At 39.7% G+C, this 56,513-nt stretch overlaps 1 protein-coding gene across 1 annotated transcript; it reads right to left on the bottom strand.

Moving 5' to 3' along the window:
• Positions 1-2,492: 2,492 nt before the first annotated feature.
• On the bottom strand, positions 2,493-55,629 carry GOLPH3 (golgi phosphoprotein 3). Its single transcript, XM_065874101.1, has 4 exons — positions 55,104-55,629; positions 19,909-20,040; positions 15,049-15,163; positions 2,493-4,406 (listed from the first exon to the last, which is right to left on the bottom strand). The coding sequence occupies exons 1-4, from the start codon at positions 55,326-55,328 to the stop codon at positions 3,982-3,984; spliced, it is 897 nt and encodes a 298-aa protein (XP_065730173.1). The 5' UTR covers positions 55,329-55,629; the 3' UTR covers positions 2,493-3,981.
• Positions 55,630-56,513: the final 884 nt, after the last annotated feature.

A 56,513-nucleotide genomic window follows, 5' to 3' on the forward strand; every position in this document is an offset into this window, starting at 1 on the left:
GACCAGGATTGATGACACCCTCTACGGTATTAGCTAAGGTGTGGGGAAACCAGCATTCACGTTATTTGAAGTGGAAGTTAACATGAATCTTAGAAAATTCGGCTTTATCTTTTACATTTTCAAGGCATAGTCTTTGAGCAAACTTACTTCTATTAATTCCTCCTATGGAAATCAAATATAAAAATATGTACAAAAATATACGTTACAATATGTTTGTAATAACGAACACGAGAAGAACCCAAATGTCCATTAATGGGAGAAATTATACAATGAAGCCAAAAATGATTAAAGAGAATGATGTGTGCTTATTCTGAAAGTTCTCTACAATGTAAGGGCAAAAAGTAAAATTGCACACCAGTATATAATGATGCTAGTGGGAATCACAGTTATACCACTGCTCTATCAGGAGTAATTGCCTACATAATTCTAATATTGGGCTGAGGAAGTGTGGATATCAATCTAACTTTACCATCCATGCCTCTTTGAAGAGTAAGTAGCCTGCAAGGTGACAAGCCTTAACATCACTTCCTTACTTGGTGCTATTAAAGAACCTACAACATTCATGCAGAACTTACAAGAGTCAGGGCTATCATTCCGGGACCCAGTGGACTGCAATGAATTAGAAATTACCTCAGGTTGTCAGTCATCTTGATCTGGATGAAAGTGAAATGGAACAATGTTATCTGACAATATAAATATCTCCATTTAAGATGGAGAGGCCATTGAGTTGGAATTAAACTTCATAAATACCTCACATAGACTTGTGACTAGTGGTTTCCATGTTCCTGGGGCAAGAGTAGCCATGCATGGCAGTCATGGACTCCTGTCATCATCAGGCTGGATGTCATCACTCATTGGTCCTATATTGCCACTGAACCACACACCAGCCCCTCTCACTTTCCTTCAGGTGGTGGCCAAATTCAAGGCTTTGTCATACTTTAAAAAAGTATTGTACCCATCTGTTTGCAAACGAGGGGAAGAACTGAGTAACGTAAGGCATCGGAGGCCACAAGGCAATCTTGCTTCAGCAGGCCAGGGATTTCTTGGCCAACTGACATCTGATGATGCTTCTTTCTCCTAAGAATACATAGAACTAGTCAACTTTTTCACCTCCAAAAGATAATTTATGTAAGCTATACCAAGATATCAGAATAAAGCAGGAATATCCTTTTATCATTGTATTTTGCACGACCATGAGAATTTTTTGCATGCCCGCTCTCGTGGTTTTTGTCTCTGTTAAGGAAAAGAAGCCCCCTCCTAGTCCCCAAATAAGAAAGGAAAAATTATGGTTGAATGCCATTACTGTTTTCCATCACTTCAGGATTAAAAGCTCAAACACTTACCAGATAATGTGAGGCTGGGCAACCCCTCCAATCCAAGCCTGTTCTTCATTAAATGAAGGTATAGTAACTGCAGTTTTGGGAGGTCAAAACAAGATATAAAATACTTTACTAGGCACAGAGCATGCATTCAATAAGTCTCCTTCCTTTCTCCCTTCTGTTACAGCATTGTTCCAGACCAGGTTATTCTAAGGAACACTCAGCAATTAAACATACGAAGAAATCGATTTATTATTGCACAGTAAATTTTATTATATCAAAACTCACTGCCTGATTCTTGGATATGAAGGCTTTTAACAAAAGTGGCATAAGCCTGTGGACATACTGCTCCTTCCACACAGAATAATGTCCCTGGAGTCACACCACTCCTGCTTGCAGAGAACTGTAAACAGTGGCCTTCTACAGGAAGAAGGAGTTCTTGATAACACCCTCCCCTCTGGATGGGACCACTTGTCCTCTCCTCTGGAGACACGACCGTGTACTGAAGTTGAGGTCACACTCAGGTAGAGCTGAACGGGCACTCTGCTCTGAAACAAATGCTGACAGAAGTTTGGGTGAGGCCCTTTCCCCCTTGCTTGAGAATACAGATGAGGCTTACAAAGCCAAGAATACCTTAGAAACAACCATTACCTCATTTCTAAAATCTCTGCTGGAGGAAAACAGTAAATCTTCACCTAAAAGGAAATTCCAGGACATGGTGTAAGTTTCAAGTATCCATTTTGTGGGAAGAAACTATAAATTAATACTTTCTATACTTAATTACCACTAGTAGTTATCATTTTTGGAGGTAAAGGAGGTTATTTTAATGGAGAGAAAAATCTGTCTTTTTTCATGAGTTAAAACAGGAATTGGCAAACCAACGCCCATGGCCAGCTGCCTATTTTTGTAAATGAAGTTTTACTGGAATACAGCCTCACCCATTTATTTGTATTGTCCATGGCAACTTTCATTCAGCAGAGTTGAGTAGCTGCAACACCGTATATGGCTCACAAAGCCTAAAATATTTTCTATCTGGCCCAATAAGAAAAAGTTTGCCAACCCCTGTGTAGAAATATTGCCATACTAAACTAAGGCTAAGTAAAACTTCATCAGAAAGAAAACTAAAACCACAATAATTAGAATACAAAAATACAAATGACATGCTTGCTCTGATTCAGGCACTTTCAAGATCATAGTTTATTTATTACTTCAGATAAAAAGATAGTATACATATTAGGGAATCCCTTAAAATTCAACTCTAGAGTTATACACCATCTAGTACTTTTGAATTGAATGTTAACCAAAAAAGTCTCTAAACACCTGAAAGCCCCACTAGTAACATGAACTATGGTAATAAAAAATCTGACATTTAATTTGTTCAATATATAGTATTTACATTATGAAACCAATGGTGATACGATAAACAATGATAAAGAAATAGTAAAAATAAACTCTAAAAAGCAAAGGTTTATATTCTTACAATGTGCTAATTATCATAATTGTATATAAAAATTAAAACACAGCAGAGCTTTCTGCTACAAAACTCTTAATCATCTGAGTTGTAGTCGTTACTTGCTAACGATTTACATGCAACATCTGCTAGTGCTGACATTTGATTTTCTTCCCCCAAGAAAGTGTGAGTAGATATTTATTTAAGAGCAGACATTAATTTACTTGTGGACAGAAAAAGATAAAACTGTACTCAAGATTAGTACTGGTCACAAGCCTCTTCTCTACAGAAATGATAAAAATAATAAGACTGAAGAAAATTCCAGAAAGGAGATGCACAGGCAAAGAGTACCATGAATGGCACAGCTCAAAAAATCTTGGGACCAATTAGACACACGTTTTCTCTCTCCTTCAATGATGAGAGGTCTATTTTGCCATCAAATTACAATGCCTGCAGCAAGTAAGGGGCACCAGGTGTACAACTAATTAAACCCTGCAAAATACTAAGATGGGCAGTGGTGGCCAGAAGAAGGAACAACTTCTATATAATTCAAACTATATACAGCATAACTGGAATGCAGCTCATCCCAAACTGGCTGTGTGAAACAATTGGACCTTTATGATTTAATAGTTAAAATAATGACAAGTGTAATAATACAATAGATTTACATGGAAAGCAAGATCCAAGGGGCACTTTATATTATTTACTGTGTATTTCAATTTAAAAATAATTTTGCTAAGTATACATCTCAACTGAGGTCTATGTATAAAATGTCCTAATAGATACAGATATTTACCTTTGGTGAGTTAAAGGCCTTTTTGTGACTTCTGTCTGAATTGCAGGCAGAATGCGAGATGTACGTGCACATGTGGGAGAAACTCAACCTGAGGTAATCCAAAAGATGTGCGTGTGAGGAACCTGGAGGTACTCTGACAGTCAAAGCACACCAGAACCCAAACGGGCAACAGTGAGGATGGCAACGAGCAATGGAATGCCAGTATGGCGGTGAAACTTTTTCCACAACAGAAAGAGGAAGGCCTCTCGTACCAGCAGAATCCTGCATACATACACAAAAGAAAAAGCCACCCACCATTTCATAAAATGAAAACCAGTTATAGTGTGGGAAGTACAAACTACAGAAAACCAGGAGTCCCTGGAAGAAAAACGACTGGTTCCCGCGAGAGAAAGGAGGACGCTCGGTTCTGCGCAGCGTCACTTGGTGAAGGCGGCCACCACTGCCCACAGCACCTCGTTGGTGCTGGCCTTCAGACACTCCACCTCAGGGTCTAAGTCCAGGAGCTGCCGCACCCGCTTGGTGGCTAAATCGTACTGCTCGTCCAGGAGGGGCGCGAACGCGTTCTCCAGGACATCTGAGGCGTGGGCCAGGTAGATGAGGGCCAGCAGGCGCTTGTCCATGCGGTGAGGGTCGTTCACCCACTTGTCGAGAACGGCTTCCTGCACCTTCTTGATGAGGCGCTGCTTAATGCTGTTGTTGGTGAGGGGATGTGTTGTCATGTCAAAAAGAAGGAAGTTCTGTTTCTCGGTTGTCAATACGCCCTTTTCTACCAGGTTTTTAGCTAATCGTTCCCTCACGTTTCTTAATTGATAATGCAGTTTTAACGGATTCCACGTCTCACCTAAAAGAAAGATTCCCGAAGTTAGAAATGATGGGTATGATCTGCTCATCTTATTAAATTTTGTACTGTTAAAATGAACAGTAACATTTGACTTTTTTTCCTCCAGAGAAACAGAAGAAAATCCAACTATGTTTTCTTGCCAACTCAACCACGAACCCCTTGATGGCCAGGCCTTTGGTTTCTAAGCACCTGGCACATGATCTTCAGGCACAACGGTTTACTCAAGCTGAAAGCAGTCTCCAAACCAGTTCCCCTAATGCGGAGTAAGCCAAATATCAATATTAAATTATGTTTGGCTTCTCTCTAGCTACTGTCAAAAAGCAGCCACTAGTAAAATATAAGATTTCTTTTCTGTTAAACACCCATCTGCAACAAAAAGAGAAAAGAATTAAAAAGTTTCCTGATTAATAAGTTCTTCCTGAACTGCTACATATACCTGACCTATAAAGCTGGGAAAGCCTGTTTAGGCAAGGCTATTCTTTGCTGACAAATAATATAAACCTAATTATAGGAGGACAAAACATTTTCATCATTTTAATCTTGTCATCTATGCGTATTTCCCCTTGAGCCAGAAATACTTAAAATAAAACCAAGGGACTTCCCTGGTGGTCCAGTGGTTTAAGACTTCGCCTTCCAATGCAGGAGGTAAGGGCTGGATCCCTGGTCGGGGAGCTAAGATCCCACATGCCTCGCAGCCAAAAAACAACAACAACAAGAAAAAAAAAACCCACAAAAAAAACCCCCAGAAGCAATACTGTAACAAATTCAATAAAGACTTTAAAAATGGTCACATCAAAAAAATATTAAAAAAAAAAAACCCAAATATTTTTCACTAAAAGTTTTTTTCTTTATAGAAGACTAGAAGGAAATACATCAAAATATTAATCTTGATTATTTGGGGGATTATATTATATGTGACAAATTTGCTTTTTTGTACTTTTTGTATTTTCCAAATAATCTCCAATGAACATGTAACTATTTGGGTAATTTGAAAAAAATACTATAGTAACTTTCTAAATTAGGACATGTTAGAGATCAACCACCGGCACTTTTATTATATGCAAAAGCTGAAATTTTATAATATTGAGGAAAAACAAATTGTACTATCTACTACAGCAGCCATTAACTATATAGGGCTATTAAATTTAAATTAATAAAAAAACTCAGGGAATTCCCTGGCAGTCCAGTGGTTAGGACTCCATGCTTCCACTGCAGGGGGCCCAGGTTCGATCCCTGGTCAGGGAGCTAAGATCCTACAAGCCCTGCGGCACAGCCAAATAAATAAATAAGCAGGAAAAACAACTCAGTTCCTCAGTTGCCCTAACCATGTTTCAAGTGCTCAATAGCCAAGTGGGGCTAGAGGTTACTGAGCGGACATCACAGAAATAAAACATTTCCACTGTTGCAGAAAGCTCTGGTGGAAAGTGCTGACTCAAAATACATTAGTATTGGGGCTTCCCTGGTGGCGCAGTGGTTGAGAGTCCGCCTGCCAATGCAGGGGACGCGGGTTCGTGCCCCGGTCCGGGAAGATCCCACATGCCGCGGAGCAGCTGGGCCCGTGAGCCATGGTCGCTGAGCCTGCGCTCCGCAATGGGAGAGGCCACAACAGTGAGAGGCTCACGTACCGCAAAAAATATATATATATATTAGTATTCAAAATTATTTTGCCATATGACTTAACACTGAAGAATATGGGGCTATGATTGAGTAATCAGTCTTGGACTTGCCTTCTGGAGTTAAACAATTAGAAATCTGCATAAAATGTATGAAACAACTGTTCAGATGCTAGTCAAAAGGCAGCCCAGAGCTGTGACCTTTGAGAGAAACCTCACTGAGCCCTACTACTGCCCAAGCTTACTACCCAAAGGCACATGCCAGGCAGCAGAGCAGAACAGAAGACCTCAAGTAGAGCACAGGACTCACACTGTGTAAAAAGGCAGAGATCAGAGCTGGGGGAGGCTAAGGCAGCTGGAATATGCAAGGCAGAGTACAGGAGAAGAGGGGACTATGCAGAATAAGAGCTCTAGAAATCTGCGTGGTGTTCGCTTGAGTCTGGCCAAAAACAAAGCCACATGTGTTATGGTGTCAAACTCCACAAAACAAGGTTAAAAAAAAAAAAAAAAAATCAAGGAAGTTGTAACGTGAACAATTCCAAGAGTTCACAGAGGGCTAGGGAAAATTTGAATTGCAATTAGCCTGAGTGGAAAGGTCTCACTGAACACCCAGGACATTCAGAAAGGATTCCAGAAGGATCACATCTTAGTAATAGGGCTAAACTAGCCCTTGAGTAAAGGCTACTCCAGATCTGACCTAACAAAGCTTACAAACAAAACTGATCCACAAGTAACTTAAGTACCTAGCAAAACAAATTTCAACAGTCTTTAAAGACAAAATTCAGCACACAACAACGTAGCACTCACAATGTCCAGCATCCAATAAAAATTACTAGACTTGTGAAGAAGCAGGAGAATGTGACCCAAAACTAAGCGGAAAAAAAAATCAACAGTCAAACAGGGACTTCCCTGGTGTCTTCCCAGTGGTTAAGACCCTGCAATTCCACTGCAGGGGGCGCAGGTTTGATCCCTGGGTAGGGAACTAGGATCCCGCATGCCACACAACCAAAAAAAAAAAAAGTCAACCAGGGCTCCCCTGGTGGCACAGTGGTTGAGAGTCCACCTGCCGATGCAGGGGACACGGGTTCGTGCCCCGGTCCGGGAAGATCCCACATGCCGTGGAGTGGCTGGGCCCTTGAGCCATGGCCGCTGAGCCTGCACGTCCGGAGCCTGTGTTCCACAACGGGAGAGGGCACAACAGCGAGAGGCCCGCGTACCGCAAAAAAATAAAAAAAGTCAACCAAATCTGACATGACCCAGAAATGACAGAGACAATGGCATTAGCAGACAAGGAGTTTAAAATGGCTATTTTAAATATCTAAATAATTTAAAGGAAAGCACGAGCACAATGAGAAAATGAGAGCTTTTCTTTTTTAAAGGCTAAATGATCTGGATCTGCCATTTTACATTTTGTTATTCACGCTGTAAAATTAGGGACTTGAGAAAAAACTGTTAATTAAATAATGAAGAAATGGTACCATGAATCATTATTAAAGTCATCTTCTACATTTAAAGAAAACATAACCGCGACTTCCCTGACAGTCCAGTGGTTAAGACTCCATGCTTCCACTGCAGGGGGCACGGCTTCAATCCCTGGTCAGGGAACTAAGATCCCACATGCCACGAGGCACAGCCACAAAAAAAAAAAAAAAAAAAGATTAAAAGCAAAAAATAAAAATAAAGAAAACAAGATAAACTTTTCAAATAAAAAACCCTGGCAAATCAGCTTCCACAAAAAGAAAAACAATCATTGCATTCAATTTCCTTGTTAACTTCAAAAAGTAAAAGAGCTGAAATATATTTGGGGCCCTATTAGATTTTAAAACTTAACAGTATAAAAGAAAAATATAACTCAATAATAAATGAAATTCTACTTTCAATTTCTGGTGTTAAATTAGCCCACACCTACATTTAATGTTAAGAAATCATTAACAAAAACAAAAAACAACAAAAAAAGAGAAATCATTAACAGTTACTTGATGAAGCACTACAGCATAATAGGTTATGAGAGCAAGCTCTGGAGCCAGACTGTTTGGATTTCAATTCCAATTTGGTCATTTCCTAGCAGTGCAACCCTGGGCAAGGCTTCTTACCTATTCCTCTGTCTTTTCATCTGTAAAGCGATGAAAACAACTCTTTCCAGCTCACAAGGGTTATTACGAGGATTAAGTTAAGTTAAAGACATATCAAGTTCTTAGAATAGAGCCTGGTACATGGTAAGCTCGCAATAAACGTTAGCTATTATTATTTAACCATGTGCAGAATCAGCACTTTGGCAGAAAGAGTTTATCCTATGTATAATGGTCTAAAAAAATCATACTAGGTACTGAGAATGCAGACATTAGTAACACATATTTCTTTTTTTTTTTTAATGTATTCATTTAATCTATTTATTTTTGGCTGCGTTGGGTCTTCAGTGCTGCACACAGGCTTTCTCTAGTTGCGACGAGCGGGGGCTACTCTTCGTTGCGGTGCACGGGCTTCTCATTGCGGTGGCTTCTCTTGTTGCAGAGCATGGGCTCTAGGTGCACAGGCTTCGGTAGTTGTGGCACGCAGGCTCAGTAGTTGTGGCTCACGGGCTCTAGAGCACAGGCTCAGTAGTTGTGGTGCATGGGCTTAGTTGCTCCGTGGCATGTGGGATCTTCCCGGACCAGGGCTTGAACCCATGTCCCCTGCATTGGCAGGCAGATTCCTAACCACTGTGCCACCAGGGAAGTCCTAGTAACACATATTTCTAACTCTAGAAATTTTAAATCAAAGGAAGGGAACAGTCATAATATAACAACTAACTGTACTTAACTGGCTAGAATAAGATGTAAATAGGGCCATAAAAACAATATGAACCAAGAGCCCAGAGGAATAAGAAATTACTTGAGTTTGATGTTAAGGGCACGCATCTTTCAAAGGTTAGTTATGACTTTCATTTTTCAATTGTTGTACCAACCCACTGTCTCCCCAATAAATGCCTGCCGCAACTTTCACCAGACAGTTTGGGTTTTGTTTTGTGTTTTTTTTTTTTTTGCAGTACGCGGGCCTCTCACTGTTGTGGCCTCTCCCGTTGCGGAGCACAGGCTCCGGATGTGCAGGCTCCGCAGCCATGGCTCACGGGCCTAGCCACTCCGCAGCATGGGGGATCTTCCCGGACCGGGGCACGAACCCGTGTCCCCTGCATCGGCAGGCGGACTCTCAACCGCTGCACCACAATGGAAGCCCTGTTTTGTGTCTTCTAATATCATTGGCACGTGGTAGGCAGCCTAAGGCACCAGGCTAGAATTAGCTAGGTTGTGTTTTCTGACATTCTTAAATGACTTCTGGAAATTCAAACTTATAAACACAGAATAATCGATAGCCAAATTTATGTAAAAGCCCATAAAAAACTATAGTTCAAATTCAAGGTTAATTAATTAACTATACTCATAATAATAATTTGTCAGTTATCAAAGAAGTACTATTCCCTGGCAACTCACTAGTCAATTAGGAAGTTATTCTATGTCTCAGAAAACATCTTGGCTACCTATTCTCAAATAATTGTTGGGGTGGCAGCGGTGGGGGGGAGGTTAAGATTATTCTAAGGTCAATTTCTCTTTACAGACCTAAAAAAACCAGTAATCCCTCTGATGCCGCTATACAATGATTTTTTTCCTCTCATTGGAAATAAATGGTATTAGCAGTTTATAACTTACTGTCTATTGTACTGAAGTCATGCTAATAAGGTTTATCCACACCTTATCCACAATTAAATCGTACATACTGCACCCAACAGAACAAGTAATGCTTATTACAAAGTTCCTCAAATCCACAATATGCTACCTTAGTTTAGTGTTGCTACTAAGAAAGAGTAGAGCCTGAACACAGACCAACCTTCAAATAATGTGTTCCATTTATGACTGGACCTTCTTATGGGCAATCATTTCTGCCTCGGAGGAGGTTAACAAAAAAGGACTCAGACATCATCTTTTGATGCGGTTCCCTGAAAAAGGGCAAATCTTGTGTGCCCACTCCAACAAAAATGTTATTCAGCTTTCCTCAGATATTTTTTAAAAATGAAAAAATCCCAGAAGCAGAAAGCTGAACCAGTATGGGTAATATGTAAATGTTGTTTGATACTATTTTGAACACCCCAAAAAAGGTACAATAAAATAACAGAGTGGTGGGACTTCCCTGGTGGTACAGTGGTTAAGAATCCACCTGCCAATGCAGGGGATACGGGTTCGAGCCCTGGTCCAGGAAGATCCCAGATGCCGCGGAGCAACTAAGCCCATGAGCCACAACTACTAAAGCCCACGTGCCTAGAGCCCGTGCTGTGCATCAAGAGAAGCCACCACAATGAGAAGCCTGTGCACCACAATGAAGAGTAGCCCCTGCTCGCTGCAACTAGAGAAAACCCATGCGCAGCAACAAAGACCTGATGCAGCCAAATATAAACAAACAAAAATAAATAAATAAATAACTGAGTGGTCAAAGTGTCTTGGCATCCTGACATTTCTGCCTTTTATTTTATTTTTTTCTATTTGGGCTTTTGTTTTTTAAATTTTTTTATTTTAGTTGATTTACACTTCTGTCTTTTATTTTAAAAGAACCAAATTAATCTAAATCCAAAGAATAAAGTTACCCCTGAGATTATTAGCATACTTAAGACAACAGTATAAATTGGGATGGGAGGAGGGGAGTTGGTTAAGTGAAGAGAAGATACAATAAAGGTTTAACCTATACTATCTACTAAAAGATTTAGCTGCTTCAATTTAAGCAGAATGTTGAATATCTTTTAAATATACTGTAACAAACCCCCAATGGAGGAATAATGTTCAAAATTCTAGATTAAAAGATGTTACTGTGATCCATATTGTCATTCATCCTAAATTACTCACTATGCAAAAAAGACTTTATAAGTTATATGAGCAAATTTTTAATGTATAGAATTTATTTATAGTTAACTCTTTTATAAAGGAAACTGTGAGAAGTATATACGGAGAGGAAAAGTTCTTCAAAGGTTATTTATATCCCACTGCCCAACAATTATTTCAGTGAAAATGACATACTGGCAGGCACCTAAATAATTTCACTACAAAGAACTTCCATCTTCCTTGACATGTTACAAAAAAAAAAAGCAGCTTTGTTCATAAATTTGGCAGTCTAGCGACACCTTGTGACCAAACTGATCAATTACATGTCTTACAACTTCAGAAAGCAAAAAATACTATTCTTGAAAACAGAAAAGTAGTCTTTAAACTTTTTACTCTTTGTCTCAAATACACATATTTATTAATTTTTTTAAATTAACAAGATATATAAGTAATATTTAAATATCAGTAATTTTAACATGTATATATGCACACTGTAAATAATGGTAAGATGAACCCCTGGGTATCCATCCTCCCACCCCAGGTAAAGAAGAAAGCTTCATCAAGACCTTAGATGCTTCCCTTGTGTCTTCTCTGCCTCAGAGGTAACCACCAAACAAACTTAGGTTAACCATTCTTTTTTCTTTACATATAGTCTCACCACTTATTCACATATCCCTCAACAATACAGTACAATACATAGTTCTGAAAACCTAGTAACAAGTACAGACTTAACTGTGTAAGGATAGGTCCACCAATTTTACCACCCCCTCTAATCCCCCTGAACAGGAACACTTCCTTCTTTCTGTCTCATTTTTACCTTTCAAAGGCCCAATCCAAGTTCCACTTCCTCCAACTACTAAAGCTCCCAAGGATTTCTTTTCTCTGGGCTACTGCACTTGCAGAGAACCATACTGTTAAACTCTAATCTGTTATTAATCTGTTATTAGAAATACACAACTGGGGACTTCCCTAGTGGTCCAGTGGGTAAGACTCCACACTCCCAATTGCAGGGGGCCCCGGTTTGATCCCTGGTCGGGGAACTAGATCCTGCATGCATGCTGCAACTAAAGATCCCGCGTGCCTCAACGAAGACCTAGCGCAGCCTAAATAAATAGATAGATAGAAATATACAACTGTTCTGCAAATGAATTTTAAGATTCTTTTAGTATGGAAGCACTTCTTTTTAAGTTTCATAGTACCTACATCAGCATTGCTGCAATAACTGGTATTTGATACCACTCATTATTTTGAAGCAACTAAAAAGTTTTAAATTAACAAACTGACCCACAGAACTGAGCACTTAAAAATGGTTAAAATGGTGTTAGGTTGGATACAATTTTTTATTAAAAATCAGCAAGCACTAGCACTACTTTAACTAGGTGGGAAGTAGATATTTTCTTAATTGAAAAGAAATGTGCTTTTTTCTCCTTCTCCCACTCCAGATTCCTTTCTTTTACGCTGAAATTACAGGTCATTCCTATTATACATCAGGAACATGCAACCAAAGTGCTATAGGTGATATTTTGGCATTTATAGCCATCCTAAACTTCACAGGACGTTGTTTAAAAAAATTTAAAAACCACTTTCTTAGTATTAGCTTCTTGGTTTACACAAATTCCTAACTCAAATGGACACTCTGTTTCACAAAATCTTAATTATATTTAATACTTTTGAGAAAAGCTTATAGACTTCTGCCCTCCTTTCACTCAACCAAGTGAGAACAGTGCACACAGCCTCAAGTTGAAAACCACTTTCATTTATCATACACATTGAGTACTGGATAAGCTACATGCATAAAATGTTACATAACCGGTAAAGTTTAAGACATATACAGCCACCTTAAACGGTGAGATTCAACTCTTTACAAGCCATACTCCCTGTGTACCATGTGTACATAACAAAGGAAATCCAGTGGTCTAAGATATATTATTAACTCAAATCCCAATGTGCCATTAACATGTATGATGTAAGATAAAGAGACTGTTGATGGATGAAGCATCTGAAAACACCTCCACGTGCTAAGTGGCACCAAAGCAGATATCAAAAACACTGACGTTAAGGCAAGACAAACTATATTCCATAAAAAGAACTTTAGCACTCTGACTTACCTCCCAAAAAAGTAAATACAACTTGAGAAACCCTCCTTTTGGTCAGCTGAGAACCTAATTACAAATTCTAATTTGCACCACCAGAAGTGGTAATGGCCAACAACAGCAGCACAACGTGAGCACAACACAAAGACTGCTTAGGCCAGTGAACTCCAGAGAGTGCGGAAATGATCCATCAGTTAGAAGGTACTAGCACTCCTATTTTTATCTCAAAAAAGTCATATTTGCTAATATTTAACATAGGGAGTTAACATCATACCCTCACTGAGTCTTTGTCAGCTGGCCACAGTTTGCTGAAGAGGTGGAAGGCTCACCCAAAGAGGGCTGACAATGTTCTGAGCACTGTGACATACAGTCTTGGTATGTGCCGAGTAAGTACCTAGCTTTAACCAAACAAACTTTCATCAAATGGGTAAAGTAATTTTAAAAGATATCCTACAAAAAAATTGTAATTGAAGACGACATCAATATCACAACCACAAAGAAGGAAAAAGGGTCACATTAAAGTTTCTCTTACTCAATGAGGTAAAAATAAAGTTATCAGCAGATGTACAAGAGGGTGGTCCAAAAAAAAAAAAAAAAACCCTCAAAATTATCAAGACAGGGCTTCCCTGGCGGTGCAGTGGTTGAGAGTCCGCCTGCTGATGCAGGGGACACAGGTGCGTGCTCCGGTCCGGGAAGATCCCACATGCCGCGGAGCGGCTGGGCCCGTGAGCCATGGCCGCTGAGCCTGCGCTCCACAATGGGAGAGGCCGCAACAGTGAGAGGCCCGCATACCGCAAAAAAAAAAAATCATCAAGACAAACTTGTGAATAAGCTTATGTTCTCTACCAATAAGAAGGAAGAATGAACCCTGCCATAGTATAAAGTGCCCATTTATTGTCCTACTACCTAAGTTTGGAATATGTGTATTCACATTATAAATAAACACGCAAAACTCAATCTTTTACCGATATAAGAATATCTTCATAATACAACTATTACTTTAGAAACTCTATTTATAAGTGAGAAAATTGACATGTTAATTACCAATCTCTGACAACCTCCAAACGTTTTTAAAAGTCTAAATAGCAACATATTTGAACATGAAATGAAATGAGCATAGATGTATGCAGAAGCTATGTTTTATATAACAGTACAGAGGAACAACAAGCTAACTCAGGTCCTATACTCCAGGAGTTTACTATCTAGAAGATTAGACAAATACACAAGTAACTTTAAAATAAATGTAGTCATTAGTGCTATCAACCAAGTAGGTGTTCCTTCCTACAGCTGCACTTCCGGTCTCCTTAAAGTTAGGGGAGGCCATGTGACTTGCTCTGACCAATGAAACCTGCACCACACGTCATTTCTGAGCAGAAATTTAAGAGCCTGGGTGATCTGTTATTCTCTTCTTTCCTTTACACTAGTGACTGACAGTGCTCCAGATGGTGGCAGCTCCGTCTGCCCAGCTGCCAAGATGAGAATGAAGTGGCCTGTGACTGATTTACAGTATGAGTGAGAAGTAAACTGTTGTTTTAAGCCACTGAGGTTTTAGGGTTGTCTGTTGCCACAGCTTAACCTAGCCTATCCAGAATAAGGTAGCATGAAGTAATTTTTTTTTTTTTTTTTTTTTTATGCGTTACGCGGGCCTCTCACTGTTGTGGCCTCTCCCGTTGCGGAGGACAGGCTCCGGACGCGCAGGCTCAGCGGCCATGGCTCACGGGCCCAGCCGCTCCGCGGCATGTGGGATCTTCCCAGACCGGGGCACGAACCCGTGTCCCCTGCATCGGCAGGCGGACTCTCAACCACTGCGCCACCAGGGAAGCCCCATGAAGTAATTTTGACAAAGAATGACAGGAGCTAAGGAAGCTAAGGAAGTACACTATATCTGATTCACATCTGCTCAGTTTTGTTAAAGGGGATGAAATTTTAAAAACCACTATTTTCCCTAGTTAGTGACTGATTAACTTTCAAGACTGCCTAACTAACTAAACAAGCTTTGGGCTATTTTGTCTAAGTTCCTTTCAAAAGGATTTTAAACTTTTACAAAAATCTCTCAGAGAATTCAGTTTTTAGTTTACACACAGAAGCTTACCACTAAGTAATTCAATCCAGTTCTGGACCGTTTCTGGAGGCTGAGTCTCCTTAACGTGCTTTAGAGCTTCATCAAGAAGAACATCCCCTGTTGGAGCGTCTGACTTACAAATCACCTAAAATGTAATCAACAAGAATCACATGATCTACTTGATCCTTTTAAACAAAAAACTTAATTATGCAAACACTTCATTATGCTTAAAGCCCCAAGTGTTCATACAGTATCAAAGTTCAGATTTTAAACTAATTCCATACTAAGGAAATCCAGTATTTAACCTAACCTGATTAGCCACAATCATGAACGAAAATTTAGCTACTCTGCAATAATTAGGAAAGCAAAATGGTAGAACAGTTTATACTCATTGTAATTCCGTTTACTGCTAAACCTTGGGCTATCTGATCCAGAAATTCATTTTTTAAACATTTATTAGTTATAGAAACACTCAATTATACATAAGAATTGAATATAGAATAAAGGTGGCATCTCACATCAGTAGAGAAATTAATTTTTCAATAGATATAATAAAACAACTGGCTCCTCAGAGCTTATACCACAATAAAAGATAAAGATTTAAATATGAAATATAATTGAGGGGATGAGAAAGTTTTCTCAAAATTGTGACAACAAGCAGAATCCTTGAAAATACCAATAGGTCTGATCACATAAATTTTTAAATACTACAAAACTTTAAGTTAAGCACTTCAAGAGTAGAAAAACCAGAGGTAGGGTATGAGAGAAGAAAACGCTACACTGCTTTAACCAAGATCTTTATAGCCTTCAATAACCTTCTTGGCTAAACAACACATTTCTAGTTGAAAGTCTATAATATCAAAGTTGAATTTGTTATATTACTTTACATTACCTGTTAAGATGTTATGAAATTTAACAGTATTATTTTAAAAATGGGAGTCTTCCCTCAAACTTGTCCTTGACAATACGTCCTTTCCTTTTTGCTCAATCTTATGAAAGGTTAAAAAAAATACAGTATCTGAGACAACATGACCCAATGGAAATATAATTAGAACCAGAAATACAAGGCACAAATCTATTTTTAAATTTTTTAGTAGTTATATTTTAAAAAATGAAAACAGGTAAAATTAATTTTAATATATCTGATTTAACCCACCATAGCCAAAATACTGACATGTAATAAATATTTTTAAATTGAGACTGTTTTACATTCTTATTTTTCCATAGTAAGTCTTCAAACATCCAGAAAATCTTACATCCATAAAACAAGAAGAATAAGAAGCCACAATACAGAAAACAGTTCCTGGAAATCAAAAACACGAAAGCCACAATAAAAAACTCAACAGAGGATTAAAAGGTAAGAGAGACCAAGAGAATGTCAATTATATCCCAAAAAAGCTAGGAAACAAACCATCAGAGAGGAAAATAACATAAAAATCAGAAAGAAAATAAAGAACAGCCAAGAGGTCCACTCCACCTTATACAGTTCTAGAAAGAGTGAAGATACAAGAAATAAAACTTTCCAAAATCAAAAGACACACATTTCTGGATTGAAGAAGCCTAAGCATAGTGAATTTTAAAAGACCCACATCAAGGCATGTCATACAATTTCAGAACACTAGAGATAAACAGAAGATCTTAAATGCTTCCAGAGAAGAAAAACCAGGTATCATACAGAGATTGACAATCAGAAGGGCATCAGACTCTAACAGCAACTCTGTATACTAGAGGACAATGGGGAAATGCCTTAAAAATTCTGTGGGAAAAATCTAACATTCTATTCCCAGCCAATCTGTCAAACAGAAATATGGTACAATAAAGGAATTTTCAGGCATGCAAAGTCTCAAAACATTTTCCTCCCACGAGGGTGGAAGAAAACATTAGATCCAGAAAACAGGGGACTGAAAGCAGTAAAAAAAAAAAAGTGACAGGAAGTCCCAGTAGAACCAAAGCATAACCAGTCCGGAGTAGAACACAGGCAAATTTTAATGGAATTATCTGATGTATATGAACATTTGAAAATTAATAATCTAACTTTTCTCTGATGGAGCATGTAAGAAAAAAGGAGAGCTACATAGAAAACTTTAAAAAAAGGGATTAACTCTAGAAAAAAACAAAACTATCTAAGAAAGGAAATCACAGGATATAACTTAACTCTACAGAAAACAGTATTAATATAGTTGTAACAATATAAAACAATCATTACTGTTTTGCCAAAAATTATGATATAACTCTATTAGGAAGATTGAAAGGTAGGGGTAAAAAGTGGTATGTAAGAGAGCCAAATATTCATCTATTTTTTTTTGGCTGCACTGGGTCTTCATTGCTGTGCACGGGCTTTCTCTAGTTGCAGCGAGCGGGGGCTGCTCTTCATTGTGGTGCGCAGGCTTCTCATTGCGGTGGCTTCTCTTGTTGCGGAGCATGGGCTCTAGGCACGTGGGCTCAGTAGTTGTGGCTTGCAGGCTCTAGAGCGCAGGCTCAGTAGTTGTGGCGCACGGGCTTAGTTGCTCTGCGGCACATGGGATCTTCCCGGACCAGGGCTCGAACCCGTGTTCCCTGCATTGGCAGGCGGATTCTTAACCACTGCGGCACCACGTAAGGCCCGCAAATATCCATCTATTTTAAGTAATAGATGTAAGTAAGTAAAGAGCATCTCCAACTGATTTATCAAGAAATGGCAGTATAAGCTTATTTAGAAATATGGAGGTAAATGCCCAAATAAGTGAAAACTGCAGCAAGCTGAATGGTGACCCCCAAAAGGTGTTCATGTCCTAACCCCCAGAATCTAATCCCCAATAAATCTTTGTAGATAAAATTAAGTTATATCAGATCTGGAGATGAGATTGTCCTGGATTATCCAGATGAGCCTCGACATGCAATGAAAGCGTCCTTATGAGTGACATACAAAGGAGAGGGTGATGTAAAAACAGAGGACACAGAGAGATGCAGCCAGAAGCCAAGGAAAGCCTCACAGCCATCAGAAGCTAGAAGAGGCAAGGAACAGCACATTGTGGCCTCCAGAACTGTAAAGAGAATTAATGTCTGTTGTTTCAAGCAACCAAGTCTGTGGTAATTTGCTAAGGCAGCCTTACAAAACTAATACAAGGACTGAGAATGGCTGCCACCCAGATACAAGACTAAGGAGTGGGGAAGGGCAGGTAGAAGATTGCTATTTTTTTTTGTTGTAAGTCTTTAAGTACAATTTGATTTTATAACTATCATATATGTATTATCTTAATATAATCAATCATTATTTTTAAATGAATAGATTAAATCATATTGCAGTATTTTTCCAAAAGACTATCAACTGCCTAGTTAAGATCATACAAACAAGTAGACTGAAGTAAAAAGCCCATGCAGGCAGGGAACATGTGTCTCTTGGTCTCCAATGTATCCCCAGAGTCAAACACAATGCATGGAAGACTTAAGCACTAAATAAATAAATGATGAATGAATAAATGAACGAAAGAGCAAATAATTTGTTGATAATCAACACAAAACTGGTTTCTGTTCCAAAAAAACCCAAATAAACAGTATCAAAATCTTTTCACTTTACGTCAGGGCTCCATAACATTAATGTAAAATTACCTGTAATTTCTACTATTAGTAGTAACCAATGTGTAATTCTTAAGGTTTCTGTCCTCCATAAATCTATGGTTGCACAGTAAAACAAATAAAAATTTTATTCTGCTTTATGACATAGATATCTAAAACAGTAACTTCAAAACTAATCTCATGCCAGCTCATTTGACTCTAAATGACTAGATTTAATTTCAATATTCCACAAGGAATATTTTCTGCCATACCGTGTTTACTTTGCATACAATCTTCGAGAATACATTTCTTTCTTTCCTATAGGATTATTACTCTCTCTGGCATTTCAATCAAAAAATGTTCAGTTTTCACCTAAAACTTTTTGGATTTCATTATAAGACAGTGTATTTAGGAAAAAATAGCTTTGAAACACCCCACGTCCCCCAAGAAACAATGACAGACTAGAAGAGAAAGAGTCTTGAATATTTTAGATTGAGGTTAAAGTTAGAAATTCTAAAAACTAGTCAATAATACCTCTATTAACACAGACCTTCACAGTGGAGAGGCAGAGAACTGAAACCTATTTGTATTCTGGCAAAAAGATCAACAGCCTATGGATAGTTAATTTGCACAATACCACTTTTTTTTTTTTTTTTTTTTTTTTTTGCGTTATGCGGGCCTCTGCCTGTTGTGGCCTCTCCCATTGCGGAGCACAGGCTCCGGACGCGCAGGCTCAGCGGCCATGGCTCACGGGCCCAGCAGCTCCGCGGCATGTGGGATCTTCCTGAACCGGGGCACGAACCCGTGTCCCCTGCATCGGCAGGCAGACTCTCAACCACTGCGCCACCAGGGAAGCCCCACAATACCACTTTTGAGTAGTTACGTCAAGTTTTCCAAATCATGGCTTTCAGGAGCAGCAAATAAAGTTTGGAGTCTTTCTGAATATGTAGGATGCAATGGCTAGTGATCCTAACAATGAATTACATTACTCATTATGTGCAAAGAACCAAAAACACAAGGATGCAAGAAAAGATATGGAAACATGATTCAATAAAGACTTAACTTTAAAATCAACTTCTCTTCTTTAATTTTTGAAAGCTATTAGTAAACAACAAGGTTCTACTGTATAGCACAGGGAATTATATTCAATATACTGTGATAAGCCATAATGGAAAAGAATATTTTAAAAAATGCATGTATATGTATAACTGAATCACTTTGCTGTAAGCAGAAATTAACACAACATAGTAAATCAACTATACTTCAATAAAAAAGAAAACTATTAGTAGAAACAGTCTTCATTTTTAGGCAGCACAAACTCTTTAAAAAGGAGATGTTATATAGGCCCCCTCTTACCTTTCTTGTTAACAGACTTTTACGTCTCATTCCACAAGCCTCTAGCTGTAACCTTCCTCTCAATGCTAATTCAATTAACATACAGCCACGTAATCCAGATGATATACAGTCATTCCAAAATGATGTGTAACCCTATTTAAAAAAGAAAACAAAAGAGCTAATTTACTTTGAACTCAGAGTCAAGAGCAGAAACACTTTTTAGCCAAAGTTATTTCTTGTGCCTTTTACCTTGCATGTCTTTCCATAATTAAAATACTGAAAAAATACAGCTACTATACATTATTAAACTAGGATTTTCAGGGATTTACTGTCTTTTCACCACTTTCCTTACATGTAGATAAACAACAAATAACTTTGGAACTCACTAAGTTATGTGCTAATTAGGCTTTTTCAGATTGCAGGCATCAGGGCTCACCCACTCAGTTAACCTTAGATTATAGTCATTTATTACTAGTATACGTGGGCAAATTAAGAAGAAGCTCAGGAAAAATAATCTAGCCCAGTGTAGCCTCATGGAGAATTAGAACATCGTTCAATGCTGTTTGCAATAAAAATACAAGGTTAAATTTGGAAGAATGTATCAGAAAACTTAAATATGGGGCCATGCCTAAAGTTCTGAATAACAAACTGTAAAGCGATCAGATTCCCCCACCCCACCAAGAGAAATTTAAGGGCAACGTCCAAGGTGGAAAAACAGTCAGAAAGAATGAAATTGATAGACAGCCAGGGATCTGGGAATTCTCAAGTGAAACAGGCATCACCAGATAAAGTCAGGGCACTCTTTGGGAGCTAATAACTGGGACTGTCCAAATTATGAAGCCATGCACTGTGCCAGCAGAGTTGCCAGCTATTAGTTTAAAGTACCCAACTCTGAAGAGAAAGCAGAAGCGATAACTGGTTCTGGTTAAGGCTCAGAACAAGGTAACATACAATTTTGATGGGAGGGAGAACAGGTCAATGGATTCTTTGAAGAATGGAGGGCCAGGAATAGGGAGGCCTAGACCCTTGGTTTCGGTACTTTCTTGAGGTCAGTCTTGGTACATTGCCAGGTCATGGTGGTCAGCTTGTATTTAAGAAGATGACTGACCATCAGGGTCCATGGAACTTCACCACTGACACAAGGACTTAAATGACAAAGCTACCACTTCTGAGAATGAAGGCTTTGGGAAAATAAAAATTTGGATGGAGGGAGACACAAGGAGATAAAAATATCAATTCAAAGAGGGAGATTTAAATGTGAGGCAGGGAAAGCAAACACTGACTAGATTTGAGGGAATCCTTTTAAACTTAAGTGTTAGAGATCTGATTAAATTAAGACTGCCAGATATTAGCTAAGTGGTTAATAAGACCAATAACTTACAGACATCAGGTACAATCGATGGCTTCTGTATCCATCTGAAACAATTAAAGCCCTAGGAAGCCTAGGAATGGATTCATATAAAATCAGAGTTATAGCTATCGGGCTTCAATTGGCCTGGACATACAGACGGAGTTCCTAGGTGAGCCTCTAAAAACTATAAACAATAGAGTACACCTCATAAAACAGTGATGGATGTAGACACGACCATGCCCTGTCTCTGCAGCCTGGAAATTTCAGATGAACAGTACTCATTAGAAGCTTACACTTGCTAGCAGAGAACGAAATACACCTCAGCCTCAATTGCTCTCAGAGTAACGGCAACCCAGAGATGTTAGCAAAATGGAGTCTTTAATAACAGACTTCAAAGATTTACATTTAATGAACGGCTTTTGGGCATTAACATAAAAAGACAGATGCTTAAACAGAATTGATTTCATGTAGGAAAATAGACAAATGGGCGCGGACAGTTCTGTAGCAAAGCTTCTGGGACACATGAGCAATATTCCAAAAATAAATGAAGCCATCAAAGCCACACCAAGGGGCTTCCCTGGTGGCGCAGTGGTTAAGAATCCACCTGCCAATGCAGGGGACACGGGTTCAAGCCCTAGTCCAGGAAGATCCCACACGCGGCGGAGCAACGAAGCCCATGCGCCACAACTACTGAGCCTGCGCTCTAGAGCTCACGAGCCACAACTACTGAAGCCTGCGCTCCTAGAGCCCGCGCTCTGCAACAAGAGAAGCTGTCACAATGAGAAGCCCGCGCACCACAAGGAAGAGTAGCCCCCGCTCGTCGCAACTAGAGAAAGCCCGAGCACAGCAACAAAGACCCAACACAGCCAAAAACAAATAAATTAATTAAAAACAAAACAAAACAAGAAAGCCACACCAAGCAACAGAACAGTCCAGCATGTTGATGACACCTGCTAAAATCTGCATCATAAAAGTAGGATCAGGAATTAAGCAAGTTGCAGGAGGTAGGAGGCGGGGGAGAAAGGGTACTAAAAAGGGCAGTGTTAAATTAAAAGATTTTATGGTATTACTGGATAAAATGACAACGCCATCCTTAAGAATTATGTCTATTAGAGGGAAAGCAGTATGTTGGAAAAGCATCAAGTTAATCTGGTCATGACCTAGGCCAGCAAGATTCTGCAGTGAGTCCATGTCACAACACATGTGAGCAGAACTGCTGAGCACCAGCTTAGGCCTTGCCAAGTGCTAAAGAGCCCTTACATCTTTTAATCTCTAGTGTTAACCTTAAAACTAGATCTCATCGATCCCCAAACATATATTTTAGGAGTTTAGTATCTCCATATGAGATAACGGATGCTAAACCTACTGTGGTAATCATTTCATGATACAGGCATGCCTCGGAGATAACACGGGTTTGGTTCCAGACTACCACAAGAAAGCCAGTATCACAATAAAGCAAGTAACACAAATGTTTTGGTTTCCTAGTGTATACAAAAGTTATATTCAAACTATACTGTAGTCTACTAAGTGTGCAATAACATTATGTCTTAAAAAAAGTATATACCTTTATTTAAAAATACCGTATTGCAAAAAAATGCTAACCGTCATCTGACTACACAGCATTGCCACAAACCTTCAATGTGTAAAACATACAATATCTGTGAAACACAATAAAGTATGCCTGCACATGTAAACCAAACCATCATGCTGTACACTTCAAATTTATATAGTGATGTATGTCAATTACCTCTCCATAAAACTGAGGGAAAAAGTTTTATCTCTGATATTGGGATGCATTTTAAAATAGATGGTACCTTAGATTAAAGGAAATATGGTATTGTAACTACTGAGCTAACCTCAACCCATGGAAGAAGGAAGAGACAGGTGGCATAGGCCTCACAGGTGCCCAGCTGTGTAATGATGAACTAGAGACTACCATGTCAGTTACTGGGCACCTTAAAACTTGGTACAAGATTGGGTGACTGAACATCCAGACCCAGGCATGCCATCAATCCACCTGACTTCTCAGTGGAAAAGATTTTATAAGAGCAGGTCAGTAACAACCACACTGCCCAAAGGATTTTGTCCTCAGATAAACCACTACTCCCTGAAACAATTTCAAGAAGCTGCAGTCTAAACAGGATGGTTATATATTCAGGGCATGAATGTGTTTATGCCCCAGTAAAAATCTTATACCCTATCTGTCAAAACGGCAAGCCAGACACATTAAAAAAGATGGTTAAAATAGGTGAGGAAGACCTGACAGTATCAAGCAGTTTACGATTTGGTTCAAAAGCACAACTAGCTACGTGTGCAACCATACTGTGAGAGAGTAAAGAAATAGCAACGATGGGGAATTCCCTGGCAGTCCAATGGTTAAGACTCGGTGCCTTCACTGCCGTGGGCCCGGGTTCAAGCCCTGGTCTGGGAACTAGGATCCCACAAGCTGCACAGCAAGGCCGAAAAAAGAAAGAAAGAAATAGCAATGATGATCATTATAACAAATGATGACTATGTATTCAGTGACACGGCACAGCTCTTGTGCTTGGAAGCCAATAATCATTTCAGACCCCCCAATGGGTATGAGATTCTACCACCAGTGATGGAGGGAATAGCTTCATATCCCAGGTTAGTCCACGGACAGGGTACTAGTGCTCAAAGTTCAGGGTCACACCAAGGGAGAACCACTGGCCAGGCAATCAACTTACTGATGAAGCAGCAGCACTGTGCTTCTTCATCAGCAGGATCTTGAGGATGTCCCCCACTCACTGCAGAAGACTCAACTGGGTCCTGGTGGAGGCTGGACAACCACCAAAACCAAAAACTATTCTGGGGCCCTACAAGTTCAAGATTATGATCAAAACCAGCTCCTATTCCTAAAATAGAATGGGAGAGGCAGAGATAGGCCAAATAGAGGTGGATCATACACTGCCCTCACAGAATCCAGAGAAACATGATTTCATTAGGTTCATGGGTCCAAAACAAGGGGAAACATGCAAGAATAAACGGGTGCATTAAGACCCTAATACGGTTTTCCTGGTGAGTTGCGCTGCTAGAAAATCAAACCAGGAACATTCGAGTCATACCATCTGCAGCCCACAAGCCTCCAACAAAACCAAGCACAGAACACAAGAGACAGGGACTCAGAAGGCCCTGGAAACTAATGCAAAGCACCCCTACTTACCTTTCACCAACAATCTACTTTAATAATAACAACTAATAATAACCAGGTAGGTGGAGACTTTCCCAATGGAGAGCCAACTAAACTGACTACAGAGTGCTCCAATCAATCTTACGTTGTTGGTAATACTCAGCATCAGACACTCAGACACATGGCCAACCTTTAGGCAGACCTCAAGAGAAGCTTGTAACTTAAACTGGGATAAATGACCTTTATCATATAGTATGCCACTCCGAAGCAAGGAGCTAAGTAGAAGGAATGAATGGTACAGTAACGAATGAGGCAACGATACGAGGGACAAGCTCTGCAGACACAATCCTTCCCTCAGTGGGCAGTTCCAAGATCTAAACTTAGGGGACAGAGACTACATACATGAAACCTGATGTTGCTGCAGATCTAAGCAACAACCTCCAAGTGATAAGATAACATTAATTTGGATCTCTATTTGCCTGATTCCCTTTTCTTCTCAAGTGGCTCAACCTGAATAGGAGAAAAGGGAAATGCTCACTGGGCCCCTAAATATGCAAACACTGAGTTCTCATCATTCAGGTTACGAGCTCCAGAATATTTAACCAGAGGACGTTTGTTGTTTAAGACTGAACTCGAAAGCCTGGCCACCTGCAATAAAATATTTAAAACATAGTGTACAAGAATCATAAGAGGTATACAACCAAAAGTATTATGTGATTTTCCTTCCTAGAACATAAACACACACACACATATAAAAAATAAAATGTAAGCACAGAATAAAAAATACAGAACATGATATATATATAAATAAAACATGAAAAACAGGTACAAAATAGTATATATAAAGTATGACCCTAATTTGAAATTATATAAATATATATGCATAGAGAATGTTTATATGTATTAATACATAAAACCTTTCTGTATTAACATATAAAACCCACAACTACTGAAGACTGTGCGCTCTAGGGTCCACATGCTGCAACTACTGAGCCCGTGTGCTGCAACTACTGAAGCCCGCACACCTAGAGCCCATGCTCCGCAACAAGATAAGCCACCGCAATGAGAAGCCCACGCACTGCAACGAAGAGTAGCCCCTGCTTGCCACAACTAGAGAAAGCCCGCGCGCAGCAACGAAGACCCAACACAGCCAAAAATAAAATCTAAAAAAAAGGTGTTTTACTTATTAAAAAAAAAAAAAGACAGCCTACTTATATGGGATATATTTGCAAATGATATATCTGATAAGAAGTTAATATCCAAAATATACAAAGAATTTATACAAGTCAACATCAAAACAATGAGAAACAGCCAATTAAAAAGTGGGCAGGGGGCTTCCCTGGTGGCGCAGTGGTTGAGAGTCCGCCTGCCGATGCAGGGGACACGGGTTCATGCCCCGGTCCGGGAAGATCCCACATGCCACGGAGCAGCTGGGCCCGTGAGCCGTGGCCGCTGAGCCTGCGCGTCCGGAGCCTGTGCTCCGCAACGGGAGAGGCCACAACAGTGAGAGGCCCGCGTACTGCAAAAAAAAAGTGGGCAGAAGACCTGTGTAAACATTTTTTCCAAGGAAAACATACAGATGGCCAACAGACTCATGAAGACATAATCGACATCACTAATCAACAGGGAAATGCAAATCAAAACCACAATGAGATATACCATCTCACACCTGCCAGAATGGCTATCATCACGAAGACAAGAAATAATAAGTGTTGGCAAGGAAGTGGAGAAAAGGGAACCCTCGTGCACTGTTGGTGGGACTGTAAATTGTAGGAGTCACTAAGGAAAACAGAACAGAGGTTCCTCAAAAAATTAAAAATGGAACTGCCGTATGATCAGGCAATTTCACTTCTGTATATTTACTTGCAGAAAAAAGAAACACTAATTCAAAAAGATATATATGCACACCAATGTTCACAGAACCACTACTTACAATTGCTAAGATATGGAAGCAACCTAAGTGTCTACCAACAGATGAATGGAGGAAGAAAATGTGATATATATATCACTGAAAGTTTCTACTACTTCTAGTATTTTGTCTTTCTTTATTATATTACTGTGTGTGTGTGTGTATGTGTGTGTGTGTATATATATATATATATATATATATATATATATATATATATATATATATATATATATAAAGTGGAATACTACGCAGCCATCAAAAAGAATGAAATGTTGCCATCTGCAGCAACATGGATGGTCTTGGAGGGTATTACACTAAGTGAAACAGGTCAAACAGAGAAAGACAAAAACCACATAATCTCAGTTATATGTGGAATCTAAAGATAAGACAAACAAAATAAAATGAAAACAGACTCACACAGAAAACAAACAGGTGGTTGCTGGAGGGGAAGGGGATGGGAACAAAATAGGTGAAGGGGATAAGAGATACAAACCTAAATTTATTAAATAAATAATATACAGCATAAGAAATATGGTCAGTAATACTGTAATAATTTTGTATGGGGACAGATGGTTACTAGACTTAGGTGGTGATCATTTCATAATATACGAAAATGTCAAATCACTACGTAGTACACTTAAAACTAACATAACACTGTGCATCAACCATATTTCCAAAAAAAGTAAATAAATATATATCCAAAGAAAGAAAGAAAAAAAGGAAGAAAGGGAGGGAAGGAGGGGAAAAGGAAAAGGAAAAGGAAAAAAGAAAAGGAAAAGGAAAGGAAAGAACTACAAAGTAAACCAGAATTGGGAGGTCATACAGAACAGGCCTAAAGAGCCCAGACTTTGAAACTACAAACACCTAACAATTGAAAATAATTACTAGGTGTCAATATATGTACAAGGTACACAGAGGAGTTTTCATATTTTACCAGCTATGTTTCTGTTTTAATGCACAAAGTATTTCAAAATGAAATCACTAAAAACAACCTATAATGTTGAATTCTGTTGTGACCAATGTTTCAGAAATGGCTTTCTACATAGACTTTCCTCAGCAAAAGAAAATACCAGTTTTCCAAAAACATTTGGGATTTACTACCAAACTCAATCCAAAATTTGTACTAACTGAGGCCACTCTTGGCTCACATCCCCCTTTTAGAAAACGTGTCCTCAACTACAGATTTTACAGAAAGAGATGACTGAACTCTGCCACATCTAACTGGACCAGGATGTGCACATTAAAGTTTTCCTCCTGGGAATCTGAACTTGGCCCACAGAGGCTGGATCAGTTACATGAGCATGGGCACTGGAGATGTAATTGGTTATGTGGATTCAGAAGCCACTGGCTATTTTGCACAAATGCAACCAGAGAACAATGATAAACAGAAAGATATACAAGAGATATGGAGAGCAGAAATGAGAGAACACACAATGTAAGGCAGACCAAGACATACACACAGGGAACACACAGACACACACAGAATATGGCATCCTAACAACAGAAGCATTCCTGTATCTTTGGGCTGTACTCCTAAACCTTATTTCCATGAGATTCACCTATGTCTCCTTTTCTTAGGCTACTTGGAGGAGATTTCTGTTCTTGCAAGCAACTGACTTTTAGTAATGCCAGAAGGACTTTAATGAAATAAATCAGTGGGATCTGGCAAAGGTTTTTGTAATTCAAGTATAGAATCTATAACTAAAATATTCATCACAGGCTAAAAAATATTATGTGTGACCAAGAAATTCAAATTTGCATAAATGTAACCTTTAGTTGCTATTAGAAAACCAGTAAGTGTGATTATGACAATAAGGGCAGCTGCTTAAGAGAAAACAAACAGCAGTCCCATCAACCCAACTAACCAATTTGTCAAAGAACAAATTAGGATTTGCAATTATCAAATACCACTTACACTTTAAGTGCCACATTCCAATTAATCTCATCCAAATGAAACCCTGACAGCCCCAACCTTAAAAGATAGAAAACACACATGCATTAAGACACACATTAATAATCATTTATATATCAAACAAATTCAAACTGAGGGACATTCTATCAAATAACGGGTAAAAAACTAAAGGAAACTATATTTAAAGACTTAAAGGAAAGAATGACAATGACTCATTAAGAAAAATAATGATTCATCAAATACAGAATCTCAGTAAAGAGATGGAAATTCTTTAGTTAAAAAGTATGACTGGGCTTGCCTGGTGGCGCAGTGGTTGAGAGTCCGCCTGCCGATGCAGGGGACACAGATTCGTGTCCCGGTCCGGGAAGATCCCACATGCTGTGGAGCGGCTGGGCCGGTGAGCCATGGCCGCTGAGCCTGCGCATCCGGAGCCTGTGCTCCGCAACGGAAGAGGCCACAACAGTGAGAGGGCTGCGTACCACCAAAAACAAACAAAAAAAAAGTATGACTGAGGGACTTCCCTGGTGATCAAGTGGTTGGGAACCCACCTTCCAAGGCAGGGGACGTGGGTTCCATCCCTGGTCAGGGAGCTAAGATTCCACATGCCTCAGGGCAACTAAGCCCATGCCACAACTACTGAGCCTGCGCACGCCACAACTAGAGCGAAGCCCATGTGCCACAACAAAAGATCCCATGTGCTGCAACTAAGACCTGACGCAGTCAAAAATAAATAAACTTTTTTTTAAGTACAACTGAAATGAAAAGTTTACTAGAGGAGCTCAACAGTAGATCTGAGATGAGAGAGAAAGAATCAATGAACTTGAATTTGAATTTAAAGAACAAAAGGAAAAAAGAATGAAGAAAATAAGGAAAGCCTCAGAGACTAAAATGTTCAAGCAAGCCTCCCAGCAGTTACAGGAGTCTCAAAAAGAGAAGGCAGAAAAAATAACAACTGAAAACAAATCTGGTGAAAAATATTCATCTAAGATCCAGATGTTCAATAAACTCCAAGCTGGATAAACACAAAGAGATCATCATACCTAGATGCATCACAGTCAAACTGTTACATAAACAAAGAGAATATATATTGAAAGCAGCAAGAGAAAACAACTTATCACATATAAAGGAACAATACAATTACCAGATAACTTCTCACTAGAAATACTGGAGACCAGGAGGCATTAGGATAACATATTCAAAGTGCTGAAAGAAGCAAACTATCAAACAAGAATCTATACCCAGCAGTATTACCCTTCAGAAATGAAGGTGAAACAAAGACATTCACAGATAAACAAAGGCTGAATTTGTTGCTAGCAGGTCTGCCTTACAAGTCCTGCTAATTGAAAGTAAGGAACATCAGACAGTATTTCAAATCCATATGAAGTAAAGATAGATACAAAGGTAAATAAACAAGGAAGACTATGTATTTTCTCTTTTTGCTTTTAAAAACTCATTTAAAAGCAAAAGATTGCATAAAACAGTATTGTCTGGGTTATAACATAAACATATTTCTGACAACAATGCACAAGGGGGGGTAGTAAATGAAGATATATTGGAACAAAGTTTCTGTATTTTGCTGTAATTGAGTATTACTTTAAAGAAGAGTATGATAAAGATGCACATTGTAATCCACAGAGCAACTACTAAGGAAAAAACTCAAATGGATATAGGTATGTAGGGAGGGAGGGAAGGAAGGAAGGAAAAAGGGAGGAGGAAGGAAATTTAAATAGTGTAACTTTAATTTTCTATTTAACACAAAAGAAGGTAGTAAGAGCAGGACAGAGAGACAAAAAAGACATTTGACATAGAAAGCAAAGGGCACAGTGGCTGGTGTAAATCCAACTCTTATCAATAATCACATTAAATGTGACTAGATCAAATACTCCAAAGGTAAAGTTTCCAAGACTGCATAAAAGATCTAACCATACCTATGCTGTCTGTAAGAGACAGTTTAGATTCAAAGACACAAACAGGTTTAAAAGAATGAATTTTTTAAAAAACCATGGAAACACTAATCAAAAGAAACTGGAATAGATATCTTAACATGAGACAAAGCAGACTTCAGAGTAAGGAAAATTAAGAGGGACAAAGGGGAATATTTCATAATGATAATGAAGTTAACCATCAGGAAGATTTAACCCCTATACATATACACAGCTAACAAGAGAATCCCAAAATACGTGAAGCAAAAACTGACAACGAAAAGGAGAACTAGACAATACAGTAATAGTAATTGAAGACTACACTGATAACTGATACAACTAGAGAGAAAACACCAAAGATACAGAACTGAACAGTATCAACCAATTTGACTTAAGTGACATTTATAGAATGCTCCAACCAAGAACATCAAAATACACATTCTTTTCAAGCACACTTGAATTATTTTCTAAGATACCCCATATGACTGCCCATAAAACAGTGAATTTAAAAGGAGTGAAATTATAGAAAATGTTTTACTCCAAGAGAATTAAATTAGAAATCAACAGAATAAAATATGGGAAATCTCCATGTGAGAATCAATCTGTCACTTCTACATAATCCATGGGTCAAAGAAATCACAAAAGAAGTTAGGAAGCAGTATTTTGAACTGAATGAGAATAAAAACACAAAATATAAAAATCTATGGGATGCAGCTAAAGCAGTGTTTAGAAATTTCTAAAGCAGTGTTTAGAAATTTAGCTTTATTAAATATCTATATCAGGCTTCCCTGGTGGCGCAGTGGTTGAGAGTCCGCCTGCCGATGCAGGGGACACAGGTTTGTGCCCCGGTCCGGGAAGATCCCACATGCCGCGAAGCGGCTGGGCCCGTGAGCCATGGCCGCTGAGCCTGCGCATCCGGAGCCTGTGCTCTGCAATGGTAGAGGCCACAGCAGTGAGAGGCCCGCGTACCGCAAAAAAAAAAAAAAAAAAAAATCTATATTACAGAAGAAGAAAGATCTCAAGTCAACAAACTTATCTTCCACCTTAAGAAACTAGAAAAAGGGGTCTTCCCTGGTGGCGCAGTGGTTAAGAATCCGCCTGCCGATGCAGGGGACACGGGTTCGAGCCCTGGTCCGGGAAGATCCCATGTGCCGCAGAGCAACTAAGCCCACGCACCACAACTACTGAGCCTGTACTCTAGAGCCCGTGAGCCACAACTACTGAGCCCTCATGCCACAACTACTTAAGCCCACGTGCCTAGAGCCCATGCTCTGCAACAAAGAGAAGCCACCACAATGAGAAGCCCATGCACTGCAATGAGAGTAGCCCCTGCTCACTGCAACTAGAGAAAGCCCCCACACAGCAAAGAAGACCCAACACTGCCATAAATAAATAAATTTATTTAAAAAAAAAAGAAACTAGAAAAAGAGCAAACTAAATCCAAAGCAATCAAAGGGAAGGTAATAATAAAGATCAGCATGGAAACCAATGAAATGCAAAACAGAAAAATAGAAGGAAAAAGTCAATGAAGCCAGGTTCCTTCTTTAAAAAGATCAAGGTTAAAACAGGAGTAGAGGGGAGGAAGAAAGGAGAGGGAAGAGAGATACACAAAGGTACCAAAATGAAAATACAGTAGGGACATCACTTCCAATCCTACAGAAATTTAAAGGACTATAAGGCAATACTATAAACAACTTTATGCCAATAAATTAGACAATTTAGACAAAATGTTCAAATTGCTGGAAAAACACCAATTACCAAAACCACCTCAAGAAGAAATATAAAATCAGAATAAACCTAAAACAAGAAATTGAATTAGGTAATAAAAATCTTCACACACAGAGTGTCACTGAGATGTACGAAGAACGAATATGGACCACATGTTGAGAAACCTGAATACTGGCCACAGCCACAAGGAAGACTTGTTAGGGGATTTTAAGCAGGTCATTTAATATCCTCTCTGAGTCTCCATTTTCTCCTCTACACAATGAGACAGACAGACTTCAAGCATTCTACAAGTATGATTCTAATCAGTTAAGAATTCCCTAAGGGGGTAAGTATGTGGCTTAGGGAAAAACAGGATACATGATCTATTTTAATTTCCGAAAAAGCATCTGCAAATCAATCATCAAGGGTATTTTTTAAACTGCTTAATAGCAATATAAAGAAGTGTCTGAAGAATAAAGTTAACATATCTCAGGATAAACAAACATTTATAATGGGGTTCCTGAAAACTGATGTTTGGCACTATTATACATAATGTAGAAGAGAACAAGAAAAATTTTCCAGTTTTCATGTAACACCGAGATCGTCTTAAATATTAAACTGATCAAAGAAACAAAATGAGAAATAAAAAATTTCCTGAGACAAACAAACATGGAAAGACAACATATCAGAATTTATGGGATTTACCAAGAGCCTCTAGATAAATGTTGTGATACTGGCACATGAACAAACAGACCAAGAGAATAAAATCTAGAAATAAACTCAAGAGTACATTGAAATCTAGTATATGATGAAGGTGTTATCTCAAATCATATATCTGATAAGGGGTTAATATCCAAAACATATAAAGAACTCATACGACTCAACAGCAAAAAAAAAAATAATCCAACAAAAAATGGGCAAAGAACCTGAATAGACATTTCTCCAAAGAAGACATAAACAGCATGAGAGGGAAAGATGGACAGTTTAATCATTAGTATTAGAACAACTGGATAGCCATTTAGAAAAACAAAATCAGATCCATACTTCATATTATACACCAAAATTAACTCCAAATGGATCAGAGATCGAAATGGACAATCAGACAGTGTAAGTACTAGAAGAAAATAGGAGTGAATACCTTTATAAACTGGGAGTGGAGGAAAAAACAAAAAACTTCCCAGCTATTACTTAAAATCTAGAAGAAATACAGACTGATAAACTACACTATACAACAAGTTTTTTTTAAGTATGCATGGCAAAAGCATAAGCAAAGTAAAAAACAAATGAAAATGTAGGAAAATATATTTATAACATATCACAAATACACAATTAGTTCCTAAAAATTATGGGAAAATAAAATCAATACTCAATTTTTTAAAGGCAGAGATATGAACAGTAAATTCACAAAAGAAATGAAAATGACTCAAACATATGAAAAGATGCTTTGTATCATGCATAACAACACACATTTAAATAAGAAAAAAAAAAACCCAATTCAAAAATGGGCAAAACAAGTGTCATTCAACAGATGAATGGATAAACAAAATGTGATACATACATACAACAGAATATTATTCAGCTTTAAAAGAAAGGAAATTCTGACACATGCTACAACATTGATGAACCAGGTCTGCTAAGTGAAATAAGCCAATCACAAAAAGGCAAACACCGTATGATTTCACTTATATGAGGTACCTAGAAGAGTAAAATTCATAGACAGAAAGTAGAATGGTAGTTGCCCGGGGCAGGTGGGAGGGGGAGCAGGGAGTCGTCGTTTAATGGGTACAGAGTTTCAGTATGGGATAATGTAGTAGTTCTGGAGATGAATAGTGGTAATGGTTGCACAATAAGACAATGTCCTTAATGTCACTGAACTATAAACTTAAAAATGGTTAAAACAGTGAATTTTGTTATGTAGATTTTACCACAATTTTAAAAACTAGGGCTTCCCTGGTGGCGCAGTAGTTGAGAGTCCGCCTGTTCGTGCCCCGGTCTGGGAAGATCCCACACGCGCTGGAGCGGCTGGGCCCCTGAGCCATGGCCACTGAGCCTGCGCGTCCGGAGCCTGTGCTCCGCAACGGGAGAGGCCACAACAGTGAGAGGCCCACATACCACAAAAAAATAATAATAATAACAATAAAATAAAAATAAGAACTACATGAGACAATGCTTACCTAATAAGATTGGCAAAAATCTGATACCACATTCTGTTGACAAAAATGAGGCCAATACACTGTGACAGGAATGCAAAAATGATACCACCCCTGACAGAAATCAAGAAAAATCACATGTACCCTTTAACGTGACAATCCTACTTCTAGGAATCTATTCTGAAAATACAACCCTGTAAATATGAAATAATACCTGCATATGGTTATTAAGTGTGACATTATCTGAAGCAGTAAAAGCTTGGAAATAACCCATATAAACATCAATAAAAACAATGAATATATGAAGATATATTAACATAATGGAATACTATGGAGCCATAAAAGATCTTTGTATAATGATGTGGAATAATCTTCAAGCTATAATATATAAAAAGAGAGATGCAAACAGCACATATGGTAGGCTACCTTTTGTATATGAAGGAGAGGGGCAAGAATGAATACATATAATTTTGCTACGAAAACACTGGAAAGACAAACCCCAAACTAAGTTTTAAAAATGACTAATAGGAGGAGGAAGGAATGAGGTAGAAGGGATGATGGAAATGAGACTTCTAAGTTGTTATATAGTTGTACATAGTCAAAACAGAAAAAACATTTTTTAAGAGAGAAAACAAATGAACTAATCTAACTGTATACTAATTAGTGATAACAACCACAAAGAAATATTAACTATTTTAACTGCCTTTAGAATGCAGTATTTTAACTGTACATCCTAGTAAAGTACTGCAAAGAAATTTTAGGCTGAACTCAATAGTCAATTCGTAGTAATACTGACATTATTATTATTTTGAAACTATTTAAATACATGTAGTAAGCCAATGCAAATAAGTTAATATTTTAGGAACCAAGATTTTCAATTAAGAGAAAAAGAGATACAAGTATAAAATTCAGTAAGTGAAGTAAAAAGCCATAATGTTAAATTTTAATCAAAAACCATGTAAACTGATTTTCCCTCCCCCCAAAATGCTAGCTCTATCCCTTGAAGAAAATACATTCTATCTCTGTGTACTGAAAAGTCCTAGAAGCAATGACATCCCAATAACACTGAGGATACCCAGTAGCCAGACTGTGGTTCACTCCCCACTGAAAAATATCTAGAATTCCTTGAAGACTGATCCCAGGTCTGAAACAGGATATGTACAAAATGAGCCTGGGGCATTTTCGTGTTGACCAGAAAGCAAGAAGTTATCAAAGGTTAGTAAATCAAATCAAAAGAACACTAAAGTCAAAAGAAAGGAATTCCCATAAGCCAAAGGTGGGGCAACTTGAACATAAAAAAAGAAAGGAATTCCCATAAGCCAAAGGTGGGCCAACAAGTGACTGAAACACAATGAATATACTAAAAAACCACAAGTAGGGGCTTCCCTGGTGGCGCAATGGTTAAGAATCCGCCTGCCAGTGCAGAGGACATGGGTTGGAGCCCTGGTCCAGGAAGATCCCACATACCGCAGAGCAACAAAGCCTGTGGGCCACAGCTACTGAGCCTGCGCTCTAGATCCCGCGAGCCACAACTACTGAGCCCTCAGGCCACAACTACTGAAGCCTGCACACCTAGAGCCTGTGCTCCACAACAAGAGAAGCCACCACAGTGAGAAGACTGCACCACAACGAAGAGTAGCCCCCGCTCTCCGCAACTAGAGAAAGCCTGCGCGTAGCAACAAAGACCCAACGCAGACAAAAATAAAGAAATTAAATTAATAAATTAAAAAAAAAAAACCTACAAGTAATAGTTTTAAAAAAGGAAAAAAGCCCACACCTCACTGGAAGTAACTAAGACACTAACTCACTCCTTATTCTAAAACTTAGCACTTAAGAGAAAATTAAGTTTAGTCAACCCTCTGCATCCAAGGATCCAACCAACCACAGATTGAAAATATTAGGGAAAAAAAATCCCAGAAAGTTCCAAAAGGCAAAACTTGCATTTGCCCCTATTTACGTTGTATTTACAACTATTTACATAGCATTTACATTGCACTAAGTATTACAAGTAATGTAGAGATGATTTAGAGTATACAGGAGGATGTGTGTAGGTTATATGCAAATACTACAGCATTTTATATAAGGGACTTTATCATCCGAAGATTTTGGTATCCCCTGGGATGTGGGGTCCCGGAACCAATGCCCGGCGGATACTGAGAAACTACTGTATTTATCCTGCCTTTTGAGTGCATAAAATAAAATGCATAGGATTACAAAGGAAACCAGATCGAAAGTATTACAATATTAAAAATAAATCTGTGATAACAATTCATGTGCTTCTTTATTAGCATATTAAACAACAAATTCTAGTGGCAAGTATAATTCCAACATAGTGATGAGCAGACAATAATGTAAGATGTCTAAATATCAATAAATGTAATGTGATATGATAATATCTCTGGTTTCTATTGGTGACAAACTCACAGATACCACTAAAACTACTTCAGCTTGCCTATACCATAATTGTAAATAGTAGATAACTTTCAGTTATACGTCGTTAAAAGTAATTACTTTTCCCATCCAAGCATTTTACCATGAATTCCACCGCTGCCTCCAGGCTAAGGACCAGTCTATTTCCTGGGAACGTGGATACCAGTCTTGAACCAAGAACTGCTCTGTTAGAACCCAATCCAAGTAATAAATTCAATCTATGTACGATTCTTTCTCAGTTTTGTGCAGACTCCAAACCCAAGCCTCCCTCCCTTCTTCACATCAGTCTCCTCCATTCTCATGCTCATCTCCAGCCAGCCCAAGAGTCACTTACTGGACACTCATTCTGTGCCAATTACTATTCTAAGTAGTTCATTTAAACCTCCACAACCTTCCGAGGCAAGTACCATTACCATGGCTCCCAAATCCACAAGAGGGAAAATAAGCCCCGAGCACACCACTTCAACTACACTCCTGCTAATTTCCTGAGGGCATTTTCAACTATTTTTCCTCCATTGCATTCTCCTACCAAAACTCCAACGGATTGGGGCTTCCCTGGTGGCGCAGTGGTTGGGCGTCTGCCTGCCGATGCACGGGATGCGGGTTCGTGCCCCGATCCGGGAAGATCCCACATGCCGCGGAGCGGCTGGGCCTGTGAGCCATGGCCGCTGAGCCTGCATGTCTGGAGCCTGTGCTCCGCAACGGGAGAGGCCACAACAGTGAGAGGCCCGTGTACTGCAAAAAAAAAAAAAAAAAAGTCTAAAACTCCAACGGATCAATCCAGCTGTCCACTTTCTCCTTTCTGTACCTGTGCTTCTGAACTGCTGGTGGAAAAAAGATGTCTTGCAATCTCAGTACAACTTAAACTAAGCCCATCCTGGCAAACCCTTCTACGTTTCCCTAGTCAAATCTCTTACCACTCTCCAGAGCAGCTGTTTCAAAACCACATTCCCCTCAAATCTCAACTCAACTCATTTTCAGCAGGTAACATCATAGGAAGTAAATACCATCAGACAGGAACAACCTCAACTTCCAGCAATGAACCACACCAATAAACTCAACTTCATAGTTCACACTCGTTCTCTTGTCTGGTTACAACAGGAAAACTGCCTAAGGCTAATCCTTCTACCCATTCTCTCCCACCTCAAGAAGTATCTTTGCTCACAAGTCCTGCCCTCTAAAATAGTTTAAACCTCTCGCATATATGCTGGCATCTTCTAGTGACATTCAAACATCCTCAGGTTTGCCCATCAAGAGAAAGAGACAGTCAAGGGCCAACATGGCCCATATTCCTCCCATTCACCACAAACTCCTTGAAAGTATAGGCAAAAAAATAAGTCTCCATCACTTCCCTTTCACTTCCCAACCCATGCAATCTGATACAGTTCTCAACAAGAGCTACAGTTCTCTTGAGTAACCGCCCACAAAAGCTAATGCTGTTGACTTTCCCTCCTTGGCCCCTGGCTTCCCCAACACCACACTCCAGTTTTCAGCTGCAGCTCCTGTTCAGGCCTTTAAAGGTTACTCTTCTACCTATTCCTTAAGTGTGTTGTATTGCTAAGTGGCCTTTTCTTATCTCATTTATACAGTCTTCTTGAGACATCTCAGTCACTCCTGCTTGTTTAAAATGTTTTTCCAATAGCACCGCATGAGGGAAAATTAAAGTCCCCACCTCCTCCCTTCCCTTCCATCCATCCCCCACTTCCTCAAGGGAGGAACATATCCTCCCCAAATCCTTTTCTCTTCCAATGTGCACACAAAGTTTGTCATACACTGGGTACTACTATAAATTAAAACTGGGCTAAGCATTTAATGAGCACCATTATCTAATCCTTAGAAGACCTAGTAAAGTAGGATTTATTCCTCCATTTTCACAAGATAATGAAACTGAGTCTCACGGGAATTAAGGGACCTGCCAGTTATTGAGTGGCCAAGTTGGAACTGAAACTGGTCTCCCTAGCTCTAAAGCCCTAGCTCTATCATTCTGTCTTGCCTTCCAAGTCCGGTCTAATGCATGATCTACAAGTGCTTCCTTTCAGCCTCCATGAAAATGGAAGAGAATATTACTCATTTTTCTTTCCCCGTCTGCCACTGTTCACTGCAGACAGCACAAAAAGTGTGAGCAGAAACTGACTTCCTCTCAAGCAAATAAATTTTTTAAAAGGATTTCTGGCAAAAATGCACACACTTTTGACTAGCAAAGCTTCTGTTTGTTTGTTTGTTTGTTTGGGGGTTTTTTTGGCCACGCTGCGCGGCTTGTGGGATTTTAGTTCCCCGAACAGGGGCTGAACCGGGGCCCTCGGCAGTGGAAGTGTGGAGTCCTAACCACTGGACCGCCAGGGAACTCCCTAGCAAAGTTTTAAACAGTATATTTAACAGCATCTTATTAACAAGACCTAACTATAATTCCATATTCTTAATTCTTCCCTAGGAAACATGAAGGTTTTAGTTAGTAAACACAGCAACATTTCAGTTTGCAAAACTATTTTCACATATGTAAATTAACACCTCGTCTCACAATAACCCAGTAAAGTATTATCATTTTACATTAGAAGAATCTAAAGTTCAGATAAATCAAGAAGTATAATCATGTTCACAGTCCAGAATCAGCACTTATACCTCAAGCCTCATGTGCCTCTAGACACAGTACTTTCACCTCTACATTACATTGTCAGTATTTCAAGCTGAGGACATTTTGGAAAGCATATAGAATAATAAAAGCATTTTAAGTTTTCTATCAAGTCACCATAACACAATTTATTAGATGTTGGCCTCTGCCTCTGTTTTTCCTAGCAAAAAAACAATCCCATTTGGTAGGCAAAGGCACTAAGTTACATAAAGTTTAAAAGTACATAAAGTAAAAAAATAATTTTCAAATTCTTGAAATAAGAAAAATATAATTTTAATTCAATAAACACCTATTGAATACCAAGACATTGCTAAGCAGAAGTTGATAAAGATGACCAAGATACAAGGCACAAAATGAAAAGAAAAAAATAATCATTATAATTCAATGTGATAAATATCATAATACTGACAGGAATAAAATGACATCCATTCCCTCCTTCCTACCAAAAACATGCTATGAACGGAACAGGAACCCCCCCGCCCAAATTCATATGTTGAAGCCCTAACTCTGATATGACGGTATCTGGAAACAAAGCCTCGGCACATAATTAGGTTGAGATGAGGTCATGGAGGTGGGGCCCCAAGATGAGATTAGTGCTCTTATAGGAAAAGACACGAGAGATTTTGCTGTCTCTCTCTGCCACGTGAAGACACAGCAAGAGGTACCTCACCAGAACCAAACCATGGAAGCATCTAGCCTCCAGGACCGTGAGAAAAGGAATTTTCTACTGTTTAAACTAATTCTGTTGGTATTTTGTTATGGCAACCCCAGCAGACTAACACACATGCATAAACAACTACAGCATTCTATACATTGTGCTAGGTGTACACAACGATGAGGAAAAGGCATATGAGAGCAACGAACGGTGCCTTGGGGATTAGAATAAGGCAAAAAGAGCTTCAGCTGGGCATCAAGAGATGGGTAAGAAATGGCTGCCAGGTGGAGAAAGGGAGACCCTATAGAGAAGAATCTGCAAATACAAACACGGAGGCCTAAAAAAAGTAATAATGTGAGTTCCAGGCCATTAGAGAGAAAAATAAATAAAGGATGAAGGTCCACAGCATGACCATATTTATAATACACCCCTACTAATTAGGGTACATCGAATAATATGTTCTATCATGCAGTCACCGCAAATAATGGAGCACCTTATTTCTCACTGGAAAGATCCTATTTACTAACACGGGAAGGTGGTCACTAGGTATCATTAAGAGAAAAGGGGTTACAAAACAGTACTGGAATGAGATTTCTTTTGTTTAGTGAAAAAATAAACATAGGTAAGCTCGTTTAAAATAGGACTGGAAGAATAATGTAATATCAAAATATTACCGCCAACTTCCACTTCTTGCCTTTGTTCAATCCGTTCTCCACACAGAACTTTTCTTTAAAATAAAGATTGGGTATACCACTCCCCAAATCCGTCAATGGTTCCCCAACTGCACTCAGCATAATACACAAAATCCTTAACCTGATTTGTAAGGACTCTATGTTCTGGCACTCTATCACTCTATCATCATCTCAGGTCTTTCTCCCTATCGCTCCACTCCCGCCTTGAACCATCCTTCAGTTCCTCAAGCCAAACCAAGCTCTTTATCACCTCAGGGCCTTGAAACATACTAGTCTGTCTTCACTGGATTTGGCAGCTATCCATTCTTTGGGTCTCAGCCTAAATATTATTTCCTTCGAAAGTTCTTCCCTGTGCCCTCCCCTCAACACCCATTCTCATACAGCATCCTCTGATTTTCTTTCACAGTAACTATCACGGTGTATAATTTACACATATATGTACCTATCTGTATGTGTTTATATATGTGTCTGTCTTCCTTAGTACGGTGCCTACTATATAGTAAACGCTCCATAAATGTTTGTTGAAGGAATAAAAGTTGAATTATGGATTTTATTTTTCTCTTTTGTAATCTATATTTTCTAAATCTTTTTCAACAATGAGCATAGACTTGTGTAAGAAGATAATTAAGACAATATTACTACCTATTGGTTCTTTAAACTCAAACCAATCATCTTTTCTCCTCTCTAAGCTTTAATGGTAATTAAATCCAAATAATTCTTCTATAATAATTATCTTTCTGATCTGTCCCGTTCCCTCTTCATCCAAGATCCAGGCACCAAATTTCACAAATTCTAGTAACTTCAAGCCTACTACAAACCTTCCTGCCTCTAGCTTTTCCATCTGCCAATCCTCTCTTCACTTAAAAGAAATGCCGTTCCAAAAATCCAGTTTACATTATTCCTGCTATCTTTAAGACCTCCAAGTGTCTCCAACATCATTGCCAACTTATGTGTAAAGGTCCTAAGGGATGAATGACTTTTTATTTTCCCTAGTCTATGCACAATCCCCCTCATAGCTCAGTTCTCATTATTAGACGACTCAGATTTTCTCCTTCAGCTGTGTAAAATAACATTTTTAGAAGGATAACTTTCCCATCTAGTTATTTTCACATATATATCTTCTCATAATACATCCCGTCTAGAATGCTAGTTTCCTATCAAGTCACATGCTACATCTCATTCAAAATTCTGCTCAGTGGGGCTTCCCTGGTGGTGCAGTGGTTGGTTAAGAATCTGCCTGCCAATGCAGGGTACACGGGTTCAAGCCCTGGTCCGGGAAGATCCCACATGCCATGGAGCAACTAAGCCCGTGCGCTGCAACTACTGAGCCTGAGCTCTAGCAACTAAGCCCGTTAAGCCACAACTACTGAGCCTACATGCCACAACTACTGAAGCCCACGCACCTAGAGCCCGTGCACTGCAACAAGAGAAGCCAGCACAATGAGAAGCCCACACACCGCTACAAAGAGTAGCCCCTGCTCGCTGCAACTAGAGAAAGCCCGCGCACAGCAACGAAGACCCAACGCAACAAAAATAAAAATTAAAAAAGAAAGGAAAAAAAAACCTGCTCAAAACTTATCTCCCTAAAGTGTTCCCTTCCATTTCCAACATCCCTCTTCGGTGACACCCCCCAACTTCAGGTCTTCTTCACGTGCCCCAGTCCCCACAGCACCGAGCACTCCTACCCACTCTACCACTGATGACAGAGTCACTTTTCCCTTCCTCATGAAATCTAGACAAGAGCCCACATGAGGAATTCCTCCCTTCAAAGGAATTCTCTTTTCTTACCAGCTATTAAGATGTTTTTTAATTTCCGCCGAATGGCAGAGGAATAGAAAAAGGCTGCCACTGTTCCACAGATGAGGCAAAGCATCTGCCAAAATGTGATCAAAGAAATCTGGAGGTAAGAGAAGAGCTACTTCCCCCACCAAACAGTGAAAAAAAACATACAAAAACACAAATCCTCTTCAACACCAATTCTACTGAAGCCAGAGTTTCTAATAACAAAGTTTATAATCAGAACATACCCACAAAGGAAATGGGGAAAGTAAAGTCACGACAAAGCTTCAAACGGTAGTGTGTGGTTACTGGAGGAGATGGATGGATGCAGGAAAAGGAGACACAGAGTTGAAAGAGCAAGAACCCCAAAGAAGCAGAGTGCATACTGGGGTGAGAGCAGTCAATCAGCCTACGAGAAGGCCACTTACCCTGCAACTGAACAGAAGAGCTGCAGCTAAAGGTAGACAGGGGAAGACAGGTGAGGGAATCCTCTATTTGTAGGCTCAGAGCAAGGAAGGAGTAAAACAAGAGACTTTAAGGGAGTGGTGAAGATTTTAAATAGTCACTGCGGAGAATAATGAGGACCTGAACTAAGGCAGTGGCCCTGAGAATGGAGAGGAGACAAATTCAAAGAATTACTTCAGAGAATGTAAACTGAGTCCCCTAGTAGACGTGGATGGTGAGAGAGAAGGCTGTAGACTCTGACCTAGCAACCTGTGTCGCTGCAAGCGTATGGGCTCTGACAAGGAATGCAGAACATCTTAGTGCAAAGATGCAACTCCCAAATCTCCATTTCCAGTCCGGACATCTCTCCTGAACACCAAATTTGTAACTGCCTACTGAAGCATAAAGGTTAGATATAAATATTGGGTTGGCCAAAAAATTCGTTCAGGTTTTTCTATAACATTTTACAGAAAAACCTGAACTTTTTGGCCAACCCAATTAATAAGTTACTGGACCTCTCCTTTTGCATTTCCTAAAGGCACTTACAACCCAGTACAAATCTGCAGACAGACAAAAAAGACAAAAGAGTGAACAGACTACAAGGGACTGTCTAAATGAGACCTCTGAGCTCTTTTCAAGGCCTCTAACTATTTAGGCAGACGGATAATTCTTTTAATATCTAGTTTCATTTTCAAAAATTTACAGCTTGAACAAAGTTAGAAGATTCACACTTTCTGATTTCAAAACTTATTACAGGGACGTCCCTGGTGTCGCACTGGTTAAGAATCTGCCTGCCAATGCAGGGGACACGGGTTCAAGCCCTGGTCCAGGAAGATCCCACATGCCACAGAGCAAGTGAACCCGTGCACCACAACTACTGAACCGGCGCTCTAGAGCCCACGAGCCACAACTACTGAAGCCCGCGCACCTAGAGCCCCCGCTCTACAACAAGAGAAGCCACTGCAATGAGAAGCCCACGCACCACAATGAAGAGTAGCCCCCGCTCGCTGCAACTAGAGAAAGCCCGCACGCAGCAACAAAGACCCAATGCAGCCAAAAATAAAATTTATTAAAAAAATAAAAATTAAAAAAAAACTTATTACAAAGCCACAGTAATCAAAACAATGTTATACTGGCATAAAGACAGACATCAGGCCAATGGAATAGATTAGAGAGCCCAGAAATAAACCCTCACATGTATGATCATATGATTTTGACAAGGAGGCCAAGACCATTCAATAGAGAAAGAACAGTCTTCTCAGCAAATGGTGCTGAGAAAATTGGATATCCACATGTAAAAGAATGAATTTGGACCCTTACCTTATATCCTACACAAAAACTAACTCATAATCGATCAAAGACCTCAAATTAAGAATTAAAACTATAAAACCTTATAGAAAACAACAGAAAAGCTTTATGACACTGAATTTGGAGATGAATTATTGAATATGACACCAAAAGTACAGGCAAAAAAAATAAAGTACACTTCATCATTAAAGGACACTATCAACAGAGCGAAAAGGCAACCCACTGACTGGGAGAAAATATTTGCAAATCACATACCGGCATACCTCAGAGATATTGTGGGTTCAGTTCCAGACCACTGAAATAAAGCAAATATCACAATAAAGCAAGTCACACAAATTTTCTGTGCATATAAAAGTTATGTTTACACTATAAATCATCTGACAACGCAGGGTTGCCACAAACTATCAATTTAAAAAAAAATGCAATATCTGTGAAGCACTTAACAAAGTGCAATAAAACAAGACAAGGTATGCCTGTACCTGATAAGAGATTAATATCTCAATATATAAAGAACTTCTAAAACTCAACAACAACAAAAACTGATTAAAAAATGGGCAAAAGGGACTTCCCTGGTGGTGCAGTGGTTAAGAGTCCGCCTACCAATGCAGGGGACACGGGTTCAATCCCTGGTCCGGGAAGATCCCACATGCTGCAGAGCAACTAAGCCCGTGTGCCACAATTACTAAGCCCAGGAGCCACAACTACTGAGCCCATGTGCCACAACTACTAAAGCCCGTGCACCTAGAGCCTGTGCTCCGCAACGAGAAGCCACCGCAATGAGAAGCATGCGTACCACAATGAAGAGTAGCCCACGCTCACCACAACTAGAGAAAGCCCGTGTGCAGCAACGAAGACCCAATGCAGCCAAAAATAAATAAATTTAATAAATTTTTTAAAAAACCCCAAAAACCAGAAAGTAGCTAGTGACAGCCAGGATGTGGAGAAATTGCAATCCTTGTGCATTGCTGCTAGGAATGTAAAATGGTGCAGCTACTGTGGAAAACAGTATGGTAGTTCCTCAAGAAAATTAAACACAGAATTACCACGTGATCCAGCAAGCCCAATTCTAGGTATATCTCCAAAAGAATTGAAGCAGGGACTCAAACAACAATGTTCCAAAAGCAGCCTTATTCACAATAGCTTAAAAGCAGAAACAACCAAAATGTCCATGATAGTTGAATGGATAAACAAACTGTGGTATATACATATAATGGAATATTATTCAGCCTTAAAAAAGAATGAAATTCTGATACATGCTACAACCTGAATGAACCCTGAAAACATTTATGCTAAATAAAATAGTCAGACACAAAAGGTCAGATACACAATTCTACTTAACGAAGTATCTAGAAGAGTCAAATTCAGAGAGAGAAAGCAGAATGGAATGAGAGTTACCAGAGGCTAGGGGGAGGGGGAAAGGAGCAGTTCGCTAATGGTTAAGAGTTGCAGTTTGGAAAGGAATCGTGATGATGGTTGCAACATTCACAACAACGTGAAGGTCCTTAACACCACTGAGTTGTACACTTTAAAATGGCGGAAACAGTAAACGTTATGTATATTTTACCACAATAAAAAAAGTTGAAAAAAAACCTTTCCTTTTATTCTTTTAGACCTATCAGTCACAGTTAAGACTATGGAGACTGTACGAGGGAACCATTTTAATAATGTTTCTAGCCCAGCACTAGGGACACTGCGCAGAGCATAAACGATCCTCAACTATTTGAGGACAAGTGAGAGACAGATGGATGGATGGACAAAACACTATAAGTTCAAAACTTAAAAACAATTTCTAAACATACCAAATATTTTTGAAAATCACTAAAACGTATGTTAAAACAATTTTTTAACTTTAATTTAGAATTTCATAGACGCCATCTTAAAACACTATTTGTGACAATCAAGTGGAAGCTAAACCCAAAACCAATTTCCAGTCAGCTTCAAAGTACTTTGTGAATAGAAGTCCCCAGGAGGTTCTGTTCCAAGCCCTAGCTCCCCCTACTCTCCTAAATTGAAATGCCCCTTCTTCTGTAAATAGTGCAATGTCTGGCCCAACTCCCCATTGCTTCTGACACTTTCCGGGACAGCCTCAGCCTAATTCACTACTTCCTCTGAACCAAAAATGTACTGTCTTCTACTACCCAACTGGCACTTAGGACAGTACTACTTTACACTGTTACTTTAATTCTCAAGTGCCTTATCTCCCCACTACTAGACTATATACTTGTGAAGACCAGGACTTTTCTTGTTACTTTATTTCATTCCTAGTCCCATTTAACAAAACCTTGCACAAAGTACAATTTTATAATTTGGGGCAATTTTGGAAATTGTTATTCCCACGTCTTTCCCCACTCTCAACCTCCTCAGGGAAGGCACTTTGGTAGCCAAAGGACCTACAGTGAAGGAGAAATGAAAAGTAAATTAAAAGATATGGAGGAAATGGGGAAAATGTTTCAATAAAGATAAATTTAAAAAGAAAGAGTTGTGGGCCAATGCCTTCTCGAGGCGACCCAGCCCTAAGACCTTCAAGAGATCCTGGCCTTGAACTTAGGCAGGAAGGAGCCTTCCCCCTAAAAAATGGGAGAAGGGGCATCAAAAACGGGAGGTGGGAACAACGAAAGGTGGGAAGAACTGGTGACCAGAGGGGTTAGAAGAGGTCAAGGACCTTTTTAAGCTTTTCAACTTAGAGCCAAGACATGATGAAACCTAATACTTCTGTGCACCAACTATACTAGGCACTTTACATGTGTTATTTTATTTACTTGTCATTAGAATCATTTATCATTTTGGAGGTTTGGAGGCTTCTGATGTCTCTGGAGAGTCAGCAGTATCTTATAAGAATTGTTCAAGGAAGACTCTGGACTTGGCCTAAGAATAAGAAGTGGTACTTCAGGTTTCCAGATTTCCCAGTACAGCATGCCAAGGATTACCAAAAAAAAAAAAAAAAAAAAAAACGGGTTGCAGGTTCAGGACAAACACAAAGATAAGCGAGCACAGATAACTAATTGCATCTGAACAGATGTTCACTAAGCCCAGCAAAGCACAAGAGGGTTAAGAAATAATAAAAACAGTGGAAATATTAAATACTTGTCAAGATCACTATAAATCTTAATTCTTCTCTGGGCTAGGTAATTACCTATTTGCATTTGTTCAACACCTTGCAGTTTTTAAAGCACTTGCACATATGCCAATTCATTGGATCCCTACAATTCAGAAGTTATGGGACAGCCCACAAATGTAGGCCCATTGTGCCCAGCCGGCAACTGAGGGTCTAAGAATTTAAAGCATTTATCCTAACTAATTATTCTAACTACTCAAAGGCAAGGTTGGAAATCAAAAACATGGCAATCTTCTAATTCCTGATCCAAGGCACCCCCTTATGTCCCTATTGCACTTAACGTGTACTTCCATTAAAGTCAATAATTTATTTTATTGGAATCATTTGCAAATCTGTCTTCTATATAGACTGGATGCTCCTGAGGGTGAGAAGTTTTTCTTTGCAACCTCACCACCAGCAAAGACACTGGCACATAGGTGTCCAATAGCTGGACTGAACTAGGGCTTCTCTGGTGGCACAGTGGTTGAGAATCCGCCTGCCAATGCAAGGGACATGAGTTTGAGCTCTGGTCCAGAAAGATCACACACGCCACAGAGCAATTGAGCCTGCGCGCCACAACTACTGAGCCTGCGCTCTAAAGCCCGTGAGCCACAACTACTGAGCCTGAGTGCCACAACTACTGAAGCCCACGTGCCTAGAGCCCGTGCACCGAAACGAAGAGTGGCCCCTGCTCACCATAGCTAGAGAAAGCCCACGTGTACCAACAAAGACCCAATGCAGCCATAAATAAATTTATTTTTTTTAAAAAAAGTTGGACTGAACTAAATCTGTTTCCATTTTATACAACAGGGCGTAGATACAAAAATTAAATGACAAGGTCAATTCACTGACTGAAATTTAAGCTAAATTCTTAAAATCCTATTTCTGAGCTTATTTTGTTAACATAGTATAAAACTGTTTAACAGTTGCATTTGAGAAACTGGAACTAGAAAATGAAACCAGAGTAAAAACAACCACTAGCAATTTATATGCAGTCCTTTATTTCCAGTCCCTCCACAGGGCAGAGGGTAGAGACTAGGGAACAAAGAGTTTACCTACACATTATTAACCAACAAGAATAACTTAGTTCTTAAAATTTAACTCACAACTCCCTGCAGCTCAGTATACTAAAACTGTTCCTCCTACTACTGAACTACAAGTCAAATTCTATTAAAATAAAAAGTCCTATTGGAGGGCTTCCCTGGTGGCGCAGTGGTTGAGAGTCCGCCTGCCGATGCAGGGGACACGGGCTCATGCCCCGGTCCAGGAGGATCCCACATGCCATGGAGCGGCTGGGCCCATGAGCCATGGCTGCTGACAACGGTGAGAGGCCCGCGTACCGCAAAAAAAAAAAAAAAAGTCCTATTGGAGAAAAAGATTTCTAATCCTCAACTCAGCACAAACTTAGTATTTTCAATATTAATTTATTTCACTATTTCTCAACTTTTTTTTCCATTACTGCTCCCTAAAGAAGCTTTTTCAGACTTTTTTCTATAACCACACCCTCCCCCATAAAATTTTAGTAACATGGCACACTGTATGTGTATCTATGCTTTACACATAGAAGAAGAATTTTTCACCACCACCCCCAGAACCAATTTTCCCTCCCTTGGGTATGACGCTACCCTAAATGAAAATACATGATTTACTTAGTAAATATTTTCTGAATGGCAGCTATATGCCAAGCTGAGATATTCACCATGGGAAAATTCTACGACAGCAACACAATTTAGTTTTTTAGTTTACTGTAAGAGTTTTGACCCACAGAACAAAATGAAATGGGCTTGAAGATAGAGAACTTCTTCCTAGTGTTGGCACCTCATCAAGGACTTGGCTCAATAAATATTTGATTAATGCATGGAAGGTATTAGAATTCTACATGTGGTAGAATGACCAGGCTACAGAAATGCTGGCTTCCTATCTCAAATCTCACAGAACTGAAAATCTAACCCACCACAACCCTGAAACCTGAAATTTTCTGTAGTCAATTTTCAAGAGGAAAAAAAAAGACAAAACACAGCCAAAACAAAAAACTTAAACTAAAACAAAGGAACAGTTTCTGTTAGATAATTTTTAACCTTCTGGTTCACTAAATGCTTTGAGTATCTGATGAAGGCTATGTTCTCTTTCTCCAGAAAAATATACACATACAACACACACAACTGCAGAACGTTTTACAGACTTTTAAACTCCATCCTTTGACTCCAATTTAAGACCTTCCCTTATTAAAGGAATATGTAAACTATACACAAGTTATTAAGTTTAAAAATAAGGTCTTTTTTTCATTTAAAATTTAACTTTTTCAGCTTAAAAATATATTTACAAGAAGCATTCTTTCTGGCAATGTAATGTACTTTAGTATTATTTGTATTCTTGCAGATCAGATGTTAACCAAACAACTAATAAGGTGAGATAATATGAATAAAATAACAGCCTATTTTATATATTTACCTGTAATACCTAAATTAAAACCCCAAGATTTACTAAATTACATTATAACACTCTACAATACTTTTGAAACATGTTGCAGTCTTTCAAGCTTTGATCAAGGAAACCTAAAGCCACTAACATCAATTCCAAAATGAAGCCAGGCTCCCACCTTTGTTACTTGTCACTACACTTATTATGTGAAAGAAACATGGGGACCAGCAGTCTCTTTGTGCTGCTTCAAAAGGAAACTAGCATGAAAATAAAATCCCCTGAACAAAGACTACAGCAACTCTGAATGATACAATTTACTCTAATAGCAGAAAAATTATGCTGATACAAAGTAGGGAAAGTTTGCTTGGGCCAAAGGTTTAACACGGCATAACTGGACAAGCATAATGCATTTAGGGTCTTTTGAGATTTACATGTAAGCTGACACTTACTGTAATAGGTAATCTCTTTAAACATCAGAAAAACTCCCCAAATATTTGATCAAAATAATTTCAAAGTACAATCCTACAAGATAATCTCAAATGATCCATACAGGAATGCTCAGATGGTTTAAAATTAATAAATATCAAATATTAGTATGACTTATAAAATGAATCAATGAATGTTTTGGCCACACTGTGAAAGGACGCTGAAGCACTGAAAAGTAATCTCACTAACATAAAATCTTGTTTAAAAGATACAATCAAGTGGTTCAATGACCTCCAAAAACTAATTTTTGAGATCTTGTATATCTCTTATGTGTGTACTTACTCTTAAATACACCTGAAAAAAAGAAATGAAAACTCAAATCTTTCAAAAATATGAATAGCATATAATTTGTATTAAAGGAATAACAAAATTCCAAAACTCTGAAGTCTTTATTACACTTTAAATTACTGAAATCTTAGCATACCTTTAAATACTGAATATTTGTTAAATGAATTTCTCATTAACAGATTTGATATCCAGAGATGGTGTATATTACTGCATGTATAGAAAGGAGAATTAAAAAAAACAACAAAGTTAGCCATCTTGTTAAGTATTGTATTTCAAAGTAGCGACCTTGGGAAACTTACTCCAAAAATGGAACACTCTGGTATCAATCGTTGGAGCCAATTTAAAAGCCACACAAAAGTCAGTTCCATCATTTTAGTTAAACTTAACTATTTTACCCTAAGAGTGTATTATCCAGCTCAAGCACTTACTTATTTTTCAAGATAGAGTTAAATTATCACATTAAGGTTCTTATCTGCAAGCATTAAAAACATTAACAATTGACTCTGGCTTTCTTTAAAAAGGGACTTTACTGGAAGGTTCCTAAAGCTTACAAAATTGAAAGGTGCCTGGAAAATCGGGATGGGAAAGACAAGCACCAAAGGGCTAGGGAGAAAGAAGCTAAGGGACCCAAGTCAGAGAACACTCTGACCTACGCTGACACTCCTCTGATAGGTCTCCAAACACCCCCACAAGCCTGGCTGTTCTGTTCTCAAGATCCAAAGCCCCAGGAGAAAATGTCTGGTTGGACAAGTCTAGGTCTGACTGCACCACAAAACAGAAAGGGTAAATGCTTCAACAGTGCATCCTGGAAATACACCCAATGGGAACACCCTAAAAACAAGACAAAACCTAGAAAGGACAAGGTGGAGAGTAAAACAATAAATGTCCGCAGCAGTCCAATCAGAACCATAGGAGAGGTCTCCGTCTCTCTCCATTTTAGAGAGCTTTGAGGCTCAGAGATCAAATAACATGTAAAACAAAGGATACACCGCAGACCAGGACTATACTATACTGCCTCTTTCCACTCTGCTATTCCACATGCACACTCTAAATTATACCTGGCCGTTTAAAGTAATCAAATCCAACTTTAATGCACTAAGATTTGTCATGAATGAAGATATTTAAAAGTATATGACACCAGTTATTTCACATAATTCTCAATGAGGCATTCTGAAAACACTAACTCCTGGAGGCACCTATGGAAAAATCAAATCGTTGGGAGGAAAAAATACCTAGCTTGTTTGCAGTCCCTTCCTCTCAACTACAGGGGAGACAGCAGAAATCTTGCTAATTATTTGGAAGTTGAATTCAAATTTAAACCCATCTGCCATCCTTGCTGTGGCCTCTGACAATTTACTTCAATACCTATGTCCTCTGCCCAGACTGAGCATCGGAATCGCCAGAGGGGCCCAGGCATTGGTGTTTTAATAAAAGACAGAAAGGAAAATCACTGGTAAAAAATCTGAAATGAAACTCACAATAACTTTAGAGTCATCCCTAATAGGTAATCTGAAGCCAGACCATCTGCTTACTGGCAGGCAAGCTGAGTCTTCTGTTCAGCAAAGGGGTGAGGGAGAGAATACTAGATTCAGGATACGAGTTAAAATAATTTTAATATTATAGATTGTAAATGTGTTAAAAGTAAGCTGATAATACAATGAGAAAGAACAAATGACAACCTCACACAATAAGGATGAAGCTCACAAACTCTGCTTTACAAAAGGCACAAATAAAAGTACAAAAATAGGCAAAATTATTCTATGCTGAATTCTAAAGTCAAGCCAGTGGTAACCCTTGAGGACCAGGCAGTGACTGGAAAAGGAAATCAAGCAGGGCTTCTGGAGAGCTGGTCATGTTGTTTCTTCATCTAGGTGCTGGTTCAACAGGTGTGTTCAATTTGCAAAACTTCTTCACACTCATGCACTTTTCTGTGGGTTTATTATTCAACAAAAACCATTTTTAACAAACCGTAACTCTCAGCATTTTTGAAAAGTCAAACTAATTTCACCTCTCACCATTTCTTTAAAATTCTTCTTGTTCTGATTTCAAGTAAGGTTAGCTCACATATATATAAAATGTGTCCATCATTAATGACAAACCTAACCTTTGAATTTAGCTTTTAAATACCTTAAAAGTACCCAGAAATATAACAAAGATGGACACTAAGTTAAAATAATAAAGAGTTAAAGCAGTGAATTTATTAAGCTGTATATATTACAGGTAAAGTTTAGAATTTGTTAATATTAAACTTAGTAAGGGGGCTTCCCTGGTGGTGCAGTGGTTAAGAATCCACCTCCCAATGCAGGGGACACGGGTTCGAGCCCTGGTCCAGGAAGACCCCACATGCCACGGAGCAACTAAGACCATGCACCACAACTACTGAGCCTGCTCTCTAGAGCCCGCGAGCCACAACTACTGAGCCCATGTGCCACAACTACTGAAGCCCGCGCACCTAGGGCCCGTGCTCCACAACAAGACAAGCAACCACAATGAGAAGCCCACGCACTGCAACGAAGAGGAGCCGCTCGCCGCCGCTAGAGAAAGCCCGCACCAGCAACAAAGACCCAACACAGCCAGAAATAAATTAAATAAATAAATTTTATATAAATAATAAACTTAGTAAGTTAAAAGCGTAAATGCCTAGAACCTATGTAAGAGAGTAATTCCTGTCCCCTAAAAAGAGTGATACAAGTTGAAGACATAGGGACAGGCGACAGGCAGGTGGAAGGAATCTCCTAAAGAGAAAGAAATGAATGGATGAGTTGCCAGGGCTAGTTATTATGTAAAGATGTGAGGACAGGGGAAAATACACAGGTTAATCCCTAAAACCTAAGTCTAAAGCAATGCAAAGTCCCAACCCCACCCACTGCCACTTCAACTCCATGCACCTGCCTGCAAAGGGAAAAAAGTTTCCCTACGTGGTTGTTGAAATGCTCAGAATTAGCTAGTTGTCTGGACCTTGGCCATGACATGGCAAAGTATAGTGACTCCTGACACAAACACAACAGATGGTTTCAATTATGTACCGCCAAAGAACTTTAAATTTTCTAGGTTTCGTTAAGTATCATTAAGCTTCAACAAATAAATTCTTTAGATTATCTTCATGAAAACCAATCACAGAAAAACAGCATGTTAATATGTTTCAGCTTAAACATTTAGAGTAACACACACTTAAAAAAACAAAAAGGTACCTTCTCACCATAATTTCTCATTTAGAGTGACTCAGAAGTCCAAAAGCTAGTTTTGGTTTTAGTGTTTAAGTTTTAGTTTTACACACAGAATGTATCCACATAGAAAAGTCTCAAAAACTATAAACCAAAATGTTCACTCAGAAATATGGATGACTTTTCTTCACTTTGCTTTTTTTTTTTTTTGGTATTTTTTATAATGTTACTTTTGTCCCAAAGGAAAAAGAAAGAGACTTAAAGAAAAATGTTTATTACCAAGATTCTAAATGGTGAAGCCTAAAAAAAGCTTTTTTTTTTTAAGAATACTTTCTAAAAATCACATTTCTAGGACACTATACAACTAGCTTGCTTTTCCAAAGAACAAAAAGGAATTTCACTTACAGTCTGCTTTCATCATAACTCAGTAATTAAAACACAGATACTGGGGCCCCTTTCATAGCCAGAGGGACATCAACTTTTTTCAAGAGATCATCAGAAAAGCCTGAGCAAACTGGAAACCCAGAAAATGCAAATACTCTAGACATGTCCATCAAGGTAAATTTTAATTCATTAGATTACTAAATATCAGGAGTCCACAAACAATCCATATAAAACTCACCTATATCCGATAAGTTTTGGTGAATAAGACTAAGTTGTTTTAATAAGACTTATTTTTTTTTTGTCCACCTCTGTGAACTGGGAAAAGTTTATTTAAAAAAAAAAACTTAGATATTTTTGTATCTGACTCTCAAAATGTGCCGTCTGTAGTTTCCATAGGGAGATAAAACAAGCTTCTGGGACCCCTCACCATACACGATTTATACAATATCCATTCATCTGTCTGACCCTATGGCAGGTCTCTAAAAATAATCATTTTTGGAGACAGACCCGTGATAAAGCAAATATAGCAAAATGTTAATTATAGAACCTAGGAGGTGAGTGTATAGGTGTCACTGCAGCATTTTTCTCAACTTCTCTATGTGTGAACAATCTCACAAGGTATTGGGGGTGAAAACAATCGTTTCAGAGTCAGAACACAAGTATCTATGGAAACGCTGAGGCCTTTCATCAAATCACAAACCTAGCATTTCAAGCGCGCCCACGAAAATGCCCCTCCTTGAGACTGCAAGACTTTTTTAAAGAATAGTAAAGTGGTGAAACGTAAACGCGATACTAAAAATAATCTCTCACGCAAAACAAATTTACCTAGGAAGTCCATTTCCAGGTTTCATGAGATTTTTGTTGGACTTTTATCAGTAAAACAACTTTTGCCTCCATTACCATTTCACCGAAATGTTTTCAAAATTCCAAACAGTACACCTTGTGTTTTTTTTTTTTAAATCACCCAGAAAGCAGATGAGTGGACCTAGGTCCACTGATCTCCCAGGTCCTAAAACCTGCAGAACCTATGAGTTCGGGTGCACTCTAACCTGCAAGTCTCCAGGTGGGAATTGTACCCTGGGGTCTACCCGGGTTAAACACGCGGAAAAAAGCGAGGAAGCAACAGACCGCCGGGGAGTCAAAATGAAAGGAGTGACTGTGAAAGAAGGGAAATCCAAGCAATCAGGGCGGGGAGGATCTGGACGCACGGGACCAGCTGGGCGCTCCCGGGCGCGGAGCTCGGGAGCTGGGAGGGCAGACGCGTGGAGCCGGTGGCCAGGCTCCCGCCTGGCGCCGGGGCCCCGCACCGGCCGCCCCCGCCCTGACCGCTGCACCCGCACCTCTCGGTCCTTGAGGCCCAGAAGGAGCACCTCCTCCATCAGAGTCAGCCGCGTTTCCTTTGAGTCGCCCTTGTCGTCTTCGTCCTGCTCGTCGCGACGGCTCTGCGCGTCGTCCTCGCCGTTGCCACCGCCGCCGCCAGCCGCCCGCTCCTTGTCGGCGGCGTTGCGGGAGGCCTCGGTGCGCCGCTGCACCAGCCCCGAGCTGCGCTGGGTCAGCGAGGTCATGGCTCCGGCCGAGGCGCCGCGCCGGGCCGAGAGGGACGCGGGACTTGCCGGGTCTCCCTCTTCCTCCCTTCGCGGCCCCCGACCCGCGCTTCCGTGTTAAACCCGGGCGCTGGGGCGACGTCCGTCGGTAGCGGGGCCGGGTGCAGTCATGGGGAGACGGGCCGGGGCGAAGCAGGCGGGCCGGTCGTCGGGGCGGGCGAGGGGCTCCTTCCTTCCTGCGATCGCAGCCCAGGGGCTGCCGGAGCTCCGAGACGGACGCGGTGGAGGAGGAGGAAGCAGCGGCGGCGGCGGCGCCTTTCCAATATGGCGGCGCCGGCTGACGTCACTGGAGGATGTGGCAAGGCCGCGGCGGGGCGGGGCGGACCGGGAGAACGCCGGAAGCGGCGGGCAGGGACCCGGGGGCCGGGACTCGCTGTCAGCGACCCTCTCTCCGCCTCCCGGGTCTCCCCCGGCGCTCACCCTTTTCTTGGGGTTCCTTCGCCGCCCGGCCCGCCGTCCCCCTCCCGTGACGTGTCCTTCCTCCGCCCGCCTTCCCGTGTCCCCCAAAGAACCGGGGCTGGAGCCAGAGTCTGGCAAGGCCCCAGCGAATCCGGGCAGGCTTGGCCTCGCGAGGGTGAACCCTGCTCCGTCTGGAGCTGTCCCCTTAGCACCCCAGACACCACCGTCCTCGGAGTTGGCCTCGCCCGGGGCTGCAGAGACCCGGCTTGGAATCCGGGGTCCCCACGAGTCACTGGAAGGACTTTGCTCACCGCTGATGGGGCGGGGAGAGGGCGCGCGCTCTGCCCACATTCCCAGACCCTTCAGAAGGAGTAACTGCGTTTAAATGGCCTGAAAGCGGACTTTTAGTTTTTCTGGGTGTGTTACGGTATGAAAAGAGAGGTTAGAACAAATTGAATAGTTTTGTTTGTAAAACTTTGTTCCTCCTTCCCGACCAGGGAGGGCACAGTGAGTACAGTTAGTACTGCACACGTCGGTACAGTCGACCTTAACGAACTTTTTATAGAGACAATAAACCTGTTGGGTTTCCTGCCAAGTCTTTGTACACATTAAATCTCTTTCAGTTTAACTACTCGGGTAAATCCTCTTGGCGTGCTTGACAGTTTGAGCAAGTTATGTTAAAGAATAGATGCCCAACCTGAGAGGGGGGTTTGTAGGGCCAGAAGAGTGGAACTTATAAGTAAAACA

The sequence above is a fragment of the Phocoena phocoena genome, chromosome 3, assembly GCF_963924675.1.
Source record: "Phocoena phocoena chromosome 3, mPhoPho1.1, whole genome shotgun sequence".
NCBI classification, from domain to species: Eukaryota; Metazoa; Chordata; class Mammalia; order Artiodactyla; family Phocoenidae; genus Phocoena; species Phocoena phocoena.

Bases quoted from the DNA above. Each gene is read 5' to 3' on its own strand.
- GOLPH3 (XM_065874101.1), bottom strand. From the start codon at position 55,328: ATGACCTCGCTGACCCAGCGCAGCTCGGGGCTGGTGCAGCGGCGCACC. The intron at 20,041-55,103 runs GTGCGGGTGCAG...TTTTTTAAATAG, and splicing joins TGGGCCTCAAGGACCGAGAG to GGTTACACATCATTTTGGAA. The intron at 4,407-15,048 runs GTAAGCTTCTGT...TCTTTCTTTTAG, and splicing joins CTGGATTGAATTACTTAGTG to GTGAGACGTGGAATCCGTTA.